The sequence below is a fragment of the Furipterus horrens genome, unplaced genomic scaffold (assembly GCF_987537825.1).
Source record: "Furipterus horrens unplaced genomic scaffold, mFurHor1.1.pri manual_scaffold_8, whole genome shotgun sequence".
NCBI classification, from domain to species: Eukaryota; Metazoa; Chordata; class Mammalia; order Chiroptera; family Furipteridae; genus Furipterus; species Furipterus horrens.
Window position 1 is genome coordinate 31,917,664 of NW_028327178.1, and position 72,089 is coordinate 31,989,752.

The 72,089-nt window shown below is 36.8% G+C and overlaps 1 protein-coding gene across 2 annotated transcripts; it reads left to right on the top strand.

The window, feature by feature from the left end:
* Positions 1-3,448: 3,448 nt before the first annotated feature.
* DSC3 (desmocollin 3) lies at positions 3,449-55,787 on the top strand. 2 transcript variants are annotated; one of them, XM_090285685.1, is made up of 17 exons: positions 3,449-3,694; positions 19,497-19,581; positions 21,865-22,064; positions 23,542-23,661; positions 29,853-30,008; positions 31,230-31,374; positions 34,150-34,316; positions 35,529-35,663; positions 36,039-36,224; positions 39,512-39,768; positions 39,880-40,022; positions 41,165-41,389; positions 43,668-43,892; positions 46,025-46,143; positions 50,805-51,053; positions 52,857-52,899; positions 52,978-53,040. In XM_090285685.1, the coding sequence occupies exons 1-16, from the start codon at positions 3,632-3,634 to the stop codon at positions 52,881-52,883; spliced, it is 2,502 nt and encodes an 833-aa protein (XP_090141811.1). In that variant the 5' UTR covers positions 3,449-3,631; the 3' UTR covers positions 52,884-52,899; positions 52,978-53,040. The 2 variants fall into 2 exon arrangements, with proteins under 2 accessions (XP_090141811.1, XP_090141810.1); XM_090285684.1 differs by lacking the exon at positions 52,857-52,899 and having other exon boundaries at positions 3,451-3,694; positions 52,978-55,787.
* Positions 55,788-72,089: the final 16,302 nt, after the last annotated feature.

A 72,089-nucleotide genomic window follows, 5' to 3' on the forward strand; every position in this document is an offset into this window, starting at 1 on the left:
TCATGATGGACAAGCGAAACTGGAAAGTCTGGTGTTTGTGCTGCCTGTCCTCTGCCAGGCCCAATTAGCAGAGACAGGGATTGAATCTTTATGGGCACTTTATTCAGATGGTTGGTGATCTGGGAAGACAGTGGGTTGGTACCCTGACTGTCTTAAATTCCATTATAAATGGACCCTTTTTATAAGGAGAAGAAAAGTGTAGGTAAGGGGTTTGGAATTCAGGGGAAAAGTTAATCAGATAAAAGCTGCAGCATTCTTTCATCTGTGTCCTGGGCTGTGGTCTTTATCTGGGTCCTGGGCCTTCCTTGTCTCACCCTGGAGAATAATGGCTCAGATACCATCTTGATTGCTCTCAGTCCTCCTGAGCCACAAAGGTGGAACTGCTTGTGGTCTCCTGGGGTCAAGGTGGGTCACACCTCCAGTTTCTGAAACAATAGCTTTTTATATACATTGATTACTAAGTTTATTAGCTATTACCTAAAAATAAACTTTTTCCAACATTCGAGTCTCCCTTCTCGAGCATATGCCTCAACACAGGAAATTTTAAGATAATTACTAACACTATATCCAGTTATTGTTCAGTACTGATACTGCACCTAGAATTTTGCAATACAAATGAAAAATATCCCAATATGCTTTGTTACAGTATTTCTAGAATAGATTTTGATAACTTTTATTTTGTAGAAGCTAAAAATGAAAGCTCAGCATATAGCACTAGGCTTAACTATCTCCTCAATTACATAACACAGATAAAACAGGCAGATGATAGCTATCTTAGAGTTTTAGTCACTTGGAAGACAGTAATAAGCAGGTCAGATTCACTCTCATAGATAAATTTAAAATTACTGAAAACTAGAGCTAATTAGACTGAAGACAAACATTTCAAAGAGTTTTACTCCTTAAGTATTAAGGAAAAGCAGTATGAAAGCTTGAACAGGTTCATTGAAGAAACTGAGTTCATTAACTCACCGAAAGTGGGAATTCTGTAACTGGAATTAGTAACCCTTTTTATAGATTGAGTGGGTGGTCCTTTATGCTGTCCAGGATGAAATTTCACTACTCAGCCTGGTTTGTCATGGCCTCTCTTTCTAACCTGATTCTTAGCCACAGTTCTGTCCATTGGTTCAGAAGGAACTTCTTTGTTTCCTGCACATGGAAAGCCCTCAGGAGACTCTCCACAGCTTTGCTAGTGCTATTGTTGCCTTTGCCTGAAGCATACTCCTACCTTTCCTTTTTTCTCTGTTGGTTCTTATTCAAGTATTATGTCTCATAGTTCAGAAGGCTGAAGGCCCAAAGTCAAGGTGCTGGCTCATTTGATTTTTGATGAGAGCTTTTTTCCTGGACTGTAGACAGTTGCCGTCTCTTGGTGTCCACACAAGAGACAGAGGAAAGGAGAGGGAGGGAGAGATGATCGAGATAGAGATACAGATAGGAGATCAGCTTTCTGGCTCTCTGTTCTCTGGTGTCTCTTTATAAGGACACTATTCCCATTAGATCAGGACCCCACAACTGTGACCTCATTTAACCTGAATTACTTTCTTATAGGCCTTGTCTCCAAATGCAGTCATATTGGGGGTTCCAGCTTCAACTTTTGAGTTTGAGGGAAACAGTTTAGTTTGCAGTATCACCTATGTTACGGGAAAACCAGCATCCACTTGTGTTTCTAAAGGCTCTCTAGGTCCAGAGGAAACCGACAGGCTTCCCCTCAGGCTATGTGTGAAAGTTAAGGTCTGGAGTATAGGAGGTGAAAATAGTTGGAGTAGGGAGAAATTCAGAAAGCTTTGTCTGAGAATGGAAGAGCTCTTCTATACAGAGGACTCTGGAGGTGAGACGGAATCTCTGATGGGTGCCTTGAATATTTCAGAGATGGGACAGAATAACTGGATTTAATATCTGAATCCTGAAAGCTGAAGCCCATGAGTTTTAGGGAAGCCTAAGACTTTAGACAATGAGTCTATTGAAGTGACTGGGACGGGATGACTGAAGGCCATGAGCACCTTCCCTGATTAATCTGGACTAGTTGAGGGATATGACCTTGGAATTTGAGCATGGACTTTGAGGAGCAGCAACACATCTAAGAAGGACTTCCTTCTGAATGCAGCAGGTGAGGGCTTAGAAGCCACAAAATTCAGGCTCAAAAGACATAAAAGGACTGCGCTTCTAGTGATGCAAACTACCTGTTAAAAAGCTGAGCATATTGATCATGACGATTGTCTTTACTCCCTCCTAGATTCGGAATTGTTTTGGGCAGGAACTGGGTTTTACACATTTTCTCTCCTCCAGCACCTTACATACTGCCTGGGTGACTTTGGGCCCTGACACATGTTTGTTGAATGTGAGCATGGAAGAAAACAAAATGGAATAAGCATTGCTAAGAGTCAGAAGACCATTGCTAAAATGTGGTCTATGTCTCAGTCCTCAACTGCTGTGAAGTTGAGAAACCTGTTGCTAAAATCAGCTCCAGGCTCAGACATAAACGTCCGAGATCAACAGTGGACACACAGGGAATCGACTTCCTCTTTCGTTTTCACGACCCCCACCCCGGTTTTGCACATCAAAGCGACCCAATCCCTGTTAACCGAGGCAGCAATCCTTCATTTGCAAGAAAGAGCGCCATTGTGGGGTTTTGCCTTTATAAACCCTGCCTTTGTTCTCCCCAGAACACTGTTACCTGAATTTACTTCTCTCAGGTTGCAATTCTTTTGCTCCAATAAATGTTTTTATTCTTTATTATGGGTTAAAACATGTTTTGGTTGACAGATACTAAATAAGTAAGCCTCCTTTAGAGTAGGGTTTTTTTTGGCTTTGTGTTTTTCTTTTACCATAAACTGAAAAATGGCATCTTAGTACAATCATGGTGTAATTACTAAGTCAACAATGTATATGTAAAACATGTTCTTCCTTAGAAGGTTCATAGAAAACCACGAAATTGGCAGTAAACACAGCTCTGAATGTAACCACTCATGGTTTGGGTGCATAAAAATGGTCAGCAGAATTCCTTTTACTTGGTTAGTTTCTGGTATAGCAAATGCCAGCTTCTTCATGAACACTCAATTTTCCTTCCGTTATCCTGCTAGTCAACTTTGGAAAAAATACATATATTTTGTATTAAACAGAAGACAGTTCCCAGAACGTCCTCAGAAGTTGAAGGGAGGATCAGTATTCCTGGCACCCAGGAGCATCCCTGTCGGGGCAGGGATCCCTGTAGGCGGATTTGGGTTCTGCAGTGGGAATGAGAGGTGCAGCGTTGGCAGGGAGGACGCCCCAGACGATCTGGGCGGCGAGGACCGCGCCAGAGAAGGCGGGGCGGTAGCGCCGCGGGGCCCGAGGAGGGGCGTGGGAGAGCGGGCAGGGACCCGCTCGTGGGACCGCTTTCCCGCGAAGCCAGCGCTTGGCGCGGCCGCAGGGAAGCGGAAGGGCAGGCTCAGGCACCTCCCCGGCGGGTCTCGCTGTGATAAAACTTGAGAAATAACAAAGAGGGCTGGCTCAGCGTCTCCTGGGTCCAATCCCGTCTCAGAAAGGAACAGGCCCCCAGGAAATCAAGCCTGAGAGAGGCTAAGGTGACCAACATACCTCCTGCGCTGCTGCACCTTCCCGGGCTCTCCCTCTCGGCTTTTCGACCAGCCCTGGGATGGCACGCGCCGGGCCGCGGAGCTCCCTGTGCGGAGCCCTCTGCAGGCTGCTGACCCTCGTGGTGAGTGGGAGCCCGAGCCGGACACGGCGCAGGCAGCCGCCGGGATGGGGAAGAGGGTGGGTCTGCGCTGGTCGCCGCCGCGGGAGGGGTAGGGAGCCAGGCAGACGGGAAGATCTTGACCGCTGTTTAGTTCAATCCTGGAGGGAAGGGGCGAGCTCAAATTCGGGCCCGGAGAGGTGAGGATAGAAAACGGGCTTTGGAAGGACGACTGAGGACTGAACTTTTTGTTTGGGACGCCGCGTTCGATTGATTGTATCACCCGGGTCGCGCTCCCCCTTTGCTGAGCTCAGGCCCACGGCGTCGCTCCGGGGCTGGTGATCGTGGTTGGGTCGCGTTTGGGTGGAGGGAATGGAAGAGCTTTTGGTTAGGTATTTCAGGATCCCTGAGGAAACAAAATACAGACGTGAGATGGAGTTCCATTGGCCGTCCCCTGCTCTAGGGTCATCTGGAATGGGGACGTTAGTGCTTAGGACGGTTGGAGCCGTGCTTCTTGCTCCGGGCGAGGAGCTACCTCACAGCAAAACGGCTTGCAGGTTTTGTCTCTCCAAAGATTATTCAGCAGCTCACTCATATCGTCCACCCCCTAGAGCCACCCGATTGGGGGGGTGGGGGGGGTGCGGAGTGTGCCTGGGGCAGGAGGTGGTGCGAAGGCTGGATATGGGCTGGGGTTGGGGCCTTTGGTACGAGGGGGGAGTTGGGATGGGGCCGAGTGGCTAGGGTCAGGGTGGGTGGGGTGGTGCGACTGGCGTGGGATTGGGTCTTACTTTGGTTTCTGCGAGAACTCCCCAAACCCAGAGCCCAGCCTGGGGTCTCCTATGCCCGGGGCGAAATCTGCCTGAAGAGAAAGTTCTAGAATTTGGGAGACAGCAAGCAAAAAATCGGGAACTCCGACGGCGACGGCGCGATTACGCTTGGAGCTTCAGTGGAGACCAGGGATGCACTTGGGGAAGCACTGTGGAAAGAAGCTGGAGACGCAAGACTTATCCACATCCAAGGGTGGGCGTGCGGTCCTGGAGCAAGAGGCCACGCCTGGCTTGGGAATTAGGTTGACTCTGGCTACAGGGATTGTGGATCCTCTGCCTCCAAGCGGGGAGATTGGGTCCAAGCTTTGTCTTCTCTTTGAATTAACAAGTTATGAATATTGGATTGGTAGTTATTCTCTAAGATATATTTATGGACAAAGATTGTAAAACCAGCGCGTTGACTTGCCAGGCCACTGTTCCAACACAGTGTCTGAGCTGATAAAGTAACTCTTTACAAACGGAAACTGCTGTCAACGTGTGATCTTTTGTGACATAATTGATAGTGTTTTCAGCTTTTATGTTTAAAAGCATGAATTTAGTGTTTTGTGTTTTCTATGTGGAAGAAATTGAGGATTGGGGAGAAGAAGATGCATAGGTTCTGTGTTAACCAAGATTTCTATATGCTGGCAGGTAGGGTGTGGCGTTCAAGGCGGCGTCCCAGTGCTGGGGGTATTTGGGAGTGGCAAGGCAAGAAGGTGCCTGCAAACCTAGAGATAGCATCAGCTCTGGTATATGACATTCATTTAGGAATACTTTAAAATAATTTCCTAAAGTTTAGGTTAAACAGTACATCTGGAGATTTTAAAATGTTAATATTGGAGAGTGCATACAAAATAATTTCTTTCATTTAAAATCCCCAATTTACAAACACCTTCAATTTCATCCAGATGGATAAATTAAGACCTCTACTGACCACAGTATGTCTGCGTTTCCTTTTGACTCACTTGATTACCAACTTTTCAGGCTAATACTAATGGCATAACATTTTAGAACCAGTTTTCATTTTATAGATACTTTAATGGGGCTCTCAAAATCAATCCCATGTTTGAAGTGAGATATCTTCAAACAACAGCGAGACTTTTAACATGTTAGCCTTCTTACTGGGCTGTGTTAGATGTTAAGGAGTCTTTCCATTTGCATCTTTTCCTGCATCTGCACTGTTTACCACTCTGAAGTGCTTCAATTCCTGTTGATCTCTCTTGCTCCCCACAAACCAAAAAAAAAAAAAAAAAAAGAAGGGGGAAATTCCTAGCATTGCAAAAATTGTTAGGGGTGGTGAAAATGATTTGTATTAGCTCAGTTACTTAGTTGTCTTCTGCCATTTACCAATACTGGGATTCTTTTAAACATATGTTTAATTATGCCCATCTTATAAAATCTACTTTGGGAATTATATCATTATTTATTATATATTATAAATAGTATGTACTTGTGTAACAATAGAAAATTGTAACGATGGGAGATTGCAACCCACCCCATTATTCTTTTGACATTGTTAAGTGCTGACTCTTGACTAATACGGGCAGCTTGTCGATGAACAGAATGTTTGTATTAAGAATCCTAGGAACTAGTTTCAAAAGATACAGACCTTCAAGCATCCCAGCTCCTGGAGATTTGCTGACCTTCAACCTTGGATCCAGGATGACAGGAAGCCAGGATGACGTGAATCCAGGATGAGTAAACCAGGATGACCACATCAGACCATCACTTGCTTTATCAGAATGGACTGTTCTCCTCTGCACATTGAAAAATTTTCAACCCCCTTCTTTGATCTCTTTGTTCTATTCCCTTATTCATCCTTATAAAAACCTGTCTCCACTGAGATGGGAGACGGGCTTTGAGACATAAGTTCCCCATCTTCCAGGTGGCCGGCATCTGAATGAACCCCTCGCCTTTCCATCAGCACCTGCCTCTGAATACTGGCTTTCTTAGCAGCAGGCAACTGGACCTGCTTTCAGTTACAGTTTTTGGCGACTTCTATTGGGACGATGTTAACTCCGGTAAAGCACAGAGGACCTGGGCCAGGGGTTCCCAGCTGCTTGTGGTGGGCTGACCCCATGGCGGGGATTACAGGGGTTTCCCAGCAGCTGCCAGAGTTCTTTATCTCAGGAACTCTCCCTGCTCTCCCTCAAGGCATCAGTGCCTTTAAACACTTCGCTGGTGAAAGCAGATGGGTTGTTGGTGGGCTGACGAGCCCAGTCTGGTTCAGTCTTTGGTTTGCACAACCAGGAGGCCCTGCCCTGCCACTTGGGTTCTTTGAATTGTTAGTTTTGTTTCTTGGTCCCTCTGTGGGAGACAGGCAGTCTGTTTCTGTTTGAGAGCTCTCCTCTGTCTGAAATGAAACTCTGGTTCTGTTTTTTTTTTCTTTTTGCTTGCCTTATCTTTTAGGAACTTGGTCTTGATCTCTTTGTTCTGTTCCCCTCCCTCCTTATAAAAATGTCTGCCTCCACTGAGATGGGGACATAGGGTTTGAGATGTGAGTCCCCCATCTTCCAGGTAGCTGGCGCCTGAATAAACCACTTTCCTTTACATCAGCACCTGCATCTTGAGTATTGGCTTTTGTAGCAGCCAGACCGGACCTGCTTTCAGTTACAACTGGGCTCAGTTAATCTCTCATTTTGCCAAAAGGGGTCTTCTTCAAAAGAAATTAAAATAAGAGTTTTCCTTTATAGCACAACACACTGTCCCTTAAATTATATGAATTCCACCTGAAACTTATGTTGACATATTGGCATTCTACCTTTTCAGATTTTCTAGTGTTAAAGAGAATAATGTGTCATGTGAGTCCTTTACCAGAAAGCCTTATTTTTTCTTGATGAGATTGACATATTCATCTTTTTAAAATGAAAATGAGTACAGTAATTTCTATTATTATTTTGCATTAGTGAAAAAAGCTTAGACAAATAAAATGAATGAGAACTAGTTTGCATTAAATCCATAATCTTAAGGAAGTCAAAGTTTTAGTAGATACAGATCAGTGCATTAGCAGTAATCTTTTTAAAAGGAGATCCTGGCTGTTCACAGTGAGATACAGCTAGATCCCAGAGCACCGTCTGATGACTTCATACATGGAAGCCCATGCACATTCTTGGGCCCTGTTGTAATTCCCTTGGCAGTTGGTATTCCATATATGGCACTTGAGGTGACTTGTGGTTAATCATATTTTTCATTTAACTGGAATCTGATCTTACTAATAGTTTGTTAGAAGGGAATTTAGTAGCACTGAAAATACAGAGGTAAATCTTGCAATTTACCTTTGAGGTGAAAAGAATTTGAAAGGTAATATTTTCATTTTGCAGAAGGCAGTGTCCATAGGAAAAATTTTGAATTTAGAATTTCTTAACTATTACACTCAGTCAAGACAGTGTCTTTATTTTTAAGTCATTCCATAAATTTCAGTTACTTAAGCTCCTTTTTCCTTTATTAAAAGAGTGTCATTTTAGAAAGCCTACCTTGTATAGTCACTATAAAATTGAACAACAGTTAAAAAAAAAAAAAAAAAAAAAAAGGTAAAACAATCTCAAATAAGCCCTTTGGTTTTCACCCTCCTTTTGGCATTAGACTTTTTTATCAGGATTTAATGATTTGTATGATAAGCTTTCTATCATACAATTAATAAAATTTGAGTAGTACTATAACATGAACCAAAACAATTTTCCAGACTACCGTAGATAGCAGTTCTTAAAAAAATCTTAATTTGATTATTTTGATTTAAAGTTGCTTGCAGCTCTAGGCTTTGTAAATCAGATGCTTAAAGTTTCTCCAAAGGGTTTCCCATTAAAAGAGATATTTTGTAACTCAAATAGTCAACCCATAATTCACTAATCTGTAAAAGAGCTTTTTTGTATGTTCCAGTTTTTATTGGGCACTCTTATATAAAAGTTATTTAAAAATATCTTTAAAGGGCATTAGTTCATCATTGCTAATCTAATCATGCCTTTACATTTTTTACTTTCAATAAGGCATTCAATCCCTACAAATATAATATCAAATCACTTAGTTTCAAGAAGCATGACATAACTGAAATCTATTCATGAATGTCATCCCTTTAAAATTATATTAATGAATTTTATATTTTTCTTTAAAAAATATTTTTTAAATTTATTTTTAGAGAGAGGGGAAGGGAAGGAGAAAAAAAGGGAGAGAAACATCAGTGTGCAAGAAAACCATCAATTGGTTGCCTCTGGTATGTGTCCAAACCAGGCACCATCCACAACCGAAGCAGGTGCCCTGACTGGGAATCCAGCCAGTGACCTTTCCCTTTGTAGGACAACATTCAACCAACTGAGCCACATCAGTCAGGGCTAATTTTATATTCTTTCTACTGATGTACTATACAGCAATGATAATGAACTGCTATATACTCAGCATGGATAAATTTCACAAACATAATTTGAGCAAATAAATCTATAGTTATATGCAATAAGCATAACACTGCATATGTTTCAAAGCCCAAAACTGGCCAAATAAACCTGTATCTTCTTCAGGGAAGGAAGGAAATATAATTGAGGAGAGGCCTTGCAAATAATAGTAATGTTTTATTTCATATTCTTGAAGATGAAACTCTAGGTTTCATTTTATTATTTCTTAAAATGCCTACTTATGCTATATATAGTCTTTTGTGTTTCTGTTTTAGTAAGAAAATTAAAAAAAGAAAAAGGGACAAGGAATAGAGAAGATGAATGAAACCAAAAGCTCTTCTTTAAAAGTAGAGACAAATCTTGCTATGACTGGAGCAAGTCAAAAATAGAGAAGGCACAGATTAAAAAAATATTAAGACTAAAAAGGAGGCATAGTTATCAAGAGGACAAATGTTTTAAAAATAGATACTAAAATTAACAAATTATCCCAACTAATTTGAAAACACAGATGGGCAATTTCCAACAAAATACAAATTATCAACATTGACTCAAGGAGGAATACAAAATCTAAACAGACTTAGAACTATTAAAGACATTGAATTGAAAGCCAAATACACACCTTCACTCACATCCATCAGGCCCAGACCTGTGAGAGGCGAATTCTTCCATAATTATGTGAAACAGATAATTTATAGCTTATAAAAATTGTTTCAAAGAACAGAAAAAAGTTAACTCATTTTTTGAAGATTGAAGGAAGTTGAAAAGTAGTAGCTTGATCTCAGTTATGGACATATTTATGAAATACTAAAATAAATAGCAGCCAATGAAACCAATAATGAATTTAAAAAATCACATCCTACAAAGTTTATCACAGGAGTGAAAAGATGGTTTCACTTAAGATGATCTATTAATGTATTTTAACATACTAATATATGCCACATAGTAATATATTCAGAGAGAAAGAACATATTTATTTCAAAATAAGTAGCTAACTATATTTATTGTTATAAAAATTCTGAGCAAACTAGGAATACAAGGGAATGAACTTTTTTAATATAATGAAGTCTACCTAAAAATGAATGAATGTATAAATGAAATAGAAAAAGAAAGACTCAAGATTAATGGTGAAATGCTAAAAAAATTCTCCTTAAATATAGAAATAAACCAACAATGGTCACTATGGCTGTTTTTATTAAGCATTCTACTGGAGTCACAACCACATAACTAAGATAAAAGTCTAATTGCCATTTTGCCTGCTATAGGATTAGCTACATGGGAGATTCACTACTATCTTGACAAACTACTAGAGCTAATAAAAGTAAGCAAGTTTTCTGGATTAAAAAAATGAAAAAGGATTTTCGTCAGCTGAAGAAAAAATATGTAAAAGAGTAGAAGGTTAAAAAAAAAAAAGAAAAAACAAAACATATGACAGAGATTAGGGTTCCCATACAGATACCATGTTTTATAATAAAAACATATTCATTAAAACCATATAGTACTGATAAACATATGTATTGATGAAATAGTGCAAAGAGCCCAGAAATAAAATCTGTATTTGTAGGGCATTGCATACAATTTATGCTGCATTATCATTTGTGAAGAGAGGAAAATGCATTCAGTGCTGGTAAAAAAAGATATAATCAGGTAGTTACAGTGAATCACACATGAAGTACTACATTCCAGGTGGGGAAAAGATTTAAAACATCAGCATGAGAGAGAAACATCAATCAGTTGCCTCCCATACACACCCCAACAGGAGATGGAACCCGAAACCTAGGTATGTGCACTGACCTGGAATTGAATCAACCTTTTGGGGCATGGGATACCAAGTGAGCCACCCAGCCAGGGCTGTTGCTTGTTTATTTTAAAGTGCAGCTGAGTGATGTATCTATTTGTTTATTTATTTATTTTTTAATTAAAAAACAATTTAAGCTGTTCCTTAGCTGGTAGAGTAAAAAAAAAACAGGGCAAAGTGGGGAGAGAGATCAGAATTCCACTTCGTATGATTGCAGTCTTCAGACTGAGACCCAGACCTGAAGGAAAGGAAAAAAAGGTGGAAGTAACTTTACAATTTTTAGATAAGATCAGGTTCCTTGCAGTAATCGCATATAAAATGCATTCCAGATGAGTAAGAGATTTAAAAAACTTTACAGTTACAAATATGGGATAATATATTTTTGACAAAGTAGAGGAGGAATTATTAATATACAAAAGTATAAGCCAGAAGAAATGATTGATAAAATTGACTATTTTCAAATGGAAGCACTGTTTATCAAAAGATGCTACAAATAAAAAATACAAGTAGTTTTTAAAAGATAAACAATATGGAAATCATTAAAAGAGAGGAATAGACAATTTACAGAAGATAAATGGCAAATAAACACAAGGAAAAATGCTCAATCTCAGGATAGATTAAGAAAATTCAAAATAAAACAACAGCCATAAGATTGGCAAAAGTTTTAATGTCTGGTTAGAATTAATTAGAGTAGAGGATTTGTGAAATAGAGCAATCTAATAATCTGGAGGTATAAATATAAATTGATGTTAGTACTTTGGAGAACAGCTTGACGAGAGTTACTGAGATTGGAGATGCTCATCATATGTTCCTACTGCATGTACCATATCTTGTGCCTGCAAGACTCTTCATTGCAATATCACTTAAAACAGAAAAAAATGGAAAACAAAAAGATAATTAAATTACCATTCTAGGGGAATAATCCAAATAAACTCTGATATATTCTTGGAAAAATCATAAACATATTGTTGAGTGAAAAAAAGCAAGATGCAAAAGGATGCACATGCACATCTGCCAGAAAGTATCCAGCATGTAATATGAAAAATAGAGGCATTTATTGAACAAGATACAAAGTACAAGAAACATTGTACATAGGACAATGACAACTCAGTCCCCTTCAAAGTAGGCACCTGGGGACCTCACACAGTTCTCCCAATTGACATCAGCTGCTCTGTCGTATTTTCCTGAATCTCATTGATGGTCTGAAATCTCCCTTTCAAAAGTGATTTTAGTTTTGGGAAAAGCCAGAAGTGGCAGGGTGCCAAATCAAGGCTGTAAGGGTGTTGAGTCACCTGGGTGATTTGAGGTTTCACCAAAACCTCAGAAGGAGACATGATACATGGGTGGGTGATAGCTACAGCCGTTTTCATTGTATTGCATCTCTCAACTGGCAAACATTGAGGTAGCACTCCTTATTAATTGTTTGGCTCGGACAACATCTTCCCAGTCAAAAAGCACAGTTAACGTTGTCTTGATCTTGCTGCCACTTTGCTGCACCTTCTTTGGGCATGCAGAACCAGGCAGTTTCCACTGGGACTGATCATAGACATAGATCCACAATTCATCCCTGCTTATGGCCTTCTTGAGGAAATCTGGATCATTGGTAGCAGTTTGCACCAAGTCATTAACAACTGTGGCACGATGTTCCTTCTGCTCTGTTGGCAGAGCTGTGGAACAAATTTTGCTACAACATGTTCCATGCCAAGATCTTGCATCAAAATCTCGGCCACGGTAGTTTTATTCTCTCACTGTCAGTCGCCAGTCTTTGCTGATTGCAACCTGTATGTGTTCAACATTTTCAGGTGTTCAGCTTGTTGCAGGCCTTTCAGAATGTAGATCAGTTTCAACAGATTCTTGACTATCTTTGAAGCATTTGTACCACACTTTTATTTGTGTTGCACTCATTGCATCATCCCCGAAAGTCTTCGGAATCATCCAAATAGTTTCTGGGGAAGAATGTTCAAGCTTAATGCAAAATTTGATGCAGATTCATTGCTCTACTCAGTCATTTTGAACGTGATGTCTACACAGTACACATGCTCACACAACGGCATCTACTACCCCCACTGACTAGTACAGTGAAGTCGTCATTGTTCATACATGCACATTTCAGTCTACTCTCCTTGGCTGCCAGGTTACACTGATGTCATGCAAAACTTTCTTGTTATATTAACAATTACTGAACTTTTTCTGGACATGCTTTTTTATGGGCATGTGCATATATAATGCATATATGATAAAAGTATAAAAACTTACAAAGGAAATTTAAATATCAACTTAGAAGAAACTATTCCCTAGAGAAGAAATGGAGTAGAGTGTAGGCTTCTAACCACATCTGTAAATTTGAATTTAAAAATGAAAGCAGAAACTATAAAATTAAAATTTTTGAAAGTCTTGATGGGTTCATGAGCTTATAGTATATTTTATTTAAATATTTCATAAGTAAGTTAAAACATTTTAAACAGTTGTGATTATTTGAACATTGTTTTCTTTTGATAGTGAAAAATATCCATTATAGAGTGAAAATATATTTGGTCAAATGTGTGTATTATTGAGCAAGACCATTTTTCACCCCTAGAGAACAACTATATTCTTAGAAACAATGATCAATTGAGCATATAAATATGGTTGAATTTTTTTTAAGGGTAAATAGCTTATTACTTAATTGTCAGTTAGCAATCTGATTATGACTGTCTGAAATGACTTTTTGGTTTATATTTAAATTAGTATTATTACCTGTTGATTATTTATATTTTTTAGTTTTTTCCTCTTACCTTAACTAATTCAAGCAAAGGGAAGGTAGATCTTACAGAAACACAGTAACATTAAGAGCACATATTAGTATAAAAATTTTGATTATATATATATGTACATATATATTACAGTTGTTACCATGACTTTAAAGCTTTCGATTTTGTGAAGAAATCTGTTTTATATTGGATTACATCAAAAATGAAATAGTTTCTTGTGGTTATTATTCAATTTTATTTTGATGACATTACATATGTGAATTTTAAATTTGAAAGAGCTTATCACTGCCAATTTGCAGAGGTGGGTGTGGAAAGAATCATTTTCATATCAATGACAATGTATCCTCTTTTGTTTTAAATACCATTATTAAGGTACAACTTACATCCCATAAAATTCACCTATGTTAAGAATATAATTGAATATTTTAGCAAATTTAGAGAATGTACAATCATCACCAAAATCTAATTTAAAAATTTTCCATCACCTTAAAACAAAAAACAAAAAAAACCCTTCATACCCTTTTACAGCCATTTCCCATTCCTACCACCAGCCCTAGGCAAGTAATATACTCTTTTTCTATATAATTGCCTTTTTTGGACATTTTATATAAATAATATCATGCACCATGTGCTACTTTGTATCTAGTTTCTTGCACTGAGCATAATATTTCTCAGGTTTATCCATGTTGTAGAAGCTATCAGTACTTTTTTTTTTTTTTTTTTTTAATCCCCACCCCAGGACATTTTTTCATTGCTTTTAGAGAGACAGAAAGGAAAAGAAGAAGGGAGTTAGAGAAACATCGATGTGAAGGAAAAGCATTGACTGGTTGCTGCAGGGATTGAACCTGCAACCTAGACATGTGCCCTGGAATCGAACCATAAACCTTTCAGTTATGGGATGACTCTCCAACCAATTTAGCTACACCAGCCATGGCAGTACATTGTTTCTTTTTATAGCATAATAATGTTCCAAATTATGACTGTATCACATTTTGTTGATCTGTTCATTAGTTGATGGACATATGAGTTCTTTCCACTTTTTGACCATTATAGAATTGCTGTTGTAAATGTTCATGTATAGTTTTTGTGTGGACACAGGTTTTAATTTATTTTGGGTAGGTGTCAAATTACTGGGTCATGTTAAGTTTATGTTTCCTTTCTTTTAAGAAACTGCCAAACTGTTAAAGTTGCTACACCATTTACATTTCCACCAGCAATGCACAAAGGTTCCAGCTTTTCCACATCTTCATCAAAACTTGTTATTTTCTGTCTTGTTTATGTTAGCCATCCTAGTAGGTCTATCACTGTGGTTTAGAGCTGCATTTTCCTAATGCCTAATGATATTGGGCATCTTTTCATCTGTTTATTGGCTATTTGTAGGTCTTCTTTAGGTAATGTTTATTTAATTTCTTTGCCCATTTTTGTTATTGTCTTTTTAATATTGAATTGTAGGATTTCTTTATATTTTTTGATAGAAATCCTTTATTGTTATATAATTTGAAAATGTTTCCTCGCCTTCTGTAGGTTTAATATTTTACTTTATGGCATTTTTTGAAGAGTAAAACTTTTTATTTTTAATTAAGTTCTATTTATCAATTTTTTGTTGCTGTTTATGCTTTTGGTGTTATATCTAAGAAATCATTGCCTAACCCAAAATCATGAAGATTTACTCTTCGGTTTTCTTCTAAATAGTTTTACTTCTTATATTTAGGTCTGTGATACATTCTGAGTTAATATCTATGTATGGTGTAAGGTAGTGGTCCAAATTCCTTTTTTAAAAAAATGAGGTTGTCAAATTGGCTCAGCACCATTTGTTGAGGACTGTTTTTTCCCTTGAACTTTCTTGAAGCTGTTGCCAAAACAGCTAACCATAAATGTAAGCATTTATTTCTGGGATTTCACTTCTATTTTGTCTATCTGTATTTTGTCCTCATGCCAGTATCAAACTGTCTTGGTTGTTTCTTTGCAGTAAGTTTTTTTTTTTTTGCAGTAAGTTTTGATATTAAAAAATCTTCTTTTTCAGGTTTATTTGGGTTTTTTGGTCCCTTGCATTTCCACAAGGGTTAATGGTCAATTGCTACAAAAAAAAGTGACTTGGGATTTTGATGGAGATTGCATTGAATCTGTAGATGTATTTTTGGAATATGTCTTATGATGCATGAAGATGGGATATCCATTTCAAGTGGCATTGTTTACTTGTGTTTCCAGATTTTTCATTACTGGTACCTGGGAATGCAACTGACTTTTGTATTTTGGTCCTGTATCCTGCAACACTGCTGAACTCTTTTGTTATTTTTGATTTTCTTTTGGTGGATTCGTAAGGATTTTCTATGTACAAAGTCTTATCATCTGCAAATAGAGATAATTTTACCTCTTCCCCCAATCTGCCTTTAATTTTATTTTTCACTGTAATTACCCTGGGTAGAAGCATCATACAATGTTGAATAGACGTGGTGAGAGTAGACATGACTGTCTTGTTCCTCAGGTCAGAGGAAACCAGTCCCTGATTAAGTGTGATGCTAGCCATTTTTTGTAGATGCCCTTGCTCACGTTGACCAAGTTCCCTTCTGTTCCTGGTTTGTTGAGCATTTTTAATTGTAAGTGCATGATTTTTTTGTCAATTGCTTGTTTTACATTTGTTGAGATGATTATGTAGTTTTGTTCTTTATTCTACTTAAAAAAACACTTTAGGTAAGTTTTACATACATAAAATTGTACATATTTAATGGTGAGTTTGGAGATAAGTAAATTAAGTCTGTTAAAAAGTATCCAGCCATGTAACATGAAAAAGAGACATTTATTGAAGAAGATACAAGAAACATTGTGACTTCTGGTCAAGATGGCGGCATAGGCAGACATGGCTCACCTAGTCACACAACCACATCAAAATTACAACTAAAATATGGAACAACCATCACTCAGAACCCTCAGAAACTGAGTTGAATGGAATTCTGACCACTATGAAATTAAAGAAACCACATCCATTTACGCTGGTAGGAGTGAAACAGATACAGAATGGGCTGGTCCCTCACCCACATGTGATGGATAAAAATTTGGAAGGGTTATATCAAGAGTGAGGAGTCCCAACCTCACACCAGGCCCCCCAGCCTAGGGTGCCATGCTTTCTGGCTACAAAAACTAGCAGAGATTGAATAAGGGGAAGAAACCGCTGGAGCCCCAAACAGTTCTCGGTAAAGAACCCACACACAGACTCACTTTCTCAGACTCACAACCTCTGAGCTTCAGCACTGGGTAGCAGCTTGAAAGGCACCAGTGGCATACTGAGAGAAACTGAAGTGTCTGGCATCAAGGTGAGCCGAGGCCATTGTCCCTTTTCTAAACCCTTCCCCTACAGAGCCTGCAAGTGGGTGCCATATCTGAGACAACTGTTTGACACGTTTGAGAGACTGCCCCACCCAACTTATAGGCCCACCCCAGCTGCTTTTCCATATGAATGGCTGGTCTTGGCTCATGCTTTACAACTTCCTAAATCCTCTCAAACAAGCAACAGCTGGCCTCAGTGAGCCCCAGGCCCGGCACTAACAGCAGCCAGCCTAGACTCATGCTTAGCTTTGCCTGGGAATCTCCAAGCCCAGCACAAGTAACACCCATCTCAGATTGCTTTATAGCTCAGGCAGGGTGGCCCCAGGCAAAACACAGGTGAGGGCTGACCTTGGCCTGCACCATGAGGGAAACCCCAGGGCCAGTGCACCCAGTGGACGGCTATAGACCATGTCAGAGCGCCACTACCCTGCCCCTGTACAGCTGATCCTCCATGGAGGTCAGAGGATGGTGGTAAGTCGTTACAGCCAATCCTTGTAGCTGACTGGCCTGATAAATCCCTCCCATTGATCTGCTAACAGCAACCAAGGCTCAACTACAAGAGGAGGGTGTACTCAGCCAAAAAGAAGAGTGCACCTTGAGTACCCAGCTTGGGTGATAGCAGAGCCCGCAGGACACCTACTATGTTAGGCCACACTGCCAAGACATGGAGTCAAAACAGCTGTACCTAATACATACAAACAAACATGGAGAAACATGGCCCAAGTGAAAAAACAGATCAAAACTCTAGAAAAAGAACTAAATGAAATGGAGATAATCTTTCAGAGGCAGAGTTCAAAATACTGGTTATAAGGATGCTCAAGGAACTTAGTGAGTACCTCAACAGCATAAAAAAGATCCAGTCAGAAACAAAGGTTACACTAATTGAAATGAAGAACAATGTTTAGGGAAACCAGAGTAGAGTGGATGAAGCCGAGAATCAAATCAATGATTTGGAACATAAGGAAGCAAAAAACAACCAATCAGAACAACAAGAAGAAGAAAGAATCCAAAAAAATGAAGATAGTATAAGCAGCCTCTGGGACAACTTTAAGAAGTCTAACATTCACATTGTAAGGGTGCCAGAGGAGAAGAGAAAGAACGAGAAATTGGAAGCCTATATGAAAGCACAGTGAAAGGAAACTTCCCTAATTTTGTGAAGGAAATAGGCATGCAAGTCTAGGAAGCACAGGGAGTCTCAAACAAGATGGATGCAAAAAAGCCCACTCTAAGACACATCATAATTAAAATGCCAAAGATTAATGATAAAGAGAGAATCTTAAAAGCAGCAAGACAAAAGAATTTAGTTACTTACAGGGGGATTCCCATAAGTCTGTCAATTGATTTCTCTCAAGAAACTTTGCAGGCTAGAAGGGATTGGCAAAAATATTCAAAGGTATGAAAAGCAGGGACCTACAGCCAAGATTTCTCTACCCAGCAAAGCTATCATCTAGAATCAAAGGTCAGATAAAGAGCTTCCCAGACAAGAAAAAAATAAAGGAGTTCATCCTCACCAAACCATTATTATATTAAATGTTAAAGGGATTTATTTAAGAAAAAGAAAATAAAACTATGAATAGTAAAATAGCAATGAAACATATCTATCAACAATCGAATCTAAAAAACAAACTAAGCAAACAAGAAGAACAGAGACAAAAATCATGAATATGGAGAGTGTGTTGATGATTGTCAGATGGTAGGGGGCTGTGGGGAAATGGGTGAAGAGGTGAGAGGATTAAGAAGTACAAGTAGGTAGTTACAGAATAGCCACGAGGATGTAAAGTACAGTATAGGAAACGGAGTAGCCAAAGAACTTATATATATGACCATGGACATGAATGATGATGGGGGCGCTGCCTGAGAGAGCAGGGGGTACTGGATGGAGAGGGACAAAGGGGGAAAATCAGGACAACTGTAATAGCAGAGTCAATAAAATATAATTAAAAAAAAAAACATTGTACATAGGACAATGACAACTCAGTCCCCTTCAAAGTAGGCACCTGGGGACCTCACACAGTTCTCCCAATTGACATCAGCTGCTCTGTCGTATTTTCCTGAGTCTCATTGATGGTCTGAAATCTCTTCTTTTTCAAAGGTGATTTTAGGTTTGGGAAAAGCCAGGAGTCTCAGGGCACCAAATCTGGGTTGTAGTGGGGCTGAGTCACCTGGGCGATGTTTCACCAAAAAGCTGCATGAGAGGTGATGCATGAGGGGAGCATTGTTGTGATGAAGCTGCAAATCACCAGTTGCCAATAGCTGTGGCCTTCTGAATCATCTGAATAGTTTCTGTGGAGGAATGTTCAAGCTTAATGTAAAATTTGATGCAGATTCATTGCTCTATCACTCCGTCACTTTGAGTGCAATGGCCGCACAGTACATATGCTCACTCAGTGGACATCTACAGCCCCACTGACTAGTATAGTGAATTTGTGGTTATTCATGCATGTGCATTCCAGTTCACTCTCCTCGTGCCAGGTTACATCAACATCACACAAACTGTTTTCATTATATCAACAATGGCTGGACATTTTCTGGACTGACCTTTTCGTAAATCTGTGAAGTTATCACTGCAGTCTGTGCCATAAAAATATCCATTACCTCCAAAAATTTCCTGCCATCCTCATTATTTATTATCATTTTAAGTATACAATACAGCATTGTTAACTCTGAGCACTATGCTATACAAATCTCTAGAACTTATTTATCTTGTGTAACTGAGACTTTGTTCTTTATTCTGTATTGTATTCATGTGAACTTTTTTTTTTATTCTAGGTCTTCAATTTTGCTTGTGAAGCCTGTGAAAAGGTGATATTTAATACACCTTCTAAACTAGAGGCAGACAAAATGGTTGGCAAAGGTGAGAAATTTCAAAAAGTGTTTTTAGAACAGAAACTTCACTTTCCTACATTGGAAAGTGAGGGTTATCCAATCTCTCCATTTTGGAATTAGTCTATTTGTAATTAGATATGATTCCATATAATTGAATTTCATATTTCTGTTCTTAATAAATTTATTTAATTCTGTGGTTGATTTTAGTGCTAATGTCCTAAGCAATGTTTTTGTAGTCGTTCATGTTTCGAGGGTTTAACAATTACATAAAGAATTACATGTAGAATATAACTCCTAATTGCTGCTGGGTTGTAGCACTAGAGAACTATAGATCAGGAGCTGAGAGAATCAGAGCAGGTTCTTATCAATGCAGTAGCTGCACTGAGAAACATAAGGATGAGTCACTCCATTCCAAATGGAATTTAGTCATTTGCACACTGAGAGGTTAAGGAACCTCAAACTTTCCCAACAGCAGGAAGTTATGCCCAGGCAGACTTTCCCTGTAGTACAGGGAATATTGGAGGAAAGCATCATGGTTTTTCTAAAAAAGGAATATAACTTGTCCCAGAGATACCAAATAGATTTTCAACAAAGTGTTTTTACCATTTCTGGGCATAGTGCCTCATTTAATTTTATTAAACAAGTGTCACTTATTCCTATGTGGAGAAAGAAAAGAAAGGTAAAGAGAGGTCAAGGGTGTTGCTGTAGGGAAATAGACCAGAGGTTATCATTCTCCTAAAAATGTGAAGATGAGAGAAATAGATCATCACTCCTAAAGGTGTTCACTTCTATTCAGCTGAACGTTTCGACCTGTGACAGATGATAATTAAAGTGAAAACACTATTTATAGATAACATGAATTTTTTGAGAGATTACTACTTGAGTATTAATTTATCAGTCTGGCTTCTGTTAAGGTAGATGACAGTTGAAGAATGGAATGATTTGATATTTTGATATAAATATAAAAACACTTAAATTGATATTTATATTTGCTTACCTTTTATTAGAGGGCAACATTCCCAGGGAGAGAAGACTCCAGGTGGGTTTTTGGTGGGAAGTTTTGAAAAACTAGGAACACAAAGAGAACTGTCGGGCTTGGGGGTGAAAGCAGGATGGGGTGGGGGTGGAGGGCCAGGTGAGGGTGGAACAGAGAAGTGCCTGTGTGTTACCAGAGAAACCCTGGTTCTTCTCACCAGTATGGTGAAGAATCATAGATCAGCGAGCTTATTTGTGTGTATGCAAAGTTTATTAGTGAATGGGAGAGCAAAAGCAAGGCTGCCAAAAGGTGACCAGCCTTCAGGTGGCCAGAGCCCAGGTGTCCAGAGAAGAGAGAGAGTGGCCAGAGACCAGGACACCGGGGGCCTCCCGTATGGCAAAAGGGCCAAGAGAGTGAGCCCTTCGTTCTGAGGACTTATGCAGTTGGCGGGATGGGGGTGAGGGAGTTATGTATTGATTTGACAGTAAAGATGATGGCAGCTTTCCCAGGGAGACGTCTCTACCCAAATGTAGGTATATTGTGGGGGTCTGTTGGCCCGAATCCTTATCTTGCCCTAGACTATTTGTTCATTTTGCATACATGATGGGAGGCAGGCAGTTAACCAAAGTTGTTTTAGGGGCTTTTCTTTGGGCACTGTAATCCCCTCCCCTTACACACACTTTCAAGGCTTCCCCGTTCCTGCACTGTCATAGTTTAGTTGTGTTGCTCAGAATGCCTGGCAGCCTTATGGATCCAAGCTCAGGATTACTGGGTCAGCAGGTGAGACATGTCTCCCTTTGCTTCAATGGTGAGGGTCCTCCTGCCTTTATTTCCCTTCTCGTACTCATTTGACTGTAACACATGGATTGAAGTTGAAGATAAGTTTGTCTTGACTGTTTTCCTACCTCATACACTACATTGCTGTTTGGGCTGAAGACAGGTGTATCTTAAAAGACTGAGACTATATTGTTAAGGAAACTTTTCTGTTTATTTATTCAGGTGTGTGTGTGTGGGCGGGTAGCTCAGCTTGGCCATGATTGCAATTTACACACCTCTTTTACAGGAACAGCATTGCCATAAGCCTTTCAGAAGCATATAAAGTTTTAAAGCATTCTACTTAATACAAATATGCAATCAAGAATCATTTTTTTAAACTGAAAGAAAATTATCTTAAAAAAAATACATGGAGAGACTGGTTAAGATATTTGGTAAATGCAAAATGATTTGTTTATTTCATTCTACTTAATGATTTTGAAGATGATTGTATAAATTATTTTAACTTTTTTTTTTTTTGCATGTATTTCTACTTTACAATATGGACATTTTTACTTGCAGTTAATTTGAAAGAGTGCCTTGGGTCTGCAGACCTCATCCGATCAAGTGACCCCGATTTCAGAGTTCTAGGTGATGGGTCCGTATTCACAGCCAATGCTGTTGTGTTAGTTGATGAGAAAAGATCATTCACCGTATGGCTTTCCGACACGAAGAAACAGACCCAGAAGGAGATTGTTGTGTTCCTGGAACATCAGAAGAAGGTATTAAAAGTACATTGATATTTTTAGGCATGTTTTTCTTTTCATTTAAATATTTTTTAAAAAGTTACCAAGAGGACCAAAGGATAAATAGAATCTTTTCCTCTCTTTTGCTCTTTTTTTTCTTACCTTGTGTTTACTCTCACCCCCTGCCCCTGCCCCACCTTCTTAGCACTGGCTGAAACTGGGATTTTCCTTTGTTAAATTTAAATTCCACTTCCTCTGTGAAGGCTTCTTCTACCCCTAAAGTCTTAAGTAATGGCTTTTGTGAGCCAGTGGCAGTTTGGTTACCCTTCTATTACAAGGTTCAGATTTTTTTTATTGGTGTTAACAATTTATGTAGTTATTCATTTGAAGGCATGAATTGACCTCCTTTTGGCTTATAGCCTTAGTAAGTAATACCTGAGCCAGCCACAGCCAACAGGTGTATGTTAAGTTAATGTTAAGAGCAGTGGTTTCCAGTGAATATGAGATTGACTTCAAGAATCCACAGTGGTCTGATGTTAAAATAGGTGGAAATCCTAGGGTATATAGGAATTAGAGTATATATGGCATGGTATTGACCATCACCTAGGGGATTATTCACTGAAGTTGTAGATTCCACATCATGAGAAACGCGTTATGAAAGTAGTTACAGAAATGAAAGGTTTAGACTGGATTACGACTAATCGATGTTAACTGCATTAATTTAAATAACTGCTTAGCACTTTAATGAGTGTTTAATAAAATTTATTAATTAATTCTTAGGAAATAAAATATCTTCTTTGCTATATACCATGAAATGAAAGTCCCATAGAACTTTTTGCAATGATGAAAATGTTTGAAAACCTGAACTCTCTGATACAGCAGCCCCGTATTAATGGCTGCTGAGCAGTTGGCATGTAGTTAGTGGAAGTGAAGGATGGGATTTTGTATTATATTTAATTCTAATTAACAAATTTAAATAGTCACAAATGGCTAGGGCTACCATATTGGGCCGTGTGGATGAAGTGTTAAGGCAATTATGAAGAACGTGCATTATCCTTAGTAAAGTCATTATTGAGTGCAAAAAAAAAAAAAAAAGAAGAAGAAGATGCTGATGAATGTACATTTCTTTGCTCTGGTTTGCCTAAGAATATGAGGGTTTAACAGAAAAAACAAAGAAGCGCTGTTTATAGATTGATCCAAAAAGGATCTATTCAGGACAGAACAAGAAGAACTAAGAGTAAGCACTGTGACAATTTTCCTAACCTGAAAGTATTTTCAGTGTTAGAAAGGTAAGCAGAAGGAAATTTTCTAGTTTATGAAACCTTTACAATCTGAATATACTCTTTCTTACCCTTCGATTGAAAAAGACCTTATTATCTGGTGTGTAACTTCAGCATGGAAATTCTTGAGACTGACCTTCCAGGGAGGCATTAGGTTTATGGGCTTTCCATTATCTTACAACAAAGTAGGCTGTGATCCTTTTGTTTACTTAATTTTATTTCTCTGAATTCAGGTATTGAGGAAAAGAAGCGCTAAAGAAACTGTTCTCAGGCGTTCCAAGAGGAGATGGGCACCTATTCCCTGTTCAATGCAAGAGAATTCCTTGGGCCCTTTCCCTTTGTTTCTTCAACAGGTAGGTTTTGCATTCCTTCTGATGGGGAATGTTTTAATTCCCAAAGTCTCTTTTATTCAAATTGTATAACTCTTTAAACATTAAAAAAAATTTTTGATTGAATACATTCATAAAGCCAAAAAGCATAAAAAAAAGCAAGTAAAATGAGAAAACCACTAAAAAACTAATAATAATGTGAGACTCTGTAGCTATTAAATCTTTGTTAGTTTATTCATTCACTTAGCAGCTAGATAGTGAACACCTGCTGTGTCCTGTATTAAGGCTAGAAATAAATTTACTCATGGCCCTTGTTTTCATGTAGTTTCTTAGCCTAGTGAGGGAGATGGAAGTAGGTTACTGATTACAATACTGAGCAACCAGTGCTGTGTTAAGTTCTGAGATGAAATGGAATAGAAAACAAGAAAAAACTTAGAGGAGAAGACCTCTGAGCTAGGTGAAGGATGGGAAAGTATTGTGCAGGTAATTGTGGAAGAAGAGGGAGGTACAGAGGTGAGAAGAGCTTTGGGTAGCTTAGTCTGGGACCCCAGGTTATGACGGCGGTGGAGCAGGGAGATGAGGCAGGGGATGCAGGTTGGGGTCAAACCATAATGGAACACGTGTATTCTTCTGGGAAGTTCAACTTTTTCCTAAAAACAAGGAGAAGTTTTTAAGTAGGGTGAGGTTTACTTTTCATAAAAATCTTAATGGAATGCAATTACTGAAGTAGGACTGTGGCTTGCCTTTTCCCTTTAAGTTTCTATTACTGTGGTTGCTGTTTTTTTGTATCAATGGCGTGACCTGTATGCTATTTATTTACATTTTTAATATCCTTTCAGGGTCTCTCGCACTTATTTTTTATTCTATCCATTGCTAGACATTTGTTTCTTCTTTTTGATCATTGTACTGTAAGCACTGATGAAGCATATTAAGAAATAATTGCTGATTACTAAAGTTATACTGATGAGAACATTGCTAAATGAGTCAGTCACCAGTTCTCAGCCCTCATTTTTTTGAAATATGTATTCATATTTGACATAGCTGACCTTTACCTTCTCCTGAAAATATTTTCTTCAGTTGGCTTCTAGGACACCATTCACCTAGTTTTCCATTCAGTATGTTTTGCTGGTTCTTCCCTGCTCTTCTTCCCACTCACCCTCACCCCCCACCAGCCCAGTCTCTAAATTTTGCTCTTTTGTATTTATATAGATTCTCTCGGTGATCTCATCCAATCTCATAGCTTATCTATCTCTTTTTTAAAAAGTATTTTATTTATTTATTTTTAGAGAGAGGGGAAGGGAGGGAGAAAGAGAAGGAGAGAAACATCAATATGTGGTTGCCTCTCCTGTGCCCCCAACTGGGGACCTGGCCTAGAACCCAGGCATGTGCCCTGACTGGGAATTGAACTGACAACATTTGGTTCATAGGCTGGTGCTCAGTCCACTGAGCCACACCAGCCAGGGCCCAATGTCATAGCTTTTAAGTACTATTTATACATTGGGGATTAAGACTTCATATATTGAGGATCTCCAGCCATGATGGAGGCCTAGACACACACACTGCATCTCCCTCCGAAACTAAGAGAGAATACAACTACCTAAAAACTAGAGACAACCAGAAGTTCCAGAAAATCGAGCTGCTCAGAAGTCCAACAAAGATATAAAGAAGAAATATCATCCAGATAGGAGGGGTGGAGCTGGGGTGGAGAGGATGCAGTGTGGTGGTGGCAGCAGTGGCAGCAGCAGCAGGCCGATAGAAAGCACAGTCACACGTTTTAAAAAGTCCAGAGGGATACCTGGGGAGCATTCCCAGCACTAGACCAGACTGTACAGCTTATGGTCCCAGTGCTGGGGAAAATAGAGCCTCATTGCTTCTGACTGAAACTGCCAGTTTATCAGCAGAGTCCACTTGTTTAAAGGGTCCTCATGGTCCTAGAACATCCACAGACCCACCCACTCTGGGAGCGACGGCCAGGGCAACAACTAGAGAGGCGCTAGTCCCATATGAAAGTGGGAGAAGTGCCTGGAAAAGGGGCAAGTGCTGAGCAAGCGGCATTGTTCTCTCTCAGACCCCTCCCCCACATACAGCACCATAACTTGGTGAAATGGGTCACCCTATACTGATGAATACCTAAGGCTCTGCCCCTTACAATGTAACAGGTGCAACAGCTCTACCTAAGACACAGAAGCAAACAAACACAGGAGCTTGTCAAGTTGAGGGGACATAAAAGTATAGCCCAAAATGGGGAACAGATCAAGGTTCCAGTGTGAGAACTAAGTGATGAGGAGATAGCCAACCTAACAAATGAGGAGACAGCCAACCTAACAGATGCAGAGTTTAAAACACTGGTGTTAAAGATGCTCACAGACTTGACAGATATGCTTAAGTATGGCAAATGCATAAGGGAAGAAGTGAAGGCTATGCTAAATGAAACTAAGGAAAATCCACACAAAACCAGTGGTGAAGGGAAGGAAACCAGGGTTCAAATCAATGATTTGGGACATAAGGAAGAAAAAAACAGTCAACCAGTACAGAATGAGGAAACAAGAATTGGAAAAAAAAGAGGAGAAGCTTAGGAAACTCCAGGACAGCTTTAAACGTGCCATTATCCAAACCATAGGGGTGCCAGAAGGAGAAGAGGAAGAACAAGAAATTGAAAGCTTATGTGAGAAAATAATAAAAGAAAACTCACCAAATTTGGCGAAGGAAATAGATATACAAGTCCAGGGAGCACAGAGAGTCCCAAACAAGCTAGACCCAAAGAGGACCACATCAAAACACATCATAATTAAAATGCCAAAGGTTCAAGATAAAAAAAAATCTTAAAAGCAGCAAGAGAAAAGCAGGGAGTTTCCTACAAAGGGGTGCCTATAAGACGTATAGCTGATTTCTCAAAAGAAACTTTGCAGGCAAGAAAGAACTGGCAAGAAGTATTCAAGGTGATGAAAAACAAGGACCTACAACCAAGGTTATGCTATCCACCAAAGTTCTCATTTAGAACTGAAGAGCAGATAAAGTGCTTTCCAGATGAGGTAAAATTTAAGGAACTCATCATCACCAAGCCATTATTATATGAAATGTCAAAGGGACTTACTTAAGAAAAAGAAGATCAAAATTATGAACACTGAAATGACAACAAACTCACAACTATGAACAACTGAATCTAAAAAATAAAAACAAAATCCAACTAAGCAAACCAGAATAGGAACAGAATCATATGTATGGGGATCATTTGGAGGGTTATCAGCTGAGAGGGGGAAAGAGGAGAAGTGGAGAAATGATGCAGGGATTAAGAAGCATAATTGGTTGATACAGAATAGACATAGGGAAGTTACGATTAATATAAGAAAGGGTGAAGCCAAAGATCTTATATGCACTACCCATGGACATGAACTAAGGGGAGTGGGATTGCTGGAGGGAAGAGGGGTACTGGGCAGAAGGGAGCAAAGGAGAAAAAATTGTGATACAGTAAAAACAAAATCAATAAAATAAACTTTAAAAAATTAAAAAAAAAAAAAAGGACTTCATATGTCAATCCCAAAGTGGCTATTTGATATTTCCACTTGAAAATACTAAGACATTTCAGACTTAACATATGGAAATCAAATGAATTTTCTCCTAAAAACATTTTCCCATCTCAATTAATAGCAACTCCATCCTTTCAGTTGTTGAGGCATTGGAGTCTGTCGAGTAAGTTTTTAGTTGTCGAGAGCATATGTCTTTAAATAATTAACAGACTGGAATTTACTACAGTGTATTAAACAGTTTATAGAATTGTTGGGAAGACAAAAGAAACAAACTTGAGGTTGAATTTTCAGGAATGAACCTCAAGCTATACCACAGATCCAACCACCAAGGGGCATGCTGCTTTCTCCATGATGGTGAAGGCACTAATTCTCGAGCCACAGTGCTACTGCCATGGTCAAGGAATTACCATGGTCAGGAAGCTGTTTCTCCAAATGCAGTTCTAGCACCACTTCTTAACTTCTCCAGTCAGGAAAAAGCTTAATCCACTCCCTGTGTCTCACTATTCACAAAGCCTGTGAAAAACTACTGGCAATTCTGCTGCTGCAGTAAAGAAAAGGAAAGAAAGCATGTAAACAATGATGCCAGCAAAAAACAGCTCAGATCAGACATCTACCGCACTTATGGATTCCCAAATCATGCGAGCACACCTGATCGTCTGTATTTAAATCCAGAGCTCTGGTTTCAAGAGACTCTGGAAAATGGAATGTTTTTGGTTGAATCTTTCTAACAACTACACTGAGAAAACATGGTAGAAGCAGGATTGAATAGATATTGATCCCCAATTTAACATATCCATCAGTTGTTTTCAGTCAAACATTTAGTTCCTATATTATTATATGATATTGGTATGGCTGCATTTTCCAAGATCTCAAATTATAATGGCTTAAGCATGACAGATTTATTCCTCTCATGTAAATATGTGATCTAAAAGAGAGTGTAATTTGAGTAAACACCCAGGACCCAGGCTTCTCTATTTTTTAGCTAGGCCATCCCTGCACGTTCAAGATGCTTCATCACTGTGTCCACATGAAAAAACATACTCTTCCACCTTCAAGACCACAGTCTGGACCTTGCACATATTATTTTTGTTACGTTCCATTGACCTGTCCTTCCCGTGTGGCCATACCTAATTGCAAGGGAGTCAGATAAATGTCTTTAGGGCAACCCTGTGTTGAGCCATAAATTCTAATACTAACAAAGATTTTTGTGAGAACATTATTTTTTATTAAATTTATTGGAATGATTGATTAATAAAATTATATGAGTTTCAGATGTACAATTCTATAATACATCTTCTGTATATTATATTGTGTGTTCACACCCAAGTCAAGTCTCCTTTCATCACCGTTTATCCCCTTTTTACCCTCTTCTATCTCCCCCAAGCCTCCTTCCCCTCTGGTAATAAGCATACTGTTGTCTATGTCTATGAGAATTTTTTCTTAATCCCTCCACCTGTTTCACCCAGTCCTCCAACCCCTCTCCCCTCTCACAGTTGTCAGTCTGTTCTCTGTATCTATGAGTCTGTTTCTATTTTATTTGTTAGTTTATTTTGTTCATCAGGTTCCACATGTAAGTGAAATCTAATGAACAGCATTTGTCTTTCTCTGACTGGCTTACTTAGCATAATACTCTCCAGGTCCATCCATGCTGTTGCAGAATGTTAAGATTTTCTTCCTTTTTTGCAGCCAGGTTAACATTCTATTGTGTACATGTACCATAGCTTTTTTATCCACTCATCTACTCAGTAGACATTAAGGGATACTAGCATCCTCTGAGATAGTGTCATCCTGAGCTTCTGCCTCTGCACAACACATCCAACCCATTGGCAAATCCTGTTGGCTGTATCTTCAAATTATTAATATATCCAGAATCTAACCGCTTGTTACCACCTGTTACCACCTCTACTGCTACTATGCTAGTCTAACAAACTACCACTCTCCCCTGAATTATTGCAGTTACTTTCTAAAGGGTCTTCTTGTTTCTTCCCTTACCCATCCATTTAAGTCCAGTTTTTAACAAAACATCAAGTATTATCCCTTTAAAATATAAGTCAGGTAATGTTACTTTTGTCTAAATTATCTCTTCATCTGACTCCATGGGAAAGCCAACATCCTTGGAATCGCTTACCCATGTGGCCCCTATTACAGCGTTCCACTTCATCTCCTACTCCTTTCCCCCAGCTTTCAACCATGGTGGCCTTCTTGCTGCTCCATGAACCCTACCCTGTCCCTCTGTACTTCCTGTTTCTTCCACCAAGAAGAGACTTCCTGTTCATTTTCATAGCTCATTCTTTTAGTTTTTGTCAGTTCCCCTCCAAAGGAACGTTCCAATTAGCATTCCCTTCACCATATGTGAGAGTCCCTGTTAGCCTCGCTTTTACCAACAATGGGTATTACTGCTCTTTCTTTCTTTGCCAGAGCACTAAATATAAAATTATGTCTATTGTTTGTAATTAGATTTGGGGGGGGGGGGTACTGTTTTCATTAAATTTGAGCAGTTTTAAAAAAATCTTTGGCCAGATGTTTGTTACGGCTTTGTGGGTTGACGAAATGACCCAGGATTATTTTATTGAAGTTATCTCTTTAAAATAAAAATGTAAACACATGAGCCGCATTTCTAAAAATTAGCATTTTAACAGAATTTAATTTTAATTTTTTTTCATATATATGTTATTTTTTTTCTTTTAGGTTCAGTCTGATGCAGCACAGAACTATACCATCTTCTATTCAATAAGTGGACGTGGAGTTGACCAAGAACCTGTAAATTTGTTTTTCATAGAGAAAAACACTGGAAATCTGTATTGTACTCGGCCTGTGGATCGTGAAGAATATGATGTTTTTGATGTAGGAGTTTTATTGATATACATGACTTTAAATCATTAAACCATGTGTCTTCTGATATTCCATCTACTCCTTCCTGTCTGCTTGCACCCTCTTGTAGGATATCTTAAAGTTAAAGAAAATAGATTACGCAATATTTTTAAATACTTTCTGCTTGTTATCTTAACTTCTATTGCTGCCTGAAATGAAGCAAAGAGCTTTAATTGTATTAGAATGTGAATTCCAGTAAGTTTCCAGGAGTTGTTTTCGCTCATGAGATACCCTTCACTCTCTCTGGTCAGGGTATACTCTCCTCTCTCCAGGACATAGCCACAGTCTTCCCTCTTCTGTTCTACTTCTTTTGTCTTCCATCTACTTGTATGATCTCTCACCATGTCTGAGAACTAGATAAGGAAGCAAAAGTGGGAGACCAAATCCAAATGGGATAATAAGCCAGCATTCTGATATGGACGAGCTTACAGTCAATGAAGAGTAACTCAGAACAATTTTTGGTGTAATATGGTAAATGCTGTGGGGTCACGTAGTGCGGGGACAATGATTCCCTGTAGGAAAAAGGAATTCTCTTTCTAGAAGAAGAAAGAGATCTGAGTAAATAAATGTGACTGATGTCCACCACTTGACATTTCTTAGTTTTGGTTAGAAAAGTATCACCTCAGTGTTGTAATCATATGTTGAATGGAAATACATTCTTTTTAACAGTACAATACCTTTAATTATTTAGCAATATAAAAATTGGTGAATGAATTTTGTTAGAAAAATCCTTAAAGTATGTGATCTCTGAGGTAAAACAATAAAAAGGCTTGACATTTTCAAGAATGGAAATCATGGCTTTATTTAGATGACGTAATAGTGATTTTTTCCACTGCAGTGAGTTTAACTGTTTTCTCCAGTATAACTTTCTGATTATGGAGAGAATAAGGACTGTAATCCTCGTCTGTATGTTCACTTTTAATTTCTCAGTCTCATCTACAGAGTTATCCATGACGTCACTGTACTCTGAAGCTTTATTTGACGTGTAGACATATCTACCATACTGAATATTCTTTACTGTACTTAAAGTGTTTCTCTATGTGATCTTTTGATGATTAAAAAAGCACTGAATAGAAATTAAGTTGTTTGTTATTGGAAAGATTTGTAAGGAAGGTAGTAGATAAAGCACAGTCTTCTCTCTTGCTAGAATCTTACATCAGTGCGCTATTGAACTTGCTTCGTCCTGTTTTTCAGTTGATTGCCTATGCGACAACTGCAGACGGGTATTCAGCAGACTTACCTCTTCCGCTGCCCATCAGAGTGGAGGATGAGAATGACAACCACCCTATTTTTACAGAACAAGCTTATAATTTTGAAGTTCCAGAAGGCAGTAGACTTGGTAAGACAAGATTTTTTTTTTTCTTGAACTTTTTTGTGCACATTTTCTTAAGCCATTTGAATATTTTTAAAATGAAATGCATGTTGCTTTTCTTTGCACTTACTTTTTTTGGTGTTTATCTTTTTTAAAACTAGTTTTAAATCTACTGAAAAGTGTTCTTTACATAGTAAGGATATTAACTTGTCACATTGCAAATATTTTCTTAGTCTATTGTTGCTTTTCAGTTTTACCAAAGCTTCTTTTTGTGGTAAAGTAGTTCATTCATTGAGTTAAATCTATTCATATTAGACTTAGAATGATTTATTTTCTTCAGACTTTATGGTAAGATAGCTTTTTTTGAGGTACTGAGTTTTTAATATTCAAGGACGATCATTCTGAGATGATGTTGGACCCATATGTATTTATAGAATATATTAAATCCTACCAAAGTCAAACAATGTGTAACTTAGAGGATATTATAGTAGTTTGTGGTGTTGTCAATATGATAACAATTATAAAGGTAGGTAACAGTTATTAAAGGTTTGTGTACCATATTTGGTTTATTTCATGTTATCATTATGTGGGTTTATCAATACACTCATCTCCAAGCAAAAGACATGCAGGGTAGAATGTGCAAAAAAACTAAAACCAATATAGATTTTTTATTATGTTTTATTTGGGGAGGTGTTGAATGACATACACTAATGATACAATTTTTTAAAGCTCTTATTTCTATTGTTTCTTCTCTTAAAACTACTACCTTACTACTTCCAATTTAGAATGAATACTGGAATAACTTTAGAGGAACTTAACATATTCTCCATTCTAAACACTTGTTCTCACATGTGGAAAACCAAAGTGTTTCAGCTTAGTTGGCTTTTTAATGTGGCATTCATGATGTCTTTTGAGGCTTGTAATATGGAGAATAGCCACTCACAATAAAGTTGAAAGAACATGGACTCAGTCATAAAGGATGACTTTGCTAACTTGCCCATTAAGGTTTCTGCTAGTTACTTAGATCTTCACTGCATTGTTATACTTGCTATTTTCCTTCATTTTTTACTTTGATAATTAATGTCATAGATGTTCACCACTTTATTACTCACATTGTACAATTGCACAAATAAAAATCATTGGTCTGGATTTTAGGAGACCTAGTTTTTGATTTGGGATCTATTATTAACTCACTGTGGGAATTCATGGAAGTCCCTTTGAATTCTCTGATCTGTAAAATAAGTTAATTATTCTTAGTACATTAGACGACCTATAATGTTTTTAGCTTTACAAGTCTATGGCTTTGTTACTTTTTTGTTTTCAAAGAGAAATGACTGGTTTCAGACTCTTTGTTGAAGATTTTGTTCTTGTAGGAAGTAGCAGAAGAATCAAAGACAAACACTTTGATGTCCAGATTACCCAGGGTATTTTAAGCATCCCACACCAATTGGTTCAGATCAATTAAGGCTATAATACTCAGAACTAAGAGATGCTCTTAAGTTTGCCTTAAGCAAAACACAGATGGTTTGGACAAAGGGTGCTCAATTAATACTGACATATAACACTCATGGAAAGGAATTTTCAAGATTTTAGGAAGATTTTGTATGATAAATAAAGCAGTCTCTATCCAAAGACTTAAAAGAGTGTTTATGTCTTCCTGACTATCAATAAAATTGGAGGAAGAAAATGTTATGTCTTACAAGGATTAGAAACTTTCTATGAAAAGATAGATATTTATTTTCTTATAGTAAAAAGACTATTACTTCATGTTTTCATATTGATCCACTGCAGAAACCTTGTCATTAGTTGTAGGTATGTAATTGGACATTCTCTACTATATAAAATATAGATAAACATGTAAAAATATATATAAAATTTAGAAATATACTATGCGTGTCTATTTACATGTATATACACACAAGCACACACATATATGAAGTTTAAGGATATTTTATAGCAACAAAATTATTAAAAACTAATATATCATTGTGTTAAAAGATTTAGTTGTCTTTTTCCCCTTCAAATACAATATTTCAATGAATATATATGTGTGTGGTTTTATGTATATATGTGTTGTTCCTCAGGTTACATACAGTGTTATAGGCAAAGTGGATCTACTCCTTACGTTTTCATTGCATTGGAACACTACCCTTACACTGTAAATACACCACCTATATATATTTTTTGATACTTGAAATCCTTTATCAGGGCAATATTCTTACATTCCATAGAGGTGATAAATTCTCCCCAAATGGTAAATATAATGAAATCCCTTCCTGAGTATTAATGGAGCTGAGGGCAGAGGTGTGTGAATATTAAGCTGGTGGAAAAGAATCAAGCAAATCAGAGACTCCTAGAAAACAAAGACATAGAAAGGAGACCGGGTTGTGAAATTTCAGCTTGACCATTTATACAAATATATTTTAAATCATTCTTGATTTAATTATTAATCAAAAGTTTAATTTAAAAAATCTGATTTACTCAGGAGCCATGGTTTATCCTTCCATCTAGGTTTGTTATTGCAATATGTGGACATATGTGTTGAAAATATTTTTGAATATCTTTTAGATAAGCTTTTAGTAATTTACTATTAAACATTTTGAACTGTGAGCGAAGTAGAAGTATGCCTTGATTCTCAGCATCAAAGTGTTTTATGTTATAAATTTGAAGTCATCTTCTTCAGTGTTATGTTAAGAGGGAATACCTCTGGTAAGAAATACATTTTACATAAAAACTGTAGATACTCTTAAACGTGTTTAACAATTCTGGAAGATTTAACACTTTCCTTTAAAAAACATGTAGGTACTACAGTGGGAGTGGTGTGTGCCACGGATCGAGATGAACCGGACACGATGCACACGCGCCTGAAGTATAGCATTTTGGAGCAGATGCCAAGGTCGCCGGGGCTCTTTTCCATGCACCCCACCACAGGCGCAATCACCATGATCTCTCAGTATCTGGACAGAGAGGTAGTTCCCACACTCTGTAGAATAGCTTTTGACTTGGAGTTGAGACCTCCTCTTCTTCCCATTTCCTGTACTTTGCTATTCACTTTATTTTATTTAGGCATCAGGTAATAAGAATTCCTGGCCATGTTACCTACTTTTTATATCACCTCTAGTTTTTTATGTAATAGAATCCCTAGGACATAGAAATACAGATTAATTGGTATTTAGATGTGGGGACAAAAGATATTTCTTATGAAAGTTATTATTATTAAATAGAATTTTTTTCTTGCATGTGTCTAGTTGATTCTAGCTTAGTAAAGGGTTTAATTCTTATAAAGGACAATTTGTTTTGTTTGTTATATGAGGAATCAAGAGAAGTACAGAGGTTTTGTTAATTTTGGGTTGGTTTGTTTGTTTATTTTTTGGGGGGGTGCATTTGTGTGGGCAGGACATTTTATGTTATAAAGCACATAGGTAATAAATGGGAAAATTTGAAGGGGACAATATGAATGTGTTTTTGTATCTGTGTAATATGTAGAGATGATGTGATAATCAAATGAAAACAAGAATTTTTTTCCTCATTTTTTACAAATTGAAAAATGAGGCTCAGACAAGATAATTTAAGGTTACATAGCTTGTAAGATACAGCTTCGGGAGTCAAGCCCAGATCTGCTTATCTGATCAAAAGAAAACAGAAAACAAATCAAAAAAAAAAAAAAAAAAAAAAGAAAAAGAATAAGATTTAATGGGGAATAACACAGGAAGTAAAGAAGTGAACAAGAGAAATTCAGAGTCCTGGAGCCTCTGGCTGGAGTATTTTAGGGTGGGAATGTTGTTTTCCAATGCGGAAGGTGGGTAGGTGAAATGGAACCTGGGGCTGAGATAAAGGGAAATAGTAAATGAAAAATTAAACAAATACTGCTCAACCTTCTTTAAGAATATTCTTTTTATATCTCAAATTTTCTTACTTTGTGCTCTCCCTGTGACTTCAGGAAAATCTTGTCTTATTACTTGCCATTTAAAGCATAAGTCTAAATTCTTAGTATGGGTCCTTATAATGTAATCTCTGCCTACCTTTTCAGCTTTATTGCTGTCTACCAAATTCTTAGAGTGTAAGCAAATATGGGAATAAAAGCATGGATACACACAAATAGAAGAGTGTACAATTAAAATTTCATTTGTAAATACAAACAAAGTTGTACAAAACTTATTAAATGTTTGCTTTGTTTTAAGGTTGTAGACAAGTACAAATTGATACTTAAAGTACAAGACATGGATGGTCAGTTTTTTGGATTGATAACTACATCAACTTGCCTTATAACAGTAACAGATTCAAATGACAATGCACCTGTTTTCATGCAAAATGTTGTAAGTATATAATTCCAAAACCTATCTCTGTCTACTGTCATTTGTTATTTAATATGAATTAATAAATATCATACTTTGAAGTACATATTTTGAATAAAATTAAATAGTAGATATATAAACCTGTTTTATTAGTTCATAGTAGTATTTACATTACTGAACTCTTGTTAAAGGCCAGTAACAGTCTTCATTTGTAATGAAATTTTTCTTTCATTTAAACGGTGTCTTCATGAAACAATACTTTTTGAGATTCATGGTTTAAAATAATCTTGGCAAAAACTCTAAGAACAAGTACTTTTGGAGTTGAAGGAACATTTTACTTTCTTAGTAAAACTTTTCTTTATAGAGTAAGTTTTTAATGAGTCCTTTCTGTTTCAGTATGAAGTATCAGTAGAGGAAAATACGTACAATATGGAAATCTTACGACTACCTGTAGAAGATAAGGATTTAATTAACAGTGCCAATTGGAGAGCCAATTTTACCATTTTAAAGGGCAATGAAAATGGACATTTCAAAATCAGCACAGACGAAAAAACGAATGAAGGTGTTCTGTGTGTTGTAAAGGTACAGTAATAATGAATAATTGATAACTTGAAAGTGAACAAATTTTAATAAGCTAATGGTTTAATCAATTAAGTAGTTTCAGTTCATAGTCTCTACAAGTTAGAAGAGAACATAGTCCCACTCTCCCCTTCTAATGCTTGCCTTTCTTCTATAATTTATTTGCCAGTTTTTAGTCATCTAACTTATGCTTGAACATTTTCAGTTGTAAAGATCTCCATATCTTGATTGGCAGCTTATTCTATATTTAGAGAGCTCTGATTCTCAGAAGTCCTTACTTCTGCTGTGCCTAAATTATTCTCCTTACATCCCATGTCTTTGACCCGTGTTTTATTGCAAATGCTATACAAAACAGGTATAATTCTTTTGAAAAGGCTGTTATGTCCATTTGAGACTTACCTTCTATAGAATAAATATTCCCAATACCCTTTAACTATTCCTGACATAAGTTAGCCTTTGTAGTATATTAAAAAATAATACTTCTCTCTGCCTCCTTAGTAGCCATACAATATAATAATGAAAAGGAAAGCATTTGGTGAACTATAGGATATTATATTAAAAAATATTAACAGGTTCTCAGTACTACTATTTATGTTTCCATAAAAAGATTACTTTCTTCTTTAAAAAAAAAGATAACTTTTCTGGGACCATAGAGCACAAGCTGATACAGTCTTTAGCTGAGTCCTGGATAAGCTTTCTGCCTCCAGGTTTATATGTTTCTATTTCAGTGGCAGCAGCAGTAGTGCAAATGGGCCGAGTGAGGAAGCTCTTGTTCTTGCTCTTTCTCAACATAGAAGGTCAACAATACAACACTTCATTTTCTAGGAGATTTTTGCCATCTCAATGCAGTTATAAGATATTTATGAACAGTTTATTTTGGACAATTTATTTTGATTGATGGCACAAAAAGTTACTTTGTCATGACAGAGAATTCATGTTTTTTTAAAAAATAATCACTGATTTTATCCCAGCAGATTTCTAATCATGCACTTTTAAGACACTTATACAACATCCAGATTAAGCCTTGAAAAAAATTGAATAAAAAATTCTGAGGCTTTATTTAGCAAGCAACTCTGGATCCAATAACTGTAGCAGGCGCTTCCTGAACTTCCATCCATTTCTCAGTGGCAGCAGATACTCTGACTCTTTTCATGATCATACCAGCACATGTAATTTGTATTCATTAGCAACAAATAAACAGATACTAATCCATTTTTCCTCTTGACTCTCCAGTTTCTGGGATAGTCATAAAAAATCCAAAAGCATTTCACATGCATTTTGTGGATTCTAAGATTCAGAAATTTTCTTGAATTCTCAGTGGACTCATGATGTTATTATCTCAGCCTGGTAATATGTAGGTGTGGGGAAAAGTTTAAAACAAAATTTTACTCATCAGTGTTTGTTTTCTTCATGTTCAGCCACTGACTGCTTTGATAAGCAGAAAGAAAGAAAAAGTGCTCCAACCTTGCAGTCCAGTGCAAAATAGTGTTTTGCGGGTTTTGCTTTGATTTGCTGTCTGAAAGTCAATTATAATCAAAGGATTGATTTAAAAAATTTTAGAGGCTAGTAGATCAATTAAAGAGTAGAACAGCAGAGGGATTGTAGTATGGTGGTTAAGGAAATGAACTCAATCCAGACCCCCTGGCTTCCAACTCCAGCGCAGAAGGGAATCTTTTAAAAGTGGGAAAATCAGTGTATCTGCTCTTTGCTTTCTTGCTTTGAAAAGCAGGGATGCTGATAAGCATATCTTATTTCTTTTACCTAACTGTGTTTTCATTGTGAGATTTTCTTGGGATAAACTACAGGTACTGCCAAAGTATAATTCTCAAATTGTCAAAACATAATTTTCATAAAAATTGATAGTGAGCATGGGTAGAAGTTCTACTTAACTCATTAATGAAGGAACCAGCAAAAAGACAAAGCAGATTCCTAAGAAGGAATGAGAATATGGATGGATTCTGATAAAAGAAAAAGCTGGAATAAAATTATTTAGGTTTTTAAAATAGTTTGTTTTTTTAATTGTATTTTTTCTATTACCATTTATCCCCCTTATACTCTCTTCCACCTGTGCCCACCCCCTCCCCACTGGAATCCGCTGCAGTCATCCCACTGTTGTCCATGTCCGTGAGTTCCTTTTCTTTTTTCTTGATCCTTCCATTCATCAACCTGCCAGCCTGCTCTCTGTCTATGAATCTATCTCTTAGTTCAGTTTGTTTCTTAGATTTCACATATGAGTAAATCATAGGTGTTTGCCTTTCTCTGACTGACTTATTTCACTTAGCAGAATGTTCTCCAGGTCCACCCATGCTGTTGCAAAGGGCAAAATTTTCTTCTTTTTTATGACCATGTAGTGTTCTGCTATGTAAATGTACCATAGCTGACACTTGGGTGACTTCCAGGTCTTGGTCATTGTAAATAGTGCTGCAATGAATACAGGGGTACATATATTCTTTTGAATTAGTCTTTCAAAAACAAGTAAACAAACAAATAATCCAATTAAAAAATGGGCAAAGGACCTGAATAGATACCTCTCCAAAGAGAACATACAGATGGCAAATAGACAGATGAAAAGATGCTCAGTGTCACTAATCATCAGAGAAATGCAAAATAAAACCACAATGAGATACCACCTCATGCCTGTCAGAATGAATAGCATCCATAAATCAACGAACAACAGGTGCCGGTGAGGATGCAGAGAGAAGGGAACCCTCATGCACTGTTGGTGGGAATGCAGACTGGTGCAGCCACTGTGGAAAGTAGATTGCTCAGTTTTACACCTGATAGGGCAATTAGAACATGCATTGGGGATATCTTTTCTGTCAGAGAGAAAATAAAATCATTGCACATTTTCAATTTTGTTTATGTTGACATCTAATTTTATAAGAGCTCCACAATGTCTGGGTCCTACTCAGTAAATAGTGAGTCAAAACAAAATTGCATTCTCCTAGAGTCAGGTGACCATTAAACTGGTTTGTCAGTGCACTAGAACACTGTCATCTTTCTGCATTATCTCCAGGTGCAGAGTAATTTTCCTCAGTAAGAACAAAGCATAAAAGTATTTAAAGAATTGCTTTTTCGTAACTCTGTAAACCACCCGCAGAAACTTTTGGACCACTGTAGCTAAAGGCTTAGTGAATAATCACGTCTCTCTTTAAGAAAGGATAAAAGTCAATATTGATTAAATGGGAATGTGGAATGTACACAGCATTGGTCATATTGACAGAAGTTCACATGCTATTTGAAATATGACGTGTTTTACACATACTGAAATACATGTTTTCTCCTCAAAGCCACTGAATTATGAAGAAATCCGTCAAGTGGTCCTGGAAATTGGAGTCGGCAATGAAGCTCCTTTTACTAGAGATGTTGCACTCAGGACAACCACGAACAGAGCTTTGGTCACAGTTCACGTGAGGGACCAGGATGAGGGGCCCGAATGTAGCCCTGCAGCCCAGTATGTGCGGATTAAAGAAAATTCAGCAATGGGGACCAGTGCCAATGGCTATAAGGCATATGACACCGAAACAAAAAGTAGCAGTGGTTTAAGGTACAGAGAAATCTATAACCGCATACTGATCATGCTTTTTAAACTGTTGAGGCAGTAACTACTTTAATACGTTTTATATTGCTGAAGGCTATTTTTATTTTTTATTAACAGGTACAAAAAATTGCAGGATCCTGAAGGGTGGATCAACATTGATGAACTGACAGGATCAATCAGAACTTCCAAAATTCTGGACAGGGAGGCCGCAACTCCCAGGAATGACTTATATAATGTTACAGTCATGGCAATAGATGGAAGTAAACAAAAAAATTTTTATTCCAGTATTTCCTAAAGGCATTGGAGAATAATACATCTATTCTTGTGCATAATTATTCTTGTGATAAGTATATGGAATTCTTAGAAATTATTTTAAGAACTGTGTTCCTACTCCCCTTAATATCTAACAAGGTGAAACTACTTGGAAGCAAGAAGCCATGTCTTATTTATCTTTATATCCCAGCATGGCGGACCTTAAAAGTGGTTATAAACTCTATGTTAAATGACAAAGATGAAAGTGAAATCGAGGACTAAGGAACTGGTCTCACCAGACTCTCTCTGTATGTCACTTTAAATTGAGCCTTTAAATAACTCTGCTAATTATTAAGTTAAAATGATTCTTTTTTTGAATCCTGTTTCTTAAAGTAATCCAGAACTTCCGAGCCCTGGTTTTATATTAAAATAATTTGTGGTACTTTAAAAAAGATATGAACACTATGTGAGACACATTGAATTAGAATCTCTGGTTAGGGAGCTTGGACTACATATATATATAAAAGCTTTACTTTTTTTATTTTTAAAGAGAGGGGAAGAGAGGGAGAAAGAGAGGGAGATAAACATTGATGTGCGAGAGAAACATCCATCAGCTACTTCTCACAACACCCCCCACCCCCCAACCCCCTGCAACTGGGGACGTGGTCCATAACCCAAGCATGTGTCCTGACTAGGAATTGAATCTGTAACCTTTTGGTTTGTGGGACTATGCCCAACCCACTGACCCACAACAGTCAGGGCTGGGCATTATATATTTAAAGTAAATATCCCTAGGTGGGTTGGATGTGTACTGGGATTAGAATAATTTTTCTGTAGTCATGTTCTTGCTCATTGACATCTGTACCAGAAGGAACCCAAAGAAATAGAATTTGAAATTCAGACACTTATTTTTTCTGTTTGACAATTACTTTGGTAAAAAGTGTATTGGCATCTGTATTTGATATTGTCAACAACAGTACTCATTTCAGGTGATCTGTAGGTTTCATCTATCCATCTATGTTCTTATTTATGATTTCTTCTATAACCAAGAGTTTATTAAAAAGCCATTTAGAAGCTATCTGATTTTTTTTTCTTTAGAAAGTATAAAAGACTTTACAAACTACCCTAACTTTTTTTTCTTTCTTCCTAGAGGATAGATCATGTACTGGAACACTTGTAATTAACATTGAAGATATGAATGATAATGCACCAGAAATACTTCAGGATTATCTAGTAATTTGCAAACCAAACATGGGATATACTGACATTTCAGCTTTTGATCCTGACGATTCTATCCATGGTGCTCCATTTGATTTCAACTTGGCAAACCCTTCTTCAGAAAATAACAGAATGTGGACCCTCTCCAGAGTTAACGGTATTTAATAAAAAATAATGACGTATATGCTCTGAAATAACTGATAAGAGATTTACTTGTTTATGCACATGAAGCATGGAAAATTGATTCTCATTAACACATTTTAGAAGCCTAAAAAACATTTACAAATACCCTAGGGGGCCTATGTTATATGTTGTACATAAAATGAAAGAAATTATAATTTTTGTGATGGCAAATTAACATTTACAACAAAAACAAAAATGCTTTGTTAAAATATTGGGCAGCTTATCATGAAATTGTTTTTGCTGTTTTTCAAGTAACTCCAGTGAGGTAGAGAGAGAATGAGAGATGGGCAGTTTAAATTGGACTGTAAACCAACTGCAGAACTGAGAAATTTGGGTGTACGGGACAAGCACTCTGGCATTTTGGAAGGAAATGCGTGGGATATGGACAGAGGCCTGGCAATGGAGCCTGCAGGGTAGTCTCTGTGATAGTGGTTTCTGGGGAATGTAGTTGTCTGTATTTCAGCCATGGTTCATGGCTTATTTGTTACTATGTCATGCAGTTGGACTTCTTTATGCTCTTCCTTCTACCTAGAATACCTCCCTTTTTATTTCTTAGCCTGATATTAATTCATAATGTTTATGGAGCACTTATTATCTACTGGGCAGTGTTCCAGACCCTGGGATTATACACACACACACACATATATATATAATATATGTATATAATCTCTCTCTGTGTTATATTATATATTATATTATATATATAATATCTCTATATAGAGAGAGATTAACAAGTCAGACATGATGCCAACAGAGATGCTCATGTCTAAGAAGTCTTTCTTGAAACAGGAGTGACACCATGATCTTTTGTTACTTTATTATAGTTATTTTCATGTTGTATTGTCATCTGTTTACATTACTCCTCCAATATGTACATGAATTTCTCAAGACATTTGTAATTTATTTTTGTATTTTCAGTACTTAGCCAAGTGCTTAGTAGATACTAACTGCTTAATAAATATTTGTTGAATCAATAATATATATGCATAAAAGAAGGAAAATACTTGGGTATAAGGAGATCAGTGTTTTTAGAGTTCAGAGCATTTTAGTAGGAATGCTGTGAGAATGAGCAGAAGGAAAGATGGAAGCTGGTGGTGATGAGCCTTCTGTACCCAGCCAGGGACAATGGCCTTTATACAGTAAGTGGTAAAAGGTATGCATTGGGGGTGTTCAAGTAAGGCAATACTCTATCTAGATCTATGTCTTAAAAATAACATTGGTTATGGTTAGGAGGAAGAGGACAGACTTGAGTGGCAAAGAAAATCAGGGGCTGATGCACTCCTATGAATAAATGAGACATGAGTATGGCTCAGCTTGTGGTCTTGAGGGATTTGAAGGATCTTACTTCAGACACAGTATATCCTGAAGGGTCAAAATAAACCCGAGTTGTAATTCACATTCCTCTGGAAAACTTCAGCTATGAGCTGCAGCCAAAAGTCTTTGAAGTTCTTACAGTTATAACAGTGCATTTAAGTACAGCTTAGAAATTAGAGATGACTTCCAGATGTGCTTTATGCTACTTTGTCACTTCACTTAGTACCTTGCAAAAATTCAAGAAGGTTGTAATTGTCATTGAAAGTGTGTAGAACTTTTGGCCAGTTGACAATAAGGTCATTAAAATAATATATCAAGACCGTTGAGGGAAATATCACAGTTAGTAAATATGCATTGTTATGATACAATTATAGCTGTTTTTAGGTAAGCCTTATACCTAGCTTGGGTGACATTAATTAGCTTTCTGGTATTGAGTATACTTCCAGAAGCAAGACATTAATCACAAAAAGTATTTGTGTTTTGAAAAACTTTTTATCCATAGGATAATGGACGGGTACCAGAAGGTAAATAGATAAGAGAATGTGAACTTAAAACATCCTTGGTTTATAGCTCTAAGTGTTAATTCTTTATGAGTAGCATAAAATGGTACTACAGAAAAATGCGTTAAGTGTTAGTCCAGAATTCTTAGTTTGTAGATAAGGGAATAAGTAAAGGAATATTAAATATTGTTGAAATGCTACTGGGTCACTCCAATGTCAAATTGTTTCTTTAAGCTTCTCTCTAAAAAGTTACAATGACCAACACATATAGAGTAATGTTAGTGCTTGAAAAAGTTAAAGGTAGTCATCCACTTTTATTTCTTTTCATGTGGCAGGTGGTTCTTTGAGAATAAGACCCTTACAAACAAATGTGGTGAAACAGATGCTAAGGGAGGAATAAATGCTCATTAAAAATATAATTATTCTATTTCTTTTCAGATACAGCTGCCCGCCTTTCATATCAAAAAATTGCTGCACTTAAAGAGTATAATATTCCCATTACTGTAAAAGATAGAGAAGGTCAATCTGCAACAAAAACCTTGACCGTTAATCTGTGTGATTGTACTCATCCAAGTCAGTGTCTGAGGGCTTCAAGAAGTACAGGAGCATCACTGGGGACATGGGCAATCCTGGCAATACTACTGGGTATTGCATTACTTTTCTGTAAGTTCTTTTACTTTCTTAAGGTTAAAATATATAATATCTGAGTGAAGGAAAAGGTCTTTTAAAAGTAATCATCCAACCATCCATCAGATGTCAGTCATCTTTACAAATCCCTTTTGTATTATTATCTGAACTCTGATTGACCATTTTCTGTAAGAGGAGCAGGATCCTTTTTGAGATAAAAGATTTCACATTTGGACAGAACTGTTGAAAATTCCTTAGACTGTGCTAAATCTGTCAGTGTAAAACTTTTATTTCTTATACATCATACTACCCCTTTTAGTTCTATAAAACAATCTAAAACTTCTGCTATATGAAAGTTCACTAAAAGCCATTTTCATTTTATGCCTTCCCGCGATTCAGCCATAGATTTATGGGCGATGTTCAGCCATGTATCTTCTTCCATATTATCTACTAATTTTGAATTCTATTAACCTCTTCTTCACCTGTAGTCTAGTTCTTAATGGCACGATGTAGTTTCTTCTCTTTTTACTCCCACCCATTCCTCCATCTTAGATTAGCTGTTGTTCCTTTGTTCTGTGGTAGGGGTAGTGAGTAAGAGCAAGACTCTGAAATTGGACTGTCTGGGTTTGTACCTAGTCTATTATTTGCAAGCCATGTGACTTGGGGAAAGTTGCTTAACTGTGCTCCAATTTCCTCACCTGTAAAAGGGGATAATTACAGTATCCTACTTTATTGAGTAGCACTGATGATTAATTAATGCATATGAAGAACTTACAACAGTGCATGGTGTATTTCTGATAAGTGTTCATTATTTTTCATCAACTCAACAAAATACACATATATTGAACACCTGTGATAGTCCAAATGCATAGCCTTCATTAAAGAACAAAACAGACAAAAATAAACAAAAATAAATAGTGTCTTGAGATAGTACACTGATAAATAAATTAAATGCTGTGGAGGAAAAAATAGAACAAAATAATAGGATTTGCCGTCCTACAGAATGTGTGTGGGTGAGTGTGACAGATTGGTGGTAGCGATTGAAATGTTCAGTAAATGGTTAGGTCAGGCCTAACAGAAGGTTATCGTTGTTGATTTTTGGAAAAGGTGTGTCAGTCCAGTGGAATACTTGAGGGAAGAGCTTTCAGGCAGGAGGGAAAGTCAGTTCCAAGGCGCTAAGGTGAGAGTATGCCTGGGAACATCAAGGAATGGCAGGGAGACCAGTGAAGCTAGAGACTAGTGGATGAGGGCAAAAGGGGTAAAAAATGGAAGCAGAAAGGTCATAGGGGCCACACAGAGTAAGCAGGGGTTGGAGTACTCTTTCTAGGACTAGAGAGTATATATTTTAAACTTTGCGGGCTATGTGGTTTCAGATAAAACCAATCAAACTTGCCCTTGTAGCAAGAAAGCTGCCATAGGAAATATTTAAATGACTGGTGTGGCTGTGCTCCAATAGAACTTTATTTGTGGACATTAAAATTTGAATTTCATATAATTTTCACCTATTAAAAAACTCATATTCTTTTTTATTTTTTTTCAACCATTTAACAACATAAAAACCATACTCATGGGCCATACAAAATATGTGATGGGCTGGATTCGGGGCTGTGGTTTGAAAGTTTGTGGCATAGCAGCTTGTAGAACATTATAAAGAATCATTGTTATTACTCTCAGTTGTATTATCACGTATTCTAACCTCCCACGATTATTATGTAGAATGAAAATTCTGAACAGACAAAATACAAAATAGGGTTAATTAAGATACTTGGAGATAAATCTAGTCTGGAAAAAATGTTTTGTCATGCTTTCCTGTAGGCATACCATTCTTTTGGGAATCAATAAACCTCTTTAAACTCTTTGTCTTAAGTAAATGTCAATGATTTTTAAAAAATGTACTACTTAACTCATGATTCTAAAGCCTTTAGTATGATGAGTAGAAGTCAAACTCTTAAAAAGGACTGTCATCAAAATATACATACAATCATGCCAAATTTTAAACTCAAAGCTAAATCATGGTCTGTTAGTTTAGAAAGGTCAAGGTGATCATGGGACACCCATCCTTCTTGGCTTTATTTGCCTCCTGTGCACCTTAGATGATAAGATACAGAAGATCGATTTTTAGTCTACGTATGTTAAACTTTATATATTTATCTCTTTTTCAAACTCAGCTGTATTGCTCACTTTAGTATGTGGAGTTGTTGGTGCCAGAAAAAAAGGTTTGCCTGAAGATTTGGCACAGCAAAATTTAATTATATCAAATACAGAAGCACCTGGAGACGATAAGGTGGTAAGTAATTTTCTTAAATGAATATTTATCTCTGAGTATCTCCCATAATTTCTTAACTCATCCTCATGAAGTTATTTTGAAATGTAGGAGTTTATTTATATTTTTAATTGGGTAAGATTTAGTAGGCATACATATTTTATTTGTCAGTATTTAAATATTTATGTCGTGGCATTTATTTATCTTTTTAAACTGTAATTGAACACTGGTCCAGTTGCCTGTTGCTTTGAAAGCCAATACTCGAGAGGCTGGTGCTGATATAAAGGAAAGTGGTTTATTCAGATGCCAGACATCTAGAAGATGGGAGACTCATCTTCTAGGTTCAAAGCCCATCTCTACCTCTCAGTGGAGGCAGAAGTTTTTATAAGGAGGGAGAGGAGAACAAGAACAAAGACATCAAGGAAGGTGTTAGAAAGTTCTGTCTGTGCAGATGAACACAGTACTTTCTGATAAGGCAAGTGATGGTCCTGTGTGCCTCATCCTGGCTTAGTCATCCTGGCTTAGTCATCCTGGCTTAGTCATCCTGGCTTCTTGTCATTCTGGCTTCCTGTCATCCTGGCTCCAAGGTTGAAGGTCAGCAAATCTCCAGGAGCTAGGATATCTAAAGTTAGAGTCTGTATCTTTTGAAGTTAGTTCCTAGGATTCCTATACAAATACGCTGTTTATCTTTAAGCTACATATTAGTCAGAGTCAGCACTAACAGAAACAGTGCCAGAAGAATGGTGGGGTGGGTTACAATTTCCCACTGTTACAAAACCATATGTATTGTTTTAGTTATCTTTTTTCCTCTCTTTAGTGTTATAATTTAAGATGTGTTCTTTGATGTAAATTTATCATAGTAACAATCTATTTGGCTGCTTTCTACAATGTGTTATTTCCAGATGTTATTTTTCTCTTTGACTGTTTATAATAAGAAAAACTAACTTACTAAAAGCTCTGAAGATAAATGAAGAAAATATCAAAGAGATGTATGTTTTTAAAAAGTGGGTGTGCGGGAGGAGTTTGGAAGATTACTGCCAGTCTGTTTTCTTACATGTTCTTGGGACCTCTGAGATCCTCGGCACTATGCTTCTTATTTTGGGGGAAGTAGATTAAAATGTTTTTAAAAGGCTTGTTCTTTCTGAAAAAATATTTCACTTTATTTATGATAAATACAATCTACTTTTACAAGGAAAATAAATAGGCACATGACAGTAAACCATTAGCATCAATACGATAGAGCATTGTCTGAGTTCAAAGAGGCTTATGATACATAAGTGTACGCGTGTCACCTGGCCCAACCGGAGGCCTGGTTAAAGAAGTCACATTGCTCTGTGATTTAAAGAATAAGAAGTATTTGAAAGTGAAGAGTTGTTAGGAATAGCTAAAGAAGAGGAAGAGAGCCTAAAGAATAAAAAAGAAGGCAGAGTTTAGGGATTATTTGACAAATAGTGAATACATTGATTTGAAGTAGAAGAAATGATGTTTTGGAATAGAAGCTTAAGACTTAACTTTGGCTTTGTGGGAGAGGATATAGAAGAGTGGGAGATGGGATTTTCATGGGCCACACTAAGGCTTTCAGGTTTGTTTCTTGGTAAGGGAGAGTCAGTCAAGGCTTTTCTGCATGTAAGTAGTATAATGTGAGCAATATGATACTAAATTAGCAGGATGATCAATGAGAATAGGAAGGCTTTAGGGATGGGGAAGGTGAAGGATTGGGATCTTTGGATAGTTTTAAGAATGAGATTCTTAGGATAATGGTAATTGAGATATTAAACTAGAAATGAATAAAAAATATATTTTTAATTTATGAATAAGATTGTTTACTTTTGAGTAACAAAAGAAAAAGTGGGGTCAAAGGGAGAGATGCTATAGGTGGGGCCAATAACTATATATCAAGCTTTTTTTATATCTTAAGGTGAAGATGACTTTCTCATCAACTATTTCTTTCACTTCCTCCCCACCCTCATACAAAATCATAGCCCATCCACATTTGACGTGCTTACATGTGGAACCCTGTAATTATCTCTTCATTCAGAAAATAGGTTTATTCCTTTAATAGTCCTCATATAAATAGTGAGTTCTTATTTTATATCTGAGCATGGAATGAGTGAGCTTTAATTAATATTTGTTCTTTGCCATTTGATGCTGGAGCTGATAGTATTGATCGGGTACTTCACTATATTATAGTTATGCCTGTTCTCTGCTAGGAACCCTTCTTAAAAGGACTTGGAATTGTTACTTTGTGCCAGAACATAAGTTTAGGCCTAATTTTACAAAATGGAACAAAATTTCATAGTGACTATATAAACTCATTCTCATACAATGAATAAAAGTGATGACTTCCCTTTTGTATCTGAGTTTAAGTTATAGGAATTCAGCTAGTGTTAGGAGTTGGGTGAAAAGTCAGGATTGGAAAAGTAAACCCGAAAATCACTGGCATATTGAATGAGTTGTTGATACCCCATGAGAATGAACTTTGGGGAATGCACTTGGAGGTGGATAAAGGAACAGAGAGCAGAGAGAATGTGAAACAGTACTGTGGGCTCAGCCTCTATTTGGGTTTATTTTCAGTTTTCCTTCCATTAGCTTAGAAATATGATCTCTGAATATGTGTTTATAATGACAAAGCACACTATCAAGGAGATTTGAAAATCCTGATTTTTTTTTTTTTTGCTATAGAAATTTACTGTAGCAGCAACCTAAGCAAAAAATATAGGATAGTAGTGCCACCAAATGGCTAATTTTCAGTTCTTTTTTCCAGTATTTTTTTAAGGCAGTGAGATAATATATTTGACTTTTATAGATATATTTCAGGTTCAGTGAGTCATCTAAACTTGAAAATATTAAATTAAAAAATTAAATTGCTAAGAAAATGGCACAAAAGAACCTAATGATTATTGAGATCTTGTCATGGTCCTAACAGTTTATAATTAGAAATAACACACTGAGGTTACCACTTTTAAGTTTCTCACCCGTGTGGAATTTCTCTAGTTCCCTCTCTATCTCTTTTTCTTTGAAACTGAACTTTTGGAAAGAAAAATTTATACTTGATTTCTCTATGATAGTACTTCATGTTCACCCAACACTCTTTGGAAATTCTTTGACAAAGACCGCCACTGTCCATTCTTTTTTTTTCACTGGAATTCAGTGGGTGCTAATTTGATGGGAACCAGTTCTTATCTTACTTCGATTTTTTTCTACTTTGATCATTTACCTCCTTAACTACTTCTTTGTATGGCTTCAGAGTCATGCCTCTTTGCTTCCCTCTGTTGGTTGTTCCAGATCAACTGTCCACCTCTTAAAATGGGATTTTCCTTGTAGTTTTATTCTTAGTCCTATTTTCTTTTAGTCTAAAGTTTCCTCTAGGTAATGCCATTTATTCCGGTGGCTTCAACTACCACCTATATAGCAAGAACTCCTCAAATTCTACCTGCAGCTCAGATCTCACACCTGAGCTCCACATCTGCATATTCGTGTACTCGTCTTGGACATCCCAAAAGTTTCTCAAGTTCACCAAGTTCGAAATTGAATTGCTTACCCTCCTCTTACCCACAGGAACTTCGTTCTTCCCCACTTCAATGTGAATTGTACCATCAATCTGGTTGCACAGCAGAACACAAAGGAATTATTCCTGACCCCTCCCTGTAACTGCCTCCCATCTGACCACTTCTCTATGGAGCATCTACTTTTAAAAAATTATTTATTATTGTTCTATTACAGTTGTCCCACTTTTCCCCCATTGCTCTCCCCTGCCACACCCACTCCCTCCCCTCTCCCACAGTCAGTCCCCACCCTGCTGTCCATGTCCATGGGTCATTTATACTAGTTCCTTGACTAAACTCTTCCCATTCTTTCCCCTCTTCTCGCCTCCCCCCACCTCTGGTCACTGTCAGTCTGTTCCTTGTTTCTATGCCTCTGGTTCTGTTTTGCATGGATGATACTTTTAATCATCAATGCTTCTACTTTGGCTTAGGCCCTTAGCATTTTCACCTAGAATAATTTAGTGGCCCCTTTGATTTCTATGACACTAAACTCATCTCTTTCTTATTTGTATGTCACATTATTGCCTAGAATGATTTTAAAAATATGTTCCTCCTCTGTTATAAAAATTCTTCTTTGAGTCCTCATAACCTCAGAATAGTCTGCATTTTTAGCACGGCATGTAGGTATTTATGTCCTCTGGCCTTTTATAACCTTTCCAGCTTCCTCTCTCTCTCTCAGTTCTATGTGGTAGCCATTCTCAGCAGACTGAAGTTGAGCACCTCTAAAACATCCTTTGCCTCTAGACTCTTCTGCAGGTAGTGTATTCTTCCTCCCAGTTCTCATGAGGAGTCCTTCAGCTCAGCTTCCCAAGTTCACTATAGTTAACCTCTCTGGATTCAAATTTTGATGTTTTTTTTCTGTGCTCCTATAGCATTCTGGGTTCACGTATTTATCAGAATAATCAAAATCTTAAAGTAATTATCTGTTTTTGACTCATTGGAATAAGAGCTTCTTGGAGCCACTGAACGACCATGTCTATCTTTTCATCCCTAGACGGAGCACATAATTGGAAAGTGATCAATGTCTGTTGAATGAATGAATAAAAAGGTTGAATAAATGTTCTTTCTCCCTTGCCTTCTTGTGACTTCTCTTGGAATCCATTTCTCCCAATATGAATGGCTTATTTTATTTTATTTCAGTGTTCTGTCAATGGGTTTATGACCCAGACAGTCAACAACTCTGGTCAAGGCTTTTGTGGTACTATGGGATCAGGAATGAGAAACGGAGGGCTGGAAACCATTGAAATGGTGAAAGGAGGACACCAGACCTTGGAATCGGGCCGGGGGCATCACACCCTGGATTCCTATAGGGGAGGACATATGGAAATGGAAAACTCCAGACACACTTACTCAGAGTGGCATACTTTCACTCAGCCTCGTCTTCATGAAGTGAGTTTCCTTAAGTGATTTCACCCTACTATTTAAATGTCCAAGTGGGAAACCATAGGAAATTGGTATTAATATATATATTTTAAGAAATTGCTTTTTTATATTTTTCATGGTTTCCTCTTTCTTTCTCCCTGTCTGGTTATTTCCTCCCTGTTTTTTTTATTATATTACATTATTTACTATAAAAAGGATTTTATTTCATCTGTTATATTCTCTTAATTTCTGAAATATCATGAAAACTGCAAGTTTTTAATACCCTGACTTATTTACGTTTTAATTTTAGGTGTGTGTTTACCTCCTGAGTTCTGTCAATATGGAATACGAAAAAAAATCTAAATTCTCACAGTCACAAAACTGTCCAAATCAAATATCCATTTTCTGTGAAAACAGAGCATCTGTACACAATTCTAGGATTAACATTAAATAATATGACTTGTCTGAACTATTTTTAATGTAAAAGCATGATGGATGCAAATATAACACGTTTTAGTCAGAGGAAAGCAAGGATGTGAAAGAAAGGAGAGGTTAAATAAGGGATTTTCAATCCTGATAGCACATCAGAATCCCCCAGGGAGCTTTAAAACAAAACAAAACAAAAACAAAAAACCGATGCCTGTGCTCCACCTTGAAAGATTCTGATTTAATTGGTTTGGCTTTTCCCACCTCCCCCAACCCCTCCAAGGCTCCTCAGGTGCAGCGCAGGCAGAGAATTGCTGGATTAAATTTCTTCCTGGCACTGAGTTTTCACTTCTTTGATCTGAGGGTGCCAGTGCCTTTGTCACACAAACACCAGACCAGAAGCCCTTAATCCTTTGATGAACTGCAACGGGCAATGGTCTGTGACATGACTGTAGTTTATCATGTGGCCATAGCATATTTTTTATGAAATTCAAGTGTTAATCCTTTTTCTGTTTCTAGACAGTTTCATGTAATTTGAGGTTGGGAAAGAGCTAAGCTTAAGAAGCACTCTTAGGAGTGTTCTTCAATGTGCACATCAGGTAATGGGGTGTGAGGCTAAAATGGTTATAAAGGAAGACGCTAATTCAAAGCAAGAAAATAAGTTCGGGTTAGAGAGGGAGTGCACGCAGGTGAGGAAGGGGAGGAGGCAGAAGAACTGGACAAGTCAGAAGGCTGGCCCATGACAGATAGTGAAGGAGGAGGTGACTGAATGCTTGGCCCCTCCATTCCAAAGGCCAGAGTTTTGCTATGTGGATTATGTTATTTTGAATTTCACTGAAATTTTTTGTGCCTCTCCATCTTGTCAATGTTTTGGTTGCCTTTATAAACTTGATTCTGAAGCCAGTGAGGTAGTTCTTACCTACTTTCTAACTGCACATAATATGTAGTGGTTTTAGTTAACATCTATTGTCTATTTACTATGTACTGGGAGTAATGAGAATATTTTTCATGCACTACTGTTTCATCATTTAAAAATGATCTTGGAAGACAGTCATTGTCTATATTCCCATTTTAGGCTTGAGAAAAGGGAGACAAAAATATTTAGTAACTTGTTCCCGGTCAGGTAACTAGTTGGTTAAAGCCAGAGCTAAGGCTCAAAATCAGGGCTGTTGGGCCATTCAAGCTCAAATTCCTAACCACTATGATATTGTCATCATTCTGTGGACCAGCCTGACCTCTAGACATAAAATTTAAGAATGAGCATTTAACGATCATTTAAATGTACTTAAACAGAACATTTGTCTACATAAGTTTTTATTTGTATGGATGACTAGAAATGTAAAATATACTGACTTTATGGTGTGGTTGTGATATAGACCAATCATGTGCATTTTTTGTATGTAGGACTCCATTAGAGGACACACTGGTTAAAAATTAAACATAAAAGGTAAATAAAAAATATATTTTATGTTTATATGTTTGTGTGTTTAAAACAATAATGCAATCCTTCTTTTTTCTTCTACAGAAATTGCACCGATATAATGAGAATGAAGACCACCTCCCATCTCAAGATTATGTCCTTACGTATAACTATGAAGGAAGAGGATCTCCAACTGGTTCTGTAGGTTGCTGCAGTGAAAAACAGGAGGAAGAGGGTCTTGACTTTTTAAATAATTTGGAAGCTAAATTCACTACATTAGCAGAAACATGCACAAAAAGATAAATATTACATTGCTACAATTAGGCATAATTTTGTCAAACATTCTGGATGTTTCCAAAAGGGGTACTGTAAAATTCAATTTCAATTTCTAAATACAGATAGATACGACTATGACTATATAAAATATTTTTAAATTTTGAATTATGTTAATTACCAATTTGTACAATATTTTTTCAAGCCATTTATTGCTTATCTTTTTCATGAAATTTAAATGTTAAACTGTTTTTGCCTTCTTTAAAACCGAATAAGCAAACAACTAGCAAATCTCATGCTGTAACATTGGAATTAAGGTCTATAAAGGATCTGTTCTCCTTTATAGATATTTTCCAAATAAATATTTGGTAAATATTAGTTCAACAATAGCTAAGCTGTATGTGATTGAATACAGCAAAACAGCTATCTGGGCTGAAATTCTGTTCTTGTTCCATATTTATATTTAAGTGGAATAGGATTATTTCAAACACTGTGGCAAATTTTGTTGGATTTTTTAATCTCTAAAATATCAATAGTACCTAGTCAGTAACCCCTATGATTTTTAGAATTTTGTTTTCTTTCTGGTTAGCAACAAGGTAAGGAAGAGCAGTCTTAGCTCCTCGATTGCCCTAATAAAGTTCTCAAAAATACATAGCCACAACTTTAAATTACCCTAGGAAAGTGTAAACAAAGAAATTCTTATTTTTGTGCTTTTGAAAGTGTTTATGGTTTGTAAAGGATTATTATGAGGATTATAACTTTCCTTATTCTCAAGGAACAAAACTATATTCACCATACAAAGAGTTATTGCTGGTATTTTAATGAAAATACTAAAAATCTTTAACTGAGCTCATAATCCCTAATTTTAACATCCCCCCCACCCCCCAAGATTCAGGACTACTATCAAAAACTTGCCAGTAATGAAAATTATGCTGAAAAAAATGTTGCTTGTCTTCTCTTGAGTATCGTACTTTTATATTTTTATTTTCTGTTTTAGCACATATGGCTTCTGTCTATAGTAGTCATTTGAAATTAGAAAATAACCTTAGATGGATTGTGGTTATGCCTGATGGTCTGGAAAAACAGACTCCTACCGTAGTTAGAAGTAGCAATGAGGGATAAGCGTGAATTTTCATTCACTGCCATTTTCAAATAAAATATATTACTCCTTATTAAGGCAGGTAGATATTACAAAATGCTGTAAAGAATCAAAAGAATATAGGGAAACTTAAACCCTAGGTGGAATTTAATATCTTTCAAGGTGCTGCTTAAATTTAGGGCTTCCCAAATTTGTTTATGTGATAGAGCCTCTGGAAGGCTGGCAGAATACTTCAAGGAAATGATGTTATAAACTTAAAATAATACCGAAATTTATGGTAAATCTAATCACATTGTCATGTACTTACTTCAAGTGATAGTTTAAAAATTAGACTAGAAACACAGGGGCAAAAGTAAGTTTCCTGTTGTAATGCAAATAAATAACACAATAATTAATAAGTAATAATACAAGAATAAACTCTGTTTTGTATACTCATAGCTGTAAAACCTACTTTGCTCACTCCTGTATTAGGTATCATTAACTGAAGAAAACTTTGGAAGAAAAATAATTAGAATCATTTAAAAACTTTTGCAGCTATGAATTGGGACCTATGCCTCCCCCACGCCCTCAAATTCTTTGTCTTTGGGAACAGAATTTGTTGAGCTAGCCCATGAAGTGGCAGTGTTCTATAGGCTATAGTTTGAACTGACTGTATATATCTGTGTGTATATATATATGGGGACACAGGGAACTCTGGGAGAAGACAAGCCCAAGGAGTGTTTGGACAAGTCAGAGATCATCATGAAAACTCAGGCCTTCAAGGGCAAGAAGAGAGGCCAAAAAAGGCAACATTGTGTGCTTCATAGTTTCTCCTAGGGCAGGCCCTTCCTTTTCAGAAAAGTTCTTCTCTCAGGCCAGTGGCAGCTGACGTTTGATTTTGGTGAAGGATCACTAACCCCTTGCCTGGGCCTCACCTTTGGAGTGTGGAGACCCAGAGAAGAGCGCTGACTGCTTAATGAGTCTGTAGGCATCACAGGATGGGCCCTGAACTGGTTGTGTGGAACAAACAAGGCATTCATGGGAGATGCTTTCTTCCTATGCAGCCCTCTGGGCCCTGAGATAGAAGGTCTTCAGTTAAGTGTGGTCTAAAGTTTTTATTTGACGTTACATTTTGGGTTTTCTTATTTGCTCTTGAAATCTAGATTTTTTTTTAGATTTAGACTTTTGAATGGGTAATTTCCTTTTAAAGTTTTCTTAGTTTTAATGGAAACATCTTTAACATGTAGTATTCTTCTTCCCTTATATGTGTAAGGTGAAAAATGTGTTATTTTGGTATGAAAGAAAATATCTTTTTATAGCTTTCATTTTTCCAGTTCTTGAATTTTTAATGTAAATGTACAGATTGTTTTCTTATGTTTATAAAGAAGTAGTTAATTGTGTAAAATGCAGTAAAGTTTGTTTTGAGACATTTTTTAACAGAGCTTTAATTTTGCTATTAAAAAGTTACTTTACTTTTAAAGAAACATGGAAAGTTAAAAGCAAAAATCAAATGTGCAAAGTAATATTTACAGATACAGGATGTAATAAAACAATCTAAATTTGATTTCTGTCTTTGTTGTTTTCAGAAATTAAATTATTCCATAGTAAATCTGTTACAAAATTGTGCTTAAGACTGGCATGGAAATAGCCATTTTCAGTAATGTCTTTATCATATTACTGGAGAATATCTTAGAGAATGGGGAATTATCAGATTGTCAACATTATTACTATGTACTACACTATTGGGGGGAGATTGCTATTTGGGGCGAATGATTCTATCTATTGTCATCATCTATCTACCTACATATGTATCCATCTATCATTTGATTTTGAGTAAAGAAGGATTAGAAGGTGGTTGTAATTGCAGAGTGTGCCAGAAATAAAATGTGGATACAGAATGCTTACTTGGAGGAGCAGTGTAGTCAAGGGGAAACATTAGGAGTTAAAAAATAAAACAGCAAGCACTATTCCAACCTTGGCGCTGCAACTTGCAGGATATATATCTTCCAAGTTTTAATTACAACTGAATTACAGTGCTGTGCACTTCACAGTGACTCTTTCCCCCAGGTATGTGTGTGTGGGTGCGTGCGTGTGTGAGACTGACCATTTCAAGAATTTATGAGTTGTTTCAATAGCTTCAAATGCTAATATAATTTGAACCACAGCTTCAATTTCAGAACTTTTATTGTGAGCATTATTTTTGTGTGTAAATATTTGGTTTCTAGAATGTCGATTTTTTTTTTTTTTTTTTTTTTGTAATAAGAAAACTGGATAAATTCCAAGTGTCCATCAGAATTGATTTGGTTAAATACTGTTTGAGCAGCATGAACTCTAGAGGCAGGCTAGTTGAATTTGCCCCTTGGCTCTGCCACTTACTCTTTCTGTGGACTTTAGAAAGCTACTTATCTGTTTTAGTTTTCTCATCTTTAAAATCAAAATAACGATATTGACCTCATGAAGTTAACATATTTAAAATACGTAGAATATTTCCTGAACATAGTAAAAGATTTAGAAGTGGTAGGTATATAGGCAGTAAAATTATAGATATACAACAGAACAATATCTAATCTCATTATGCTTCTGTAGGAAACAAAAGGCCTGAATAGATTATTTTCAGACAGTGGAATTACGGTTGATTTATATTTTGTGTCTACTTTATACAATGAACATTGCCCACATTTGAATTTTTTAAAGGATTAATCTGAGCCCTAAACAGCTTTATGACTTGTTTTAGTTAAAAGTAGGGTTCACTGCATGGACAGAAAACCTAAGGTGGCTGTGACTTAAAAAATCAAAATTCAGATTAAGTTTGCAGACTTCACTGTTCTGGGAGTTTATTTTGATTCCATGGGTTTGAGCCTCATATCTTTCATTTTCATTTACTTAATTTAAAAAAAAATTCACATAACTTAAAACCCACTATTTTTATTATTTTAAAGCGTACAATGAAGTGGTAACCAGTACATTCAGAATGTTGTGCAACTGTCAACACTGTCAAGCTCCAGAACATTTTCATCTTCTTAAAAGGAACTTTTTAAGCTGTCACTCCGCATGTCTCCATTCTCAGCTCCTGGCAACCACAAGCCTGCTTTCTGTCGCTGTGGTTTGCCTGTCCTGGACACTTCATGTAAATGAAATCACACGGTATATGTCCTTGTGTGTCTGGCTTCTTTCACTGAAATTAACAACTTTTTTGCATATCTTTATGTTGGAAAGAAGTCCTAAAATATCTGAAGGGTCATACTCAGAATTTCTCAGAAACAAATATGACTATCAGTCATTTCCAAATTCAAAACGAGTATTTTGTTGTGTGTGAAAATCAAATGTAATAAAGCAAAAATAGCTCTGATGATGAATATAACCATATGTACTAATATAAATTATTTTTACAAGTGTCATATCTTCTTGGCAAAATTTAGAACTATAACAATTGGCCAGTTTAAATGGTCTCAAAGAAAACTGACAACACAAATGCTATAATCAGTTAAATTTCATATCAATAGCCAATTGATCAAATGAATCAATTCTGTATTGCAAAATATAAATAAAAATGTAGTCTTATTAAAATAATTTTAATAAAGTCATCGTCATCGGCAGCTGTCCGTCTCGAGAGACGATGGCGTAGCTTCCTGAGAGTCTATCTGCACCGCCGAGAATGGCTGTGCAGTCCGATTCGGGAGTGACAATCCCTGCCGCACTTGGTACAGGTGAAGGCAGATGGCCGTTGTTGCTGCTGTTGACGCTGCTTCCGCCTCGATCTTTTCTGGACCGCCTCCTCGTTGCGCGCAGCCTCTGCACGTGACGTACCTTGCCTGACCGCGAGCCTCCAGGCTAGGCGGTCATCTGCTTGAACTTCCCATGTGTTGAGATTGATGGAGCATTGTGTCATATCCTTTTTTAATAAAGTAGAATAGAAAATTAGAAAGAGTTTAATATTGCTGTACAAGAATTTGGAAAATGAAAATGGCTTAATTTTATATGGACTGAAAAATATTTTCTGGACAGAAATTTATCAATCTAGGCAGAATTCTAATATCTGTACTAAAAAAATACAGAGTAAAGTGTTCTAAAGAATTGAAGCTCAAGTTGAAAATTTGTCTTATCCTTTCTGTTTAGTTCTGCACCACTCGGATGAATCTGTCTTTCTGCCCTATCCACTGGCCAGCGTGCTGTCTAAAGTAGAGTCCATTCTGGAGGGCAGTTGTGCTGAAAACGCACGCTACATGCTATGCTGGAATACTTTCTGTGTGACACCTCTGAACATCTCCAGGATGTCCCCATCTAGATTTTTTTACATTCATGACTAATAGGGACCCATGCCAGAATACTATCCACTGCTTAAAAATAAATAACAAAAAAAGTGGCAACATCTTATCTACTGGGAAACTAATATTTGCCAAAACATAATATGCATTTTCCCACAGTCTGTGCCTTAATGAGATTTAAGACACTCCTGAGCCCCTGAGCACCATCTGCTGGTTGCCCAACATTATGCTGGTGGGAAAGCAGAGAATCCACATGATTCAGCGAAGGGCAGTTGGTGGTGAGGTGGGGGTGGGGGGTGGTTGGAGAAACCTTATATTTTCACCTCAAATATGCTTATAATACACAAGAAAATTCTGCAATGTGTTTTTCTTTCAGATAGTTTGGACTTACTCTGAAACCCCCATCCCATTTAAGCAACTAGATCCTTCTGTGTTTATTAGATGTTCTGTTAAGTGCCATAGAATTAACACATACAGATGCCAAGTCTCAGGAACCCAGGTGACTGGGTTTAGATTAGCTGTTGCCTTAGTGATCACCTGTCTGAGTCAGTGAATAAGGGGCATATGCTCCTTCTATCCAGTTCCCTTGGGTACTCTATAGGAGTAGGTGAACCTTACATTCAATCCCAGAGAATGGGAGTGAAGATAAAATATCAAATGAAAGATGTATTTTCTGCCACCTTGGCTCAATTAGCACTTGAACTAGAAACTGAGTAAAAGAAATAAAAGGAGCTCTATTTCTGGAACATAAGAGAAGTAAACTGAAATTCTTATCTACTATTTAAACAAAGAAGCAATTGGAGATTACTGAAAAACAGGTAAGACCCGAGTTTCCTTGTACATATATACACCACGTTTTCTTTATCCATTCATCCACTGATGGGCATTTAGGTGTTTCCACCACTTGGCTATTGTGAATAGTGCTGCAAGTAACATGGGAGTACAGACATCTCTTCAAGATTCTCATTTCAGTTCTTTACAATTAATACTCAGAAGTGAGATTGCTGGATCATATAGCAGTTCTAGTTTTCATTTTCTGAGAAATTGCCATACTGTTTTCTAAAGTGGTTGCATCATTCAGCCACAAAAAAGAAGGAAACCATGTCATATGCTACAGGATGGATGAACCTTGAGAACATTATGTGACACAAGTCAGTCACAGAAGGACAAATACTGCATGGTTCTACTTATAGGTGGTATCAGAAGTAGACAAACTCATAGAAACAGAAAATAGAATGGTGGTTGCCTGGGACTGGGGGGAGGAGAAAGTGGGGACTTGCTCTTCCATGGTATGAGTTTTAGTCAGGCAAGATGAAATAGTTCTAGGGGTCTCCTCCACAACATTGAGCTTATAGTTAACAGTGCTGTACATGTTAACATTTGCTGGGAGGTCCTGTCGTGTTATGTGCTTTTCACCACATTGGGAAATAAAAAGGCACCATACTTCCATTCAGGATAAACTGGTTTATGGTGATTTGGGGGTGAGGTCATTTGCATGAGTCCTCAAGGAAGGAGAGGCTTGATGTTCTGCCTTTGCCTCAGGCTCTCAGTGTCCCTGGCTCCTTTTCAGGTGCAAGTGAGTAAGGGACACACCCTTCAGTCACTTAGACCTCTGTGCTTGAAGTGCAACCTGGGCCTGCACAAGCTTGTGGGTGGTGCCAGAGAAACACGTTGTTACCTTTGACTTCCAAAGCAGAAGGATCTTCAGAAGTCAATTTGAATAAAGCTAAAGGCTGGCAAAAATACCTTCAACCTATAATTATTCTTCCTTTCCTGTGAACAACACAGCCACAGTGAGAGGAAAATACGCACTTTGGATATTACCAGTCAGTATTATTAGTTGAAAACCTGAATATTTGGTACTAAATTTTCACTTAATTTTTATTGATTTTGTTTCCTTTTCAAAATATATTAAGGTAAATAAATGCTGTGTGATATGTGTATATACATTTATTTTGTTGAAAGATAGATTTCTATTTTAACCTTAATAGTTTCACTTCCTGTATAGAAGTAAATCTGAGTCTGCAGTGGTAAATTGCATTAGTGTTATAGAGTTGTGCTGAGACATTGACATTCTGGCTCATAGACTATGCAAGTTTCTATGACATGATGTGACAGGTTCCATCCAGGATGACGTGCAATTTCACACAGAGATTCTTAATACATTGAAATTTATGGGTTTTATTTTTAATGTGAATCGTCCTAGGCAAAGTAAAGTATATATAGTATAATGATATAAGGTTATTTGGGAAAATTCAAGAAAATGACTCAAGTTTATTAGCCCTAGAAGGAGAAAAAACGAATTCAAAGGAAAAAGGTGATGAGAATTTGATTAGAATCAAATTGATGTAGTCACATTTTTATCCTGTGATTCTACTTTGATGAAGCTGGATTTATCTGACTCACAATGAGAATGGTGTCTCAGAATTTTATATGAATACTTTCACCAGTTCAATTTTAAAACTGTATTCTTCAAAAGGAAGCCTTACTTACCTCACCTTCTTGATTCAAAAAGATTGTATATCATTGAGAAGAAATTCTTTGTTCTGTATGTGTTAATCTAGGACATAAATAACATCAATGAGCCCAAGTTCAGATGTAGAAAATATGTCAACATGTTTTCATAACTTAATTTGTCCTTGTGTTGACACTCCCCTTATTTGTTGGGTACCAAAAACGGAGTAAAAATGTAGATTTTATTTAAATTAAAATTAGGTTTCTCTCTTATTCTTCCACACATGAATTGTGTCCAAGTTTCAAAGAGTTTATGGTACTTCATGTAGTTGGAGATCAGAGTGAAGGGTTTATTTCTGAGATTGTTAGCTCCAGATCATACCCTTTCCTTTTTAACTTTTTTTTACTACATTTACTAGAACTTAAAAAAGTTGTAATCTCCTTGAATCTCTCTTTCTGATTAGTTTGTTAGATAATCTAATTTAAATATTATCTTCAGCAACCAACTGGACTCATTTCCTATCCCCATTCTACACACCAACATGCTAGCAAATATGTAACAATAAAATAAAATTATTATCTTAATAGATGAGGATAAGACAACTTTGTAAATAATTATCAAAATAGGACAAAAAACCAAAAACACACATGTATACACACAAACAAAATGTAAGCCTCAAATGTGAATGCCATTAATGTTCTAAATAAGCACAAGCATTGTTTGGCTCAGCACAAGAAAAGTATTTAACTTGCCAAGTAACCTGGCTAAATGACTTAATCTCATTATGCTTCAGTTCATTATCTAAAGTAAGGCTATTCATTCATTCACTCACTGACAATTATTTCTTGGTCAACTACCACATGCTAAGCACAATTCTAGATGATAAAGATATACATTGAATAAAATAGCCAAAGTCTGTGTTCCTGTGGCAATTAAATCTCAATCAAGAAGAATGGGAGGCAGATAATAATGTCAATTCGTGTATAACATGACACAGAGTCACAAATGATATAAAGAAATAAGGCGGAATAAGGGGCATGGGAAACCATGGGAGATTTTTATTTTCTTAAGGGTGGGTACAGAAGTCCCTTTATAATTAGGTGATATTTAAGCAAGAACCTGAAGGAAGGAAGTGAGTGAGCAAGCCATGTGGATATGGAGGCAGAGGTGGGGCAAGAATGTTCTAGGGAAAGTGAACCCCTACCACAAATGCTCTGAGCTAAGATTTTGCTTGGTGTGTTCCATGAAGCCAGTGCAGCTGACCTTGAGTGGGAGAGAGTGTGGGAGGAGGTGGACAGGAGGAGTCCCAGTGAGAAACCAGATCAAGTAGGTTTCTGTGGCTATTACAATATAATGGTTTAGGATCTTACTTTAAATAAGCCTGTTGGAGGGTTTTGAGTGGATGAGACATGAGTTATAATAGTGCCTATATTTAAACGAAATGAGTCATTACACATAAAGGGCTTTCTTCTTCCTCTTCCTTCTCTTTGGTCTTCATTTCTTCTCCTTCTTCTTTCTTCACCTTCTCTTCTTCTAATTTTATTCTCTTACTCAATTTCTTCCTCTTCCTCATGTCTTCTTCTCTGTCTTCCTTTTTTTTTTTTTGGTCTGATTCTGCTGTCTTTCCGATTTAGAATTGAGCTTACCTCCCAGCTTTGCCTCTTGCATGTCACTGTGGAAGCTTCACATGAATGCTTTTGGAACATCACAAAGAAAACATAAAAAAGCATGAACCAATAAGTGTTTCTGAGAACTTAAGTTGCCTTTATCAGCATTTAGCATCTAGTTCCTCTGCTAATAATGGGAATCTAACATGTCTTAACAGCGTGAGACTGATGAGGTTTCAGATCTAATGTTTGCCCTCTAGCCAGTGTATATTACCTTTGAATGTTTGATCTCCACCCTGAATCAAATCATCCTTACTACAATGCTTGAAAAACATCTCTATTAAACAGAGCCTGCACGTCCTTGCTAATCTTGTGTCATGACTTGGACCCTCTGTATTCTGGTCTAGGTTTTCTATTCATCTTTGTACCAACAGCCCTATGATTTTACATGCTGGTAAGAAAGGTAAGACATAAGTATTTATACTTCAAAGAGTCTATTAAGTAAATATAAAGAATGATCTTCTTTATAATTAAGCAGCTAAAAGAAAGATCTCAAGGAGATTAAATTTGTCAATTTATTTGACTTTTATTATAAAATAAAAATCATCGTGGACGTGTTTACTGACATTCATTATGAATGGACTTAGAGGGTCAGAGAAAGAAAAATAACATATTATTTCACTTATATGTGTAATCTAAAGAACAAAATAAACAAAATTGAAACAGACTCATAGAAACAGATAACAGACTCCTGATTTTCACAGAGAACAGAGATGGGGGATAGGTAAAAAATGGTGAAGGGATTAAAAAGTACAAATTGGTAGTTACAAAATAGTCGTGGTGATATATAGTACAGCCTAGGGAATGCACTCAATGATATTCTAATAACTATGTATGGTGCCAGGTGGGTGTTGAAAATATTGAGAGGAACACTTTGGAAAGCCTGTGATCATCTAATCACCATGCTGTACATCTGAAACTTATACAAAATAATATTGAATGTAAATGGTAATTGAAAAATTAAAATAAAAAGAAGGTGAAGACACTTGTCAAATTGTTTTACTACAGAGCTACTTTAATTTTGAGTTTTGTTATGTGTTCAAATAACATATTTTAGATAATTTCAGGAAGGCATTAAACATGATTAGTGTATGTACCATGATAATGCATTTCACCTGTTCTTAGTTATGTCTGCTGTATATGAACTCAGAGTTAACTTACTGTTTTCTGTCCCCTCCTTAGTTTAAAATCAAACCCTTTGTTTCACACACCATAAAAGCTCAGTGCAATCCGTGTATTCTGGAGAGCTATTTATAAGTGCTTTCTTCCTGCTGTTGCTGCTTGTACTCAGCATGAATCAAATACATGTACTTGAGACATTTTTTTATGAGAAAATTAATTTATTTTTCATACCTTGCCAAACTTATATAAAAATCTCAGTTTGGGGCTATGGTCTATTTTACTAAAATTCTATTTAAGATTAATAAAGTTAAGATTTAAGGACAGGCTTTTCCCTCCCATGCTTTATTATCTACCTAAAATCATACTTGCTAAACATACAGATGTTGTCCACACTTATTTTATACCTCTGTTTGTGGGATTACAATTTTTTTTGTTCAAAATGAGAACTCTTCCAGAATCCGTGAATTTTGGGGAATCAGTGGGAGTTTTTCTGAAGCAGAATTGTGTTTTTTATGATTTTCATTATGACCATTGAGGCAGAAATAATGGGCAATCAGGAGTGGTAGCAAATGTATTACTTTTATTTGAGGCAGTTTTAATAGGCAGGTCCCTTTCCATTCTTTAATAACAGCATTACATATTTTGGGATAATTTCTGCAGTCAAACGCTCTACCACTGAGCTATATACTCTCAATGGCATAATTTCTAGATATAGAAATTTCTCAGAAAAATTTTACAAAGTATTGTTTTTGGAAGTGACATACAACACTTGTAAATTTCTTAGAGAGACTTCATTCTGAATAAAGTGAGAGTCCACCGGTGGGTTTTAATCAGAGGAGAGGGATGATTTCTGATACCAGTATCTACCTCACCAAATTGCTCTGAAGAATAACTGAGTCAGTACAGGTAAAGTTCTGAGAACACTGCCTGGCCTGGTGTGAGCATTCAATAAATGTCAGCATTTGTTTGATTATTGAATATTGCCAGTTCTAGAGTCAGAATTAGATTTGAATTCTCAGTTTCATCACTTACTAAAATCCCGCATCTTCTGATATTGTAAAGGCCCTCACAGGGGGTTGAGTGACCTTAATATCGGTGTCCTATGGAAAATACATGGAGGGGCCTACGCTAGCAGGTTACATTCAGAATTCTAATCTTTATCCCTGTTTAACATCTCATCCCTAGTGGTCCAAGAACCTGCACAAACAAAAAGACTTATTTGATAATAAATCACCTGAGGGTTATGATGCTCTGTTTTAAGTGACGATGTTATACTCTACATGGTATAGTTTATGCCCTGCAGTGGTCCTTGATCAAATTTATTTTATTAGTTTCAAATATCTCTGACTCAATGCAACTAATGAGGTTTTTCCTCTCCAGGAAGAGTGAATCCCTTTAGCATTAAATAAAATGAAATTTATTAAGCCAGCTTGTTGAGGAGGTTCCTGGGGATCGGAGGGAAGGCATAATTACCTCCCCAGCTGAAGGCCCTCTCTCCAGCCTTTTCCCTTATGGTGCATCCATGCTGTGCTTTCTGTAACCCTGCATTCCTTGCCTCTATGAGCTAACCTGGATTCTCTACCATAACTGCTTACCCCAGATCCCATACAATTTTTAAAACCAAGATCGAAACCTTTTGTATGTCAGGATGAGCTCTCACTCTCAAGGAATGTGTGTGTGTGTGTGTGTGTGTGTGTGTGTGTAAGATTTTATTTATTTTTTTTTAGAGAGAAAGGAAGAGAGGAAGAAAGAGAGGATGAGACATGTTCATGTGTGAGAGAAAAAAACATCTGTCGGTTGCCTCTTGCACACTGCCCACTGGGCACCTGTCCTGCAACCCAGGCGTGTGACTTGACCAAGAATTGAACCTGCGACCTTTCAGTTTGTGGGAGGACACCCAGCCTCCTGAACCACATCAGTCAGGGGAAAGAATGTGTTTTTAGTGGCACTTTCTGAGCTTTCTTTCAATGGCCCTTTCAGTTCACTGCTTCTTTTTCCCTTAGAAGGTTTCTGCTTGATTTCAGCTACTCTTAGTAGCCCGTGTGTATATTTTGTTGGCTGAGCATATTATCTGTATATTCATTTTCTATTGCTGTGTAACAAATTACCACTAACTCAGTGGCTTAAAATGGCACACATTTGTTAATATGAACTCTAGGGGACAGGAAAGTGAGCACAGTTTCGCTAGGTCATCTACTCAGGGCTTCACAGGTTGTAATCAAGATGTCATCTGGAAGCATTCTCATTTGGAAACTTGAGAAGGAAGAATCATTTTCAAGGTATTTCAGATTGCTGGCAAAACTCATTTGCTTGCAGCTGTAGAACGAGGGCTCCCAGTTCCTGATGACTATTGTTATTATAGGTTGCCCTCAGTTCCTACAGGCCAAGCAACTTCCCAGAGGCCACTCCAGGTCCTTGCCATGTGGGCTACAGTCTGCTTAGCTGGAGTCTTATATAATGCAACCTAATCATGGATGGGACATCCTATCGCCTTTGCCTGTTCTGTTGGCTAGGAGCAAGTCACAACTTCAACCTGCAATCAAAGGGAAGATGACAAAAAGACATGGACACCAGCAAATCATTGGGGGTCACCTTTAGATCTGTCACCATAGTCTGTCTCTCGGTGAAAATGGAGCCTCTGAGCTTTTATGTCTATTCTGCTTCATGTTTAATGTTTCTTATTTCTCTCTTAATTTCAGAAAGAAAGGTAGAATTAACAAATGTCACCCCAATAAATTCAATTAAAAAATAAAGGCAGAAAATGACTGACTTAGACCTTTATGTTCAAACTGGATATCAATTGACAAAAATTTTAATGATTTATTGAGGGGCACTATTTCTTTCAGCCTTATTATACATTTTTAAAAATTCACCTGGACATACTGGAAATACTTAGAATACTTAAGACATTACATTTCCATTTTATTTTATTTTTTGATGGAGATTAGCAATATGTGTGCGTGTGTGTGTTTAAAAAAGAAATACCTGTTTCTTTAAAAAAATACAATTTAAAATATCTAGTAGCATTACCTTGATGTTTCAAATCCTTTTTCTTCCTTTTTTTTTTTTTGAGATTTGCTTATTATTATTTGAAAGGAACAACACTTCTAAGAAACTATAATTTGGACATAGGAATTGTCTTTGTGAAGGCAATTTTCAAAGTTGTGTTGATTTAGTCAACCCAATTAATGTTGTAATTATGAGATATCCTCATAAGTAGGCTTCAAAGTTGGTTTTGGCTTTTAATTACCTTTTCAATTAACCAAGAAGTGCTTCATGGATAAAAATTTGTCCAAATAAGGCCTTTGAGAATAATAGGGTAGTTTGAGAGAATAACCAACCAAGCACTTTTAAAGGATTATTTTAATAATGAAACAAGGGTAAATATTAGAGAGATAAACTACTTTCTGATTTTTGACAGTCTGTAAGAGTGTGCCAAAATGACAATGCCCACACAAGACAATAAAAGCTCAGCATTATGATAAACTTTTTTTGTGCATGTATTTGGTAAATATCTCTAATTCTTCCATTAAGATTTATTATATTTCTTGTTTTAAAAATAAGTATTGTTATAATTAAAATGATACATGTTTTTAATTCAAAAATGTAATCATTGAATGAAAAGTATAAATAACAAAGTACCCATATTTTACCAATGTGAACTATCTTAATTAGAGATTCTGTCTATTTTTTCTCGTAGTAAAGTTTCACTCTCCACTTGGCCTAGTGTCCTGCAAGATGAAAAGCTGTGTGTGATCCTTCTGCCTAAGTTGAGGTCTCAAGGTGAATTGTAAGAACTTTCTACTCTCCACTGTTTTCCTTTGTAATTTCCAGGTTTGTTCACTTGAAATTGAAGTATCAGGCAGCTTATCTCAGAATTGAATGCTATTAGTAGAAATACTCAGAATTTAAAAAGTAATTTCTATTATTTTCTCAGTACACTCTTTCTGGTGTGTGGTGGGGGTCAGAAGCTAGGCTACATGTAAAATTAACAAATCTTTTCTTTCTTTACTTTGGTTTTACTTTTCAAGGTTTTGGGCATATGATTAAGCTTTCTTCCTTGTATTTTAACTGCTTTTATACTATATTATATTGAACTTGGTCTGAAGATGAACCATTGCATATTTACATAGGTTTATACACATTAGGATGTCCAGCATTGTTTACCAACATCAAAAATCATTTATATGCATGCATTTAATTCATATCATGCCAAGAACCCAAGTGTTTTCAATAATAAACATTACAAATTATCTGTCCTTGCCCATGAAAACAATGATAAAGTTTAAACAAAATATTACCTTAGTCATTAAAAAATTATATCAAAGAGGAGTTAGTCCCAAAAACCTCATTTGAATAAGTCAGCAACTAGTCATTTGGTTTATTTATTCTTACTGTCTGTTTAACTTTTATGTGGATGTTCTGACTGGAAAAAGTCTTGATATTTCAATATCATTTTCACATTATAAATATTTTTTCCCAAAATGGATTACAAATATAAACATAATTTCTTTCAATTAGAGAGTGTGCCAGAGAAACTATTTTAAAAATATAAGTATTTATAAATATCTTAAAGCCATTTTTTAAGCTTCCATATGTAATATGGAGTTTTCTTTTCCATGAAAGTATGAATTTTTAATCTCTACGTAAGGATAGCGAAAGACTAGTGAGGAGAGAAAGTATGTCCAAACTGGAAGTGGAGAGAACCTTAATAGGACTCAGATATTTTTCTGATGCTTGGTAATAAATGGTGAGTCTTATGTTGTCAAGTTAAAGAGTGATTCATGAAAAAGAGAACTATATATAAGGTAATAAAAGGCAGCATTTGAGGATATGACCAAGCCCTTCAGAAGGAAGCAATAGGCTGAGAACAAGAGAAATAATAGACAAACATCCTAAATTGTGACTTTGCAAACCCAAACCAGAGCTAGACATTTACTAAATAAATTGATACAGACAGAAATAATAACAAAATAGCCATTATTCTTATCTAGAAGAATATACTCTATGCTAGAATTTAGACAAAGTAAAGAATAAAAAAGCAACAACTAGAACTCTGAAAGCAAAAGCATCATGGGACAGCATTTAATTTGGGGATTTAGATTATTTTATATCACAATAGAATCTACTGGAATTAAGGAAAGTTTTACTGAGGGCCAATGGGAAAGAAATTTTCATTAAGAGAGGCAAAATGAAAAAGAACAGGGAAAGTAGAGAAAAATTCCCAGATATAATTAAAAATAAGGTGAACTGACCAGCTAAGTGGAAACCGTGAATTTGCATGCATGTGCTGATGTGGTTGTATATTTAAAATACCAGTGCCTGCAGAACCACAGCAAACAAAGCGTGAAGAAGCAGATACAGATGTCATAACATCCAAGTATGGGGGGAAAGTCTAGAATCCATTGGCAAGACAGAGATAGTGCTGGTTAAGAAAAGACAGAAATTAATCTAGTCAACAAATCAGATCAGGGTGAATACACTGCACCCTAAAATCTGTGTCTCAGTTCTTAAAAGGACAAGATGCATATCTTTATATGTGACCAATAACCTCTTCGCTAGCTCATATGGGTTTTCTTTTCTTCTTGTACATTTGCTGAAAGCAAAAGTGACACTTGCAATCAGCTTTGCCTTAAACAAAAGATGATGTTTAAAAAACTTTTAACCTAAAGCATACTTGTTGCAGCAGAAATACTGTGTACATTAAGCAGAGGAGGATCTCACTCCTCTTTCTTACTATTTGCGATATGTATAGACATTGATGATCCAGCATCTGCTCTAGGAATACAAGGAAAGGGAGGCCAGAAGCCAGTACGATGGTGGTAAAGGGACATGTGGCCACAGTCTTTCATCTGATGATTCCAACAATTCCTTTGACTCAGATTCAAAGACTTGAAAAGCTGTCACTGAGACTGACCCAGAACCACTTAAAACATCCATTCCCTCTTCTGTCTGCTGTACCTTCCTATAGTGTATAAGCTAGAAAGACAGAAGCTACATTGCTCAGATTCGCTTGCATTTAGAGGTGTGGCTGTAATTTAGGTTCCAGCCACTGAATGCCCCTTGCACAGGTTCTGGAAGGTAGAAGAGAGAGAGGTCTGGCTTCTGCTTCTGTGCTTTTCTTCTGAAAAGAAGTATTTCGGAAATGCCTTATTTTCCTGCTGCAGCTTCCTGATAATTGCTGCTTCTTGACTGTGGCTTTGTTCTGATGGTGACAATGTCATGAATGTGGCAGTGGTGGCTTAGTTCTGGAGCCAGAATCTATAGAAGCAGCTTCCATGGTGAGGTCGTTCTTCAGTGTGGCTCTATATTATTTTCTACATATTCAACATGTTCAGTTTCATTCAATTCAATTCAATTCAATTCAAATTTTCCTCATGTTTCACAATTTTTTAAGAACTTAATTTCCTTGATAAATATTTTTGCTAAAATTATCTTAAATATGGCATTTCCTCAAAAAAATAAAAAATAGAATTGCCATATGATCTACCAATCCCACTATGGGTACTTATCCAAAAGAATTGAAATCAGGATCTTAAAGGGATATTAACATTCACCTGTTCATTGCAGCACTATTTACAATAGCTAAAATGTGCAAACAACTCACTCAAGTTTGCATCAACAGAGAGAAGGATGAAGAAAATATAGTATATACATTCAGTGGAATTTTAGTCAGCCTTAGAAAAAGAATAAAATTCTTTAATATGCAACAACATAAATGAACTATAAGGACAATGTGCTAAGTGAAAGCCAGTCACAGAAAGACAAATACTGCATAATTCCACTTATATGAGGTATCTAAAATAGACAAAGTCATAGTATCAACGAGTTACCAGAGTTTGGGGTAAGAGAAAATGGGGAGTTGCTCTTCAATGGGTGGAGAGTTTCAGTCACGTAAGATAAAAAATGTTTTAGAGGTCTACTGTACAACTTCGTATCTATAGATAATAATACTGCATTGTACACAAAAAACTGTTAAAAGGTTAGATCTTATGTTAAGTGTTTTTATCACAATAAAATAAAAAAATTTAAATATTCAATGATTAAAGATAATTGATAGAGGAATTTCTATTATTTTAGCCAAGATTTGAAAATTTGTGACTCTGTTGTTTAGGGATTGATAAAGAATATTCACTGTGAAAATTCTCTCTCTCTCCACTCTCCCTTTTCTCTTCTCTCTCACTGTCTCCACTCCCTTCTACTTTGGCTGTAATGAAGGAAGATATTTAGTGTATCTTCAGAGAGAGGGTAACTCTCTAGGACAGGATCATTTTCAGAGACACCACTGTCCACCTCATGACTTGACCTGAGTCCTTAGGTATTCACGGGGGGAGACCCCAAGTGCTAGCTGCCAGTAGTGTGATTGGGAAAGTCACCCAATTATATACAGTGCCCTCAACTCTCAACTGTCCTGTTCCCATGTAAGTGGAAACTTCACACTGCTTGCTCCAAGAGAACCTGCACTCCCTGTCAAACATGTGAGTGGGATGCACAGGCTGCCCAGGTCTTAAGGCCACACCACAATATTTGTCTAATGAAAACTTCAGCTCCATAATGGCCCCAATGCCTGAGCCTCCAAGCAGACTTCTAGAATGTGGTGGAATGAATATGTGGTTGGAAATGAACTCTCATCTCTATAATTTTGGAGTTAGATTGGGCAGTGTATTTAGTCTGGGGGAAATGAAGAGCCGATATCAATGGAGTGTAATAAACCCTGAATTTCAGTAACACATAGAAGCATAACATAGTTAGCATAAGTCACTGGAAGAAATATGTATTTCCAAAAAGTCTGAATTGAAGCAATCATAATTGATTGCCAAGAAACGGTGAAATGGTGATGTGCATTTACTACTAACTGATCCTCTTGTCTACACTGAGGCCTCTGAATATGCCTATTGGTCTATTTGGAATTCTCATTCCCTGACAAGTCTGATCCCCTTTATTAAAGCTAATTTTTTATTAGTTATCCAAGAATCATCCTAAATGTTACGGTCTTCTAAACCTTTAACACTGGATTAGACATCCCTGGTAGTGTTCATTCCAGTTGTGTAATTGGAGGGTATTCATCCACCATTTCTTTTTATATCACCGCCATCATCACTCACTTCCAGGTATTGTTTGGGTAGGATAATGCACAGAAAAGAAAAAAAACAAAAACAAAAAACTTACTCCTCTTTTTTTCTAAAGAGATGATCAGAGAATGCTTTGTTCATAAAGTGACCTGGCACCTGAAGGGCAAAACTCCTAATAATTTTAGTTTCAAAATGTCTCTTTGTCTATGTGTAGCTAAGTCATCAAAGAGTATGTGGTCTTTATTTATTATTTGTTATATGCAACAGGAGGTCCTGGGACATAGA

What these genes read in the sequence shown, in the direction of transcription:
- DSC3 (XM_090285684.1), top strand. Translation starts at nt 3,632, where the DNA reads ATGGCACGCGCCGGGCCGCGGAGCTCCCTGTGCGGAGCCCTCTGCAGG. An exon ending in AGACAAAATGGTTGGCAAAG is followed by an intron (nt 19,582 to 21,864) that starts GTGAGAAATTTC and finishes TTTTACTTGCAG; the next exon opens with TTAATTTGAAAGAGTGCCTT. An exon ending in CTGTTTTCATGCAAAATGTT is followed by an intron (nt 35,664 to 36,038) that starts GTAAGTATATAA and finishes TTTCTGTTTCAG; the next exon opens with TATGAAGTATCAGTAGAGGA.